This window comes from Lethenteron reissneri, chromosome 28 (assembly GCF_015708825.2).
Source record: "Lethenteron reissneri isolate LAM-NWPU_2019-01 chromosome 28, ASM1570882v1, whole genome shotgun sequence".
Classification (NCBI taxonomy): Eukaryota; Metazoa; Chordata; class Hyperoartia; order Petromyzontiformes; family Petromyzontidae; genus Lethenteron; species Lethenteron reissneri.
The window spans coordinates 7,115,006-7,175,953 of record NC_083806.1 but is presented as its reverse complement, the minus strand read 5'-3'; the positions used below and the strand labels follow the sequence as shown (position 1 = coordinate 7,175,953).

At 50.4% G+C, this 60,948-nt stretch overlaps 2 protein-coding genes across 3 annotated transcripts in view; one reads left to right on the top strand and one right to left on the bottom strand.

Annotated features, from left to right (window-relative positions):
• Positions 1-6,095: 6,095 nt before the first annotated feature.
• Positions 6,096-32,120, top strand: RASL10B (RAS like family 10 member B). Of its 2 annotated transcripts, XM_061562023.1 has the most exons (6): positions 6,096-6,407; positions 20,134-20,282; positions 20,453-21,884; positions 23,860-24,086; positions 24,584-24,708; positions 30,707-32,120. In XM_061562023.1, exons 3-6 carry the CDS (start codon positions 21,845-21,847, stop codon positions 30,975-30,977), a joined length of 663 nt encoding a protein of 220 aa, XP_061418007.1. In that variant the 5' UTR covers positions 6,096-6,407; positions 20,134-20,282; positions 20,453-21,844; the 3' UTR covers positions 30,978-32,120. The 2 variants fall into 2 exon arrangements, with proteins under 2 accessions (XP_061418007.1, XP_061418006.1); XM_061562022.1 differs by lacking the exons at positions 6,096-6,407; positions 20,134-20,282; positions 20,453-21,884 and having other exon boundaries at positions 22,636-24,086.
• Positions 32,121-49,454: 17,334 nt separating this feature from the next.
• Positions 49,455-60,948, bottom strand: part of LOC133348919 (GAS2-like protein 1) — a 21,930-nt gene continuing 10,436 nt past the window's right edge. The window contains 4 exon segments of the mRNA XM_061562034.1: positions 49,455-52,023; positions 52,570-52,759; positions 53,459-53,555; positions 54,219-54,326. Of these exon segments, the coding sequence (XP_061418018.1) occupies positions 50,586-52,023; positions 52,570-52,759; positions 53,459-53,555; positions 54,219-54,326 (1,833 nt within the window). The 3' untranslated portion in view covers positions 49,455-50,585.

Here is a 60,948-nt window from a genome sequence, read left to right as displayed (position 1 = left end):
TTGTCTCGCACGACGAGTCTGTGTGCAAAATGTCAGCTCGATTGGATCACGGGAAGTGGGTTAAAAAACGACCGAAATATTTGCACGGTCGTAAGAAAGCAAGCAAGCAAGCACGCAAGCAAGCAAGCGAACTTAATATAAAGGATTTAAAAAAACGGACGGTGTCATAGTAATTATTTACAGCCGTCTCGGTCAATCCACCGTTCAGATATGGCTCGCCACTCACGTGACCCGCTGTCGGCTTTTTGTTGTGTGCGGTTGTGTCGTCCTTCCCCCGCACCTGCGATCAACACGGTTGGCTACGTGTGGTGCGAAAGAAGTTCGACACGCGTACCGGCGACGGGGATCGGATGCCGCCCGGAATTCGGAGCGCGTTTGCGCCGACGCTCCATCCGTGCAGAAGGGAAGGGGGGGAAAAACAACATCGCAGCATCTTTGCGATGTTCCTAAGCCGAAGCCAAAAACAACGCGCGCCTGACGACTCCGCGCGCGTGCGACGTGAAAGCCGAAGTCGCCGAGTGCGCGATGGGAGGCATCAATTGCGTCTGCGGGCAAAGTTGATCAAGCGGCGCTTTCGTTTGTCGGCGAACTTATACAAATTATTCCGGCACACCGCATCCACCTCGCTATAGCTCTGGCTACTGCTCGTCGCATGGGCGGTTACTCCAGTCTCAGCAGCAAACCGGGAGAACGTTCGAAGCGCTGGGGGCCTTCGCTCTGTGTAAATATGCGACGATGACCCCCCCCCCCGCCCCCCCGAGTCGCGCACCGCAACTCGATGATTGCGGGCGACCGAGCCGAGAGGATCGTAAATTTTGGACCGGGGAGGTGGGAAGGGGGGTAACCGTGGATCGGGCAATGTTGTCGCATTTAGGCGATAAGGGAGCTCATACGTGTGTTGTTGCCGTGTTCTCTAATCTGTTATCGCTACCCCGAGCCTGAATCATGGGTGCTCTCTTCTCTATGTTAATTTAAAATGCTTCGAGATACGGTGCCGTGTAGCCGCCCACCGTTTCTAGGCATCGTTCCTCGTGGCTTTTTTTTCTCTCTCTCTTCTTCATCGTCTTAACGACGCTTGAACGCTCTAATGGATCGGCTCTTCGCGCGCGCGCGCGTGCGTGCGTGCGTGTCCGTCCGTCCGTCTGTAGCAAGAGGAAAGCGCACAATAACTGTGATTGAACGTGATCCAGCATCCGCGCCACGGAATTGCCCCATTTGAAAAATGGCCAAAGTGTGGGGGACAACACACAACAGCACAAAAAAACTAAATCAACAATAACAACAACAACCCCGATTTAAAGCTTTCGTGACTGCAGGGATTCATCTTCTTGGTTCTTTCGGTAAAGTCACGTAGAAGGGAAATAATAAAATAATACAAATAAAACATAATAAAAGAATAATATTTTATTTAAAAATAAAACATAATAAAATATTATGACTTTACCGAAAGAACCAATAAGAAGAACAACAACCCCGTCTCGACATCCCGGCTGGCTGAGCTACTATCCGTGGGCCCTGGGGGGGGGGGGGGGGGGGAGGGTCCCCCGCTCATCAAATGCATCCGATGGCGCGCGCGCGCGAATCGGAAGGCATGTGGTGTTTCTTTTACCTTTGTCGCTTTATTTAGAAGGAATACGAGCAGACTGCACGCAGGCTGCTGTGTGCAAGCGAACGGACCGCTTCCGTCATCAACACAGCATTTAATAGAACGTACGTTATCGTACTCTTTTTTCGGTAAAGTCACGCAGGTAAAACATTTAAATAAATTAAATCACGACGTTTCGGGCGCAACACAAGCGTCCTTCTTCAGGTGGGGACAACTTAGCGAAAGCACACCGCTTAAGTGTGTTGCGCCCGACACGTCGTGATTTAATTAATTAATTAATTTTGCCTACGTCACTTTACCGAAAAAAACCCAAAGAGTATGAATCCTTGCAGTCACGAAAACTTCAAATCTACAAGTACATTATCGTCATCATTATCATCATCAGCAGCAGTAGTCATGACCAATCCACTGCTGAATTAAAGCTTCCCCCTAGCCGCCACCGCATTCGCCATCCCGCACGCGAGCCGAAGGGCATCGTTCCATCTCCGCAGCGCGACGTCCTCCCTGCGGCACTTCCTCTTTCTCCCTCTAAGCCTGCGTACTTTACTACGCGTCTCTTCGTACTCATTGACATGTAAAAATGTTTTCTATAACCCCTTCTTCTCTCTGCCTCCGCCCCCCTCTGTCTTTTTAAGGCCACCCCACAGAGACGATCACCCCTCTCTGTACCTGTGTTGCTCTCTCTATGTATCTTGGTGATATCTGTCTGCTTATATGTCTGTCTATAGTTTTCTGGTTAGATTTTATGTCGCTATGTCATTATACCTGATGATTATTGCTTGTGTTGCAATCGAAACGTCGTATGCTATTATTTAATTTATTATTTTATCTGTATACGTGACTTTACCGAAAGAACCAAAGAATGAATACTCCCTCATTCGCCTGCGACTCTCAACCCGGGTCCTGGCCGTCGGCCGTGTCCTTCCCAAGGTCGCTGAACTTTTCTCGGCGGGAGGCACAGAAAGAAAATTTTAAAAAAACATCCCTCGCCACTTTCATCATCGGCATTGCTTTGAAGAGACAAGATGCAGGAGTCTTGACATTTCTGGCAATTGGGCCCCCTCTTTAGAGCGGAGAAAGGGCAGTTGTATTGATTGATCGATTGATTTTATTTCGCCGGCCGGGAACGCACTGAGACGAAAGTCTATTTGGGAAGGGGGTGACCTGGGGTCTGGGGGGGGGGGTGACTGCATCGTTGTGCGGTTGAGACGCAGAGCTCGGAGATCTACTCTGGACGAAAGAAGTTCGGCGGCTCATTGGCAACAGATGGGTAAGAAAGGTAAAGGTGCAGCCTTTGCCCATGCTAAACGCTGGTGGAAAGGCATTCCCTCTAGGGGTATATCGGCCCACTCTTCCACGTTGGGCTGACGTCCTGTGGACCATCGTACACACTGCTTGCCACAGCCCCCCCCCCCCCCCCGACCCCTTGACCCCCCCCCCAACACCCTATATAAACACGTTGTCTCGTAATAACCCTCCTCAGACGCCTCAGTAATTTTGCTGGAGCAGTCAACACCTGATGACGGTTGCTTGTGTTGCTTCCGAAACGTCGTGATTTAATTTAATTTGTTTTCATTTTAATTAATTTTTTTACCTACGTGACTTTACCGAAAAAACCCAAAGAGTATAGAAAAATAATATAAATAAATAAAGTGCATACAAATATCATGACGTTTCGATCGCAACACAAGCGATAGGCGACGTTTTGGGCAATGGCTTTCTTCATAGCACACATTATATTTGTATTCACTTAATTTAGTTTCTATCTACGTGACTTTACCGAAAGCACCAAAGAATATAATTTAACTTTGTTTTCCTTTTGAAAATATTACTGGGGGCCTCACAGTACCTGTAGCCAAGGGGCCTATAAAATCTTCATCCGGCCCTGGTTAGAGGGAGCACAGAGAACCAAGCCGTGCCAAACACAAGTCACGCCTAACAGAGGCGTAGATCACACTCTGCCAGCAAGTGTTTGCGTAATTCTTTCAAACAGCAAGGTGCAAAAGTTAGATTAAATTCCACAAATATTGATTGGTGTCTAGAAAGCCTGGCTGTCACTATGACGAGCCAGAGAAACTCTCTGCATGCTCACCCAAAACATGAAACCACTATTTAGTGGGCAGTTACAAGGCAGTGTTAGTGACAGAAGGTAGATGCGTTTGTATTTCTCTAATTTCAACAAACATTAGGCAACAATTGCCTAACTTGCGTGTGTTCTCTCATTTACGCGTGCCTCTGTGTGTATCTCATTGATTTCATCGTGGTGACTGCTAAGAAAAGTTGAGTGGCTCGTGGTCGAGACCAATTACTTAGTGGCAGCTAAAGGGGCGAATGCACTCAAGAGGACATCCACCCGCGCCAGAGATGGCGCAATCGCAGTCAGCTTGTGTGCAGGTGTTGGATGGATTGTTTACATCGTAAGTCCGTGAGAGACGGTGATGGCTTGGGGAGGCCTTCATCCAGCAGCACGAGTGGCAGTTGTCAACAATCTGAACCTAGCCTGTGCCTCCGCTAGGTAGACTCCGGCGAAAACAATGACCTTGGACAGTGGATTTGTGGACACCGGCATTGCACAAAGACGACTAACAAAATAACAAAAAAACCTCAACACATTCGACAATAATAACACGACCTCAAAAGGAAATGTATATGATAGGCGACGTTTCGGGCAATGTCTCTTCTTCATAGCACACAGGCGTCTTGACTGACATTGGTATAATCACCGAATAGTGGATACGCTGAAGCTGCTTGGGTGCGCGTGCCGCTGTCCAGAGTGCTGACCTACGCCTCGCTGAATAGACGCTCGCTAACAAACGCTTCATCATAATTATAATGAAATAATCCATAGTAGTTTATTTTAATCCACTGCTGGATGAAGGCCTCCCATCATGCCGTGGGGTTGTGTGGCCATACTTCATCACACTGGGCACTGTCAACCAGACGCGAGCCGTTCCCCGAGCCCTACTTGCCGAAGCAAATCCGAGCCCTGCCCAACATCCCAACCAGATGTCAAACACTCGTCCTTCCCCTGGCCGTAATTAAACCGGACCCTAACGCCAGCCCCACCCCTGACCATAACCCTGACCTCACCTCTAGCACCGAGTGCACGCAACCCACCTTAAACTGTTTAGTTCACTCACGGAATTATTAACTGCGCACTGTAACCACGCGCCCACGAACACTCCTCACCACAAAGATAAAGATCCCCCGTATAGCCTTAACAGACTGTAGGGGCAAGTGCTGATAGCGAGCACCTATGGAGGTCCAGAACGGTACACGAGGAGATGGGTGGCCAGCGTCACGCCCGACCGCCTTTGTCTCCCTAGCGGCGATGTTTACACACCACACCAGGTACTCATTTGAGGCTGAGTTGACCTAGGGGAGGCCCAGGACCGGTTCAGATAATCGTCACTGGTGTTTGCCGTGAGCGGGAATCGAACCCGGGTCGCCAAGTTCATAGTGCAGCGCACTAACCATTACACTACCGCTCCCCATCACCACACACACCCGTACACCCACACACCTCACCGCACATATACCCCACACCCACAACCTGGCCGCATATACACCCACACCCACGCACATACCCCACCACATCGCACAAATACCCAGACACGGCACCACACCCACCCTTAAAACGGCACCACACGAACAAAGACCCCCCCCCACCCCCCGTTTCGCCTTAAGATACTTTCGGGGCAAGTGCTGTTAGCGAGCACCTATGAAGGCCCGCAGGGTACACGAGGGGGTAGGTGGCATATACCACGCCCGGCCGCCTTTGTCTCCCAAGTGGCGATGTTTACACGTCGCACCAGGTACTTAATTGAGGCTGAGTCGATCTAGGGGAGGCCCAGGACTGGCTCGGAGTTCGCTAACACGCACACACATTTCTTGGGTATACGTTAAGGGAGGCGGGAGAACGGGGTAACGGGGGGTAGGGGGTGCAGTAGAAGTAGAGTACAACATCACTCAGAAGGGAGCGGAGGGCAGACACTTGTAATGAATGAATATGCCGCGTGTTTAGCCCGACCCGGTGGGCTGCCGCGACAAGAGAAGCATCAAGGGGCGGGAGGATGACTCGAGATTGGAGGGAGTGGGAGGCGGGGTGGAATGATACGATGGGGATTGGGAATGGGGGGGGAGTGGAGAAGGGGAGGGGTGCATTAATACGAGCAACCCCTCCCCCCCCCGGTTCCCATAGTCCACCACCACCATCATCACCAGCATCACCAGCACCACCAGCACCACCACCAGCAGCACCAGCACACCACCATCATCATCACCAGCACCACCACCATCACCAACCCCCGCGCCGCGCAATACCGCACGCCATACGGCTGCACTCCCCGGGCCGACGGCAATAGACAGAGGAGGAGCTGCTCATTTGAAATGTAATTTGCGCGATGGTTTATTTATTTATTAGCAACGTCAAACCAGCGAGGAACTGAGATCCCCCCCCCGACCACCACCATCACCAAGCCACCACCAGCAGCAGCAATAGTAACACATCATCATCATCAGCATCCAGCCAGCCACCACCATCATCATCAGCAGCAGCAGCCGCAATACGAAGCAGAGCAACTGCAGCGGCCGTGCGTGCGACAGATGCTGGCTGGCGCGTTATTGTTACCGGGCGGGGTGGCGTGGCTATATATATAGCGTTAGGGGTTGTGTGTGTGTGTGAGTGAGTGAGAGGGTGCGTGTGTGAGTACGTGCGCGCGTGCGTAGTATTTATACGTTCCTGTTCGCGTGCGGAGGACGGCTTCGATCAGTGGTGGAGAGAGACAGGGCAGAGATGCAGGTGAGGAATTCACGCTCTCCTGTACGCGGCAACGGGTACATTGCATGCAGGTGTACACACACACACGCGTGTACGCACATGCGTGCAGATGCATACACAAACATGCGTGCACATACACACGGACATGCGTGCACTCGTATATGCGCACGTGTATGCATGCACACATGCATGCACGCGCACAGATATACATACATATGTTTACGTGCGCGCGTATACACACATGCATGCGCATACATATGTATGTATGTTGAACTTCGTTCGCACCGTACGTAGCCAGCCATGCTAATCGGGGGTGCACGTGTATGCGCATGTATACACACGCGAATGTAATACATACACATGTACACACATGCATAAGTATACATGCACCTTTACACACACATGTATAAACATACACATGTACACACATCCGTACGTGTACGCACATGCATGTACATATGTACACGTGGATACTGCTGCTGCCTTTAAAAGGAAAACATAACAGGCGACGTTTCAGGCAATAGCCCTTCTGCCTAGCACGTTGTGATGACACTGCTGCTGCAGCCCATTGTATGTGATGTAAAGAAGGGCCAATGCCTGAAACGTCGCAAATTGTATACTGTCCACAGTGTTATTGAGGAATGTGTTGAGTTTTGAGCCGACTGTTTGTGTATATCACTTACCGTGCCGACGCACATGCCAAACGATGCGTACTACTACTTAGTACTCGGGCTAATGTGATGTTTGTGTATCTATACGTGGTACGATGTGGACATGCGTTATATAGAATTCCACACACTTTATATACACACGTGCTGCTTACGCATACATCATCATTATTATCAGTCATGGACACATAACCTGAGGCCACCGATATACAACGCTGCTGCTGCTGATCGTGATTGTGCTGGTGGTTATGATGCTGGTGATGCTGCTGCTGATCGTGATTGTGCTGGTGGTTATGATGCTGGTCGAAGATCATGCTGATTGTTATGATTCTTGTGATGCTGCTGGCCCTGCTGATGGTGATATCAGTGAGGCTTCTATTGGTGTTGATACTGCTGATGATGATTATTATGATGGTGCTACTGATGATAGTCCTGCTGATGATGATAGTGATGGTGCGTACGTTGTTGCTTGTGATAATGATGCTGCTGATTCTGCTGCTGATGATGCTGGTGATTACAGTTACACTGATTAGTATGGTGGTGTTGATGATGATGGTGACAGTGGCGAAAGCGTTGCTGCTGATACTGCTGCTGGTGGCGATGATACTGCTGATTCCACTGCTGCTACTGATGATACTAACTGTGATGGTTATACTCGTGATTCTGCAACTGCTGCTGATAATTAATTGTAGCGGATGTTTTTTTTCTGTTGACGCTGCTACTGCAGTTATTGCTGCTGCAACGAATGATGATTGTATTCATGTCATTGCGACTAATAATGATGCTGCAGTAGCTGCTGCTGATGAATACGGCGAGGGTGCTACTCATATCTTGCCGCTGATGCTGTTGTTGCTGCTGATGATGAACGAACCACTGCTGATCCTACTGCTGCTGATGATGATGATGATGCTGATGCAGGTTGCTACCTTTGATACTGCTCCTGCTTCTAATAATGCTGCAACTGTTGATGACGGTGCTTCTGCTGATACCACTGCTGCTGCTGATGATGTTGTTGCTAATGACGGCAGCTATGCTACTGCTGCTGCTGCTGCTCATGGACGATGTTGCCGTTGCTGATGAACGTGCTACTGCTCACCACGATGATGATGATGATGCTGGTCCAGCAACAGTTTCCAATACCCCCTGTGTATGTTACGTGCACCGCCAGGACGCGCAGAGGTGCACACATGTCATGCACTGCTGCCTCTCGCCCCCCTCGGTGCGGCTTTACCGAAGATGAATACGGCACGCGCGCGTGCGCACAGCTCAATGGCTTGCCATGAGAATGTTGATTTTGAGCAATTCATTACGGTTGCGATAATCAATAGAGATGAACCATTACGTTAGGAATCTGATCGAACGCTATCCCTGCATTGTGCACATCGGCGCGTGTCGGCGCGTGCTGTGATTGGGGATGCGTGACTCATTATAATCTTTAAAAGCGTCATCAGCAGCAGCAGCAGCATCAGCAGCAGCATCAGCATCATAACCACCAGAATCGTCATCAGCCGCAGCATCCCCATCCCAACCACGAGCATCAATGGCAGCAGCATTATAAGCAGCTCTTATCACTAACATCATTAGCATCACCAATAAGAACCATCATCATTAAGAGCAGTATCATCATCAGACAGCAATATCATCATCAGCAGCAACTCTACCACCGATATAATCAGCAACACCATCATCACCATAAAATCATCAGGAGTAGCAGCAGCATCAATTGCATGAATGTCCCTTCCACGAACGTGATTATCACCAGCACCTCCACCGTTGTGGTCTTCGTCGTTATCATCACCGGTAGTAACATCGCCAGCATCACAACCACCATCGTATTCAACATAATCATCAGCACTAGCCGCATCATCATCATAACCAGCAGCATACTCATCATCAATCACCCACGCTGCAGATCACAACACTTATCTCTCTGCTTCTGCCCTCGCGCTACTCCACTTTTGAATTCCCTGCTCCCATCACCGTCGTCTCTTTTCCCCAAAGCTCTTACAATAATAGCCTGGCTCAATTCAATACATGTGTTACACAATCGTGTCTATTGCAAGGTTTGATAAGAGTGACGTTTGTCGCTGGCCCTTTGACGTTTTGGGTTTTGGGCCCGTGTTCAGCAATTGTGTTAAAAAAATATATAATCAGCAGTAGCAGCAGCACAAACATCTCTACCGCCAATATCATCATCATCACTGCCATCATCATGAGCAACAGCAGCAGCAAACCGTATCACTATTGCAAAGCATCACCATCATCATGACTGCTATAGCCATCATCACCATCAGCAGCAACATCACAACCGATAAAATAATTTTCGCCATCAGCAGCAGCATTGCCAGAATCATAACCACCACCATCACAAGCAGAATCATAACCACCACCATCACAAGCAGAATCATAACCACCACCATCACAAGCAGCTGCAGCATCATCAATCATCAGCATCTTTATCAACAATCGTCATCAGCAGTAGCATCATTACACTCACCAACATCGGCAGCAGAAACAGTATTATTATAATCGCAACCAGAATTTCCATCTGCAATCACCATGAGTTACAGCACCACAACTACGAGCATCACCACCACCACAATCGTTGTCACAGCCATCTTCATCAGCATCGTTAGCATCACAGCTATCAAAATCATCATTATAATTACGAGCAGGAAAATCACAACCATCATCATCACCATCGTTGTCAAAGCCATCTTCATCAGCATTTCACCACCAACCAGAATCGGCAGCAGCATCGTCAGCATCAAAACTATCAAAATCATCATAATCATCATAATTATCAGCAGTAAAATCACAACCATCATCGTTATCACCATGATCACCATTATTAGCATCACAACCACGATCATCATCACCACCACCACCATCCTCATCACCGCAACATCCAACGTCATTCTTGTCACTGACACCACAAACCACCGCCATCAATCACCATCACCACTAACACTTCCACCACCCATCATCATTGCCATGACAGCAATTATCATCGTTATCAACATCATCATTGACACGACAACCACCATCACCACCCATCGTCGTCATCATCACCATCATCACAACACTCATCATCATTATTTCGCAGATTGTGATGCTCTGCCGCCCCTACTGCTACTGCGATTTCTGCCATCATCATCATCATTACTGCTGCTGTTGCTGCTGTTTTTGCTGTATCCTAGCTGCTGCTGTTACTTGTATTGTCCGTGCTGCTGCTATTACTGCTGTTGTAGCTGATTTAGCTGCTGTTGTTGTAAGTGCTGTTGTTGATGCTATTGATGTTGTTGTAGCTGCTGCTATTGTTGTGGCTGATGTAGCATGTTGTTGTTTTTGTTGCTATTGTTGTGGCTGCTGCTGTTTGTTGTGGCTGCGGTTGTTGTTTTGGCTGTTGCTATTTGTTGTGGCTGCTGTTGTTTGCTGTTGATGTGGCTGCTGCTGTTTGTTGTGGCTGTTGTTGCAGCTGCTGTTGTGGCTGGTGTTGTAGTTGCTGTTGTTGTTGTGGCTGCTGTTGTCGCTGCTGCTGTTGTTGTTGTGGCTGGTGTTGTAGTTGCTGTTGTTGTTGTGGCTGCTGTTGTTGTTGTGACTGCTGTTGTAGTTGCTGTTGTTGTGGCTGCTGCCGTTTGTTGTGGCTGCTGTTGTTGTTGTGACTGCTGCTGTTTGTTGTGGCTGCTGTTGCAGCTGCTTTTGTGGCTGGTGTTGTAGTTGCTGTTGTGGCTGCTTTTGTCGCTGCTGCTGTTGTTGTTGTGGCTGCTGTTGTTGTGCTGCTGTTGTCGCTGCTGTTGTTGTTGTGACTGCTGCTGTTGTTGTTGTGGCTGCTGTTGTCGCTGCTGTTGTTGTGGCTGCTGCCGTTTGTTGTGGCTGCTGTTGTTGTTGTGGCTGCTGCCGTTTGTTGTGGCTGCTGTTGTTGTTGTGACTGCTGCTGTTTGTTGTGGCTGCTGTTGCAGCTGCTTTTGTGGCTGGTGTTGTAGTTGCTGTTGTGGCTGCTTTTGTCGCTGCTGCTGTTGTTGTTGTGGCTGCTGTTGTTGTTGTGACTGCTGCTGTTGTTGTTGTGGCTGCTGTTGTCGCTGCTGTTGTTGTTGTGACTGCTGCTGTTGTTGTTGTGGCTGCTGTTGTCGCTGCTGTTGTTGTGGCTGCTGCTGCTGTTGTTGCTGCTCACGGTGTTGGCAGTGCAGTGGGGCGATCTGCTCCGCTCGACGTCTTAGGAGCCGTGTCGCCGCGCGCCCTATAAATAGCGCGCACGTGTGCGACATACTAACGCCGCTGTCAGCAACTCCAACAACAACAGCAACAGCGCAATTTCACCAACAACAACAGCTGCTTCATAATTCGTGAATGTATGGGTTAGATCTCGTACACAGCTGCCGAAATCAGCTTCAGCCTCCCGTAAATCACGTGACTTCTGGGTGTGCCACACCCACTCTAAGCCCCTCCCCTCTCCCCGCCGCCCGCCCGCTGTGAAAACAGACGCCGCCTGGAGATACGCCTCTTCCTGCACCCCAGGCTCATGGGGCGCCGCGGTGGCGAGGAGATGTTAACTCCCTCGCCCGGTACGCAGGAGGTCGTGGGTTCGATCCCGACCCCGATGCCTGCTGTAAATTTGGAGTTTGCGTGTCTCTCTCTCTCTCTGTCTCCCCCCGTGGATTTTTCTCCGGGTCCTCCGGATTTTCCCTCCACATTTAGAAACAACATCACGCGTTTAGAGTGTTTGGCTGCCGTACATTTCCACGTGATAAGCCACTTCGTTGAGGAAACATTTGTGGACAGGATCGCTTCTGAAAACAGAGCTACATAGCTCAGTGGGCCTCACCTGGTAAAGATTGAATGAAGCCTCTCCTGAACCTCCCCTTTGCTCCCCTTTTCTCCGTTCCATGTCCTGGCTTTCTCTCTATTTCCCATCATTTCTCTTCTCTCCCCCGTCCCCGTCGCTTGCCCCGTGCATTGCCTCCTTGACTCTACTCCCATTCCCGTGGTGTGCACAGTGCCACGGGGTACAGCGTTGCTCGCAATGTCTATTAGAGAGAGGGCTATGCACCCTCCGCCAGAGACTGTGGCAGGCACACAGGCAGGCAGGCACACATACAGAGAGATGGAGAGAGTAACGGCGAGGCAGACAGTAAAATAGACAGACGAGCAGACAACCATACAGGCAGGCAGACAGACAAGCAGAGAGGCAGAAGGACACAGATGGATGGACGCATGGACAGCCAGGCAGACAGAGAGACAAGCAGATCGACAGGCGAACACGCATGCAGACAGATAGATTGACAAATGGGTGTACAGACCACCACGACATGCATATAGGCAGACATTCAGACGGATATGTATACAGACAGACAAGGCCAGTCAGACAGAGAAGCAGACAGCTGGCAGACCTCTGGTAAGAGGCTGCTATTACTCGGCTCGCCATTGTCTCATTCGAGCCTGTGACCCCGGGATGACCCGAGTCCGTCATAACAACAACAGCAGCAGCAATTACTCTTTGGTTCTTTCGGCAAAGTCACGTAGAAAATAAATAAGTAATAGTGTAAGACGTTTCGATTGCAACACAAGCAACCGTCATCAGGTAGAACTAAATTTGAGAGAGAGACAAAACACAGACACGGAGACACAAACACATTCCTGCGGAGGGAGCTGGTAGGAACGTTGGGTTGCTCGGTCAATGGCCAGGGTCAACGGCGGCGTGGTGTATTCCGCAAATATGCCCGACTGTGAGGGCGGGCACAAGCCGGCTTGAGTAGGTGAAACGTTGAGTTGTATAAGGGCACCACGGGGTGACCAGCCCCTCCCCACACAGCCCCACCCCTCCGACCCCCCACCCAGCCCCACCCTCCCCACCCAGCCCCTCCCCACCCTCCAGGAGGCTTCTACCAGTAATAGACACAGGCAGAGAGAGACAACACAGAGACACAAAGAGAGCAAGACACAACATAGACACACAGAGACCCAATGTCTCTGTCGAGGCCTTAAATAGGGAGGGGGGGGGGCAGAGAGAGAGGTGGGTCTGCTGGGGCTGCTGCTTTGTTTTATGTTTTGACAAATGGGCGTTGCCACCGAAACGTCGTACTATATTTGTTTTCTTTCTACGTGACTTTACCGAAAGAACCAAAGAGTAATTAATGCCTGCAGTCACGAAAGCCTCAAATCAAGCAGCAGCAGCGATTTTCGATTTAAAGCTTTCGTGACTACAGGGATTCATCTTCTTGGTTCTTTCGGTAAAGTCACGTAGAATGGAAGTAATAAAATAATAAAAATATTATTGTTTTATTATGTTTAATTTTTATTATTTTATTATTTCCATTCTACGTGACTTTACCGAAAGAACCAAGAAGAAGCAGCAGCAGCGATGTGTATTTAAAACAAAATAAAAAGCTCGAAACCGATTGGCGCACGCGCGAACGTGCAACCCGCACGCCGGCCAAGTCACCGCGTGGCAAATGTCCCTTCGTCGTCGTGTTTTATCGATGGACACATCACTTACACTTGCGCTCGTGGAGGAAACCGCGAGTCGACGGGGTCGCCACCTTTTCCCCCACGGAAGACCCCCCCCCCAAACCTTCCCCCCCCCCACCCCCGGATATTACTTCTCAGAGTCCACACGAGGTGCGTTATCGCAACTGTGGTGCCCCTTTTTAAATCCTTTATATTAAGTTCACTTGCTTGCTTGCTTGCGCGCTTACGACCGTGCAAATCTTTCGGTCGTTTTTTAACCCACTTCCCGTGATCCAATCGAGCTGACATTTTGCACACAGACTCGTTGTGCGTGACAATTAATGTTCGTGAAATTTTTTTTCCAAAATTTTACACTGTTTAGGGAAAACAAATTAAATATTTAATTACCAATTGCTTAATACTAGCAGACAATCATCTGACCCATAGGTGGCAGCCATCTCAAGCCAGAGGACGAGAGGACTCTAGCCGCCACGCATATAAAGGATTTATAGTGAAAAACTTTGTTTTTACGGGTTATACTTATTAAATCCTTTATATTAAGTTCACTTGCTTGCTTGCTTGCGCGCTTACGACCGTGCAAATTTTTCGGTCGTTTTTTAACCCACTTCCCGTGATCCAATCGAGCTGACATTTTGCACACAGACTCGTTGTGCGTGACAATTTATTTTCGTGAAAAACATTTTTCCAAAATTTTCCACTTTTTAGGAAAAAAAAAATTCATTTTTATTTAAAATACCAATGTGATAAAAATGAAACTCTTACTCAAGAAAAACAGAAATGAATAATAAAATAAAACCGATGCCGCGCACATAAAGGATTTATAGCGAAAAACTTTGTTTTTACGGGTTAATTTTTTTCGCAATGCGATGCAGCCGAGCGCAGTGACGCCGCCACCAGATGCGGCTACAGTTCAGCTCCTGTGGCCAAACCGTTCGAACACAGCTGATGCCGATTCACAGACTCGAGCAGGGGTCAAGCACGGAGCACGTCGCAACCCCCCCGCTGGTTCCAGATGTTTCATCCCTACCGCTGTTAAGTGCTAGACTGGCGATTTGCTGTTGCTGCTGCTGTTGTTAAACACCATCCCTACAATTGTGCTGGTCAAGAAGGATTGGGGAGAACCAAGCGAGCCACGAGGTCAAGAGACCTGCCATGCGGACCCCAATAATCCGGGGCTTATGTCTTTCGAGCCCCCCCCCCCCCCGTCTCTACGAGGTATGAGTCCCATGTAATGGGATGAATGTATGCACAGCGTGGATAAATCTCGTGAATAATTGAACCGAGGCCCCGTGTTTATTTTCTCCAGCGCGGCGGCTATTTTATCACAGCGAAAATGTTGGATGCCCAGTCCAGAGAGCGCGCGCGCGTGCGTGCGTGTGTGTGTGGGGAGCGGTAGTGTAGCTGCTGATGATCTGAACCGGTCATGGGCCTCCCCTAGGTCGACTCAGCCTCAAATGAGTAACTGGCGCGGTGTGTGTCAACGTCACCTCCATCCAGGAATTGGCTTGAGCCAGCAATTGCAGCGCTGCACCTGCACAGAATCTGCCCCGTGTGTTCCTGTGCCATGGGAGAGGCTATAAATAGCCCGCGGGGCTGTGTCTGGCGTTCTGAGTCCAGGGCTGATTGATTCGTGGCCAGCGGAACAGATTGGCCCTGACGCGGGGGGGGGGGGGGGGTGCATTGCGACTGACTCGCGTGCGCCTGCCTGTTCTGTCTGCCTGTGTGTGAGAGAGAGAGTCTGTGTGTGTCTGTGTTTGTTTGTGTGTGGGGAGTGGTAGTGGAGCGCTTAGCGCGCTGCGCTATGAACCTGGCGACCCGGGGTCGATTCCCGCTCACGGCCAACACCAGTGACGATTATCTGATCCAGTCCTGGGCCTCCCCTAGGTCGACTCAGCGTGAAATGAGTACCTGGTGCGGTGTTGTAAATATCGCCACTAGGGAGACAAATGCGGTCGGGCGTGGTGCTGGCCACCCACCCCCTTGTGTACCGTTCCAGCCTTCATAGGTGCTCGCTAACAGCACTTGCCCCCACAGTCTGTTAAGGCTATACGGGGGATCTTTGGCTTTGTGTGTGTCTTTGTGTGTGTGATAGGGGGCGGTAGTGTAGTGGTTAGCGCGCCACGCCACGAACCCGGTGGCCTGAGTTCGATTCCTGCTCACGGCCAACACCGGTGATGATTGTCTGAACCGGTCCTGGGCCTCCCCTAGGTCGACTCAGCCTCAAATGAGTAACCTGGTGCGATGTGTAAACATCGCCACGAGGGAGACAACGTCGGCCGGGCGTGCTGTTGGCCACCCAACCCCTCGTGTGCCGTACCGGTCGGCATAAGTGCTCGCTAACAGCACTTGCCCCAACAGTCTGTTAAGGCTATACGGCGGACCTTAGCCTTTTGTTTGTGTGTGACTGGGGAGTGGTGGTGTAGCGGTTCGCGCGCCGCGCTACGAACCAGGGAGACCCGAGTTCGATTCCCGCTCACGTTCGCCAACACCCGCGACGATGATCTGAACCCCCGAGGTCGACTGTAACGCTTGTCTGGTGGGATGTGTAAAACATCGCCACTGGGGAGACAAAGGCGGCCGGGCGTGATGCTGGCCACCCATCCACCCCCTTGACAGCACTTGCTCCGACAGTTTAAAGCTACCCGGGAGACATTTGTCTTTGTTCGAGCGACAGCCCTCCCTGGGGGCTCATCGGGCGAGCGATCGGGAGGTTGCGAGTCGATATCCTGGTTGGGGGTTGACTCGGCCCATCATCCTTTCAGGGTTGGTAAAAATGAGCACCACTTTGTGTGGTGGAAGGAGACAGTGGTTGCTCCCATCGTAGGGATGTGGAATTTCCACTGCTGCCTTGGGGCTGTAAGCATGAGATGGGCAAAGCCACAATGCTCAATTGAGTGGGTAATCACAGAGTGTGTGTGTCTGTCTGTATGTGTGTGTTCCTCTGTATGTGTAGCGGTTAGCGCGCTGCGTAACGAACCCGGCGACCCGAGTTCGATTCCCACTCACGGCCAACACCAGTGACGATTATCTGAACTGGTCCTGCGCCTCCCCTAGGTCGACTCAGCCTCAAATTTGTACCTGGTGCTGTGTGTGAACATCGCCACTGGGGAGACAAAGGCGGTCGGGCGTGGTGCTGGCCACCCACCCCCTCGTGTGCTGTGCCGGCCTTCATAGGTGCTCGCTCACAGCACTTGCCCCTACAGTCTGTTACAGGCTACACGGGGGATCTTTGTCTTTGCAGTGGTTTGCGCGCTGTGCTACAGACCCGGCGACCCGAGTTCGATTCCCGCTCACGGCCAGTGACGATCATCTGAACTGGTCCTGGGCCTCCCCCAAGGTCGACACTTAATGAGTACCTGGCGTAGTGTGTAAACGTCACCACTGGGGAGACAAAGGCGGCTGGACGTGTTGTTGTGTACCGTACCGTGCCGGCCTTCATAGGTACTCGCTAACACCGCTTGCCCCAACAGTCCGTTAAGGCTATACGGGGGATCTTTGTATTCGTTGTCCTGTCTGTGTCAGGCTTTGTGTGTCATCTTCCTTAATCGGTGCTCGCTAACAGAGCTTTGCTTCCATCGTCATGTGCATGGATACCGGGACAAATTGTTATCGCTGTGGGTCCCTAAAGCGCTTTTCCATCCTGCAGTGAAATTACGGAATTGTACAACGTCCCCTAGGTTACATCATACAAATACACATTGCGCTGTCCTGATGTTTCGGTTTTATTATCACACAAATTGTGCGGGAGTGGCACTCACTCGGTGCTCAAATCCGTTCAGGTTGGGATAATTTGGCTGCATTTGGGATACTTCACCGGCGGTGTTGAAGCTGTGGTCGTCACCAGCAGCAGCAGCAGGAGAGAGGCTTCCAGGTTAAGATTCTCGGGCTGATGGAAAAGTTCCTAGCAACGTAGAAAGGAACGTGAGTGATTTCCATCGATGTCCGTGACACAGTCCTCTTGCATCATCATTACCGTCATTATCATCATCGATGTGACCACGCTCCACGGAGTAACTCTCTCTCTCTCCCAGCCCTTCCTCTGTCTCGCTGCTCAAAACCACTCGCAGATGCACGCCTCTCACGTAGCTCCACACCGCCGGCCCCAAGCCACGAGCTCCGTCCGCGTTGCATTCGCAATCGCAGGGCCGCTCGCCGCTCACAAACCACGCCATGGGCAAGCGCCGTGCGCCGGGCGTGAATTCCAATGCGGCTGCAAGAAAAAAAATATAAAAACATTTGAAACGCAAAGAGCCTGGGGTTGAAATAGAGGTGGCAGCGATGGTGGTGGACGTGGGTGGGGAGGTGGGGGGGGGGCGATAGATCGAGCGAGTTAATATCTAAATATAGCGATGAAAGCGACCGGGTCGGGGTGGGGGTGTCGGCGGCTATGATGGCAATGCGAAGCGTATTGCTTGGAGGGGCTCGGAGTCGTGGGGGTTGAGCTACAGGGCTGGAATGCGAGGCTACGGTGATGATGATGTTTGTATTGAGCGGTCCTCTGCCGAAAAAAATGCGCCCTTGCACATTCATACGTGCGGGGGGAGGGGGGGTGCACGTACAGCTATGGGCAGACTCTTATGGCAAAGCGCGATCAGCACCTATGAAGGCCGGCACGGCACACAAGTGACCAACACCACGTCCGGCTGCCTTTGTCTCCCCAGTGCTGATGTGAACACACACCGAGCCAGAGACTAAATTTAGGGCTGAGTCGACATAAGGGGAGGCCCAGGGACGGTTCATAAAATCGCCGGGTTTGTAGCACAGAGCGCTTCTCTCCCCACACACACACACAGCAAATGCACAATCACACACTACAAACAACAAAGATCCCCCATATAGCCTTAACAGACTGTAGGGGCAAGTGCTGTTAGCGAGCAGCTATAAAGGCCGGCACAGCACACGAGGGGGTGGCTGGCCAACACCACGCCCGGGCGCCTTTGTCTCCCTAGCGGCGATGTTTACACATCGCTCCAGGTACTCATTTGAGGCTGAGTCGACCTAGGGGAGGGCCCAGGACCGGTTCAGATAATCGTCACTGGTGTTTTGGCCGTGAGCGGGAATCGTACCCGGGTCGCCAGGTTCATAGCGCAGCGCGCTAACCGCTAGACTACCGCTCCCCACAAACGCACAGTCACTCACACACACGCACTACAGACGGTGGCTTAGAGGCAGACGATTGAGCGAGAATAAACGTCCACAGGCAGCGACGCTTCCGAGAAAAATCTAAATGAAAGAGTTTCGCTGTGCCCCTCTGTGCGGAGTGAACGACGCGAGGACGTCACACTGCGAGCGAGGTCACGTGGCGTGCTCACGGGTAGGGGTTCGTCACAACCACGAGTTCACGGTGCCTGATTTTCATCATCATCATCATCAACACCATCATCGCAATACAATCATTGCGATCATCGTAATTATTGTCATGGTTACGACTGTATCAACATTATCATCATCATCAGGCTATCTCCACCATCATCATCATTACACAACTTCCTCGTTAATATCATCACTACTTTTCGATTTAAAGCTTTCGTGACTGCAGGGATTCATCGTTTTGGTTCTTTCGGTAAAGTCACGTAGAAGGGAAGTAATAAAATAATAAAAATAAAACATAATAAAATAATTCTCACGACGGCTGCTTGCGTTGTGTCCGAAACGTCGTGAGAATTATTTTATTATGTTTTATTTTTATTATTTTATTACTTCCCTTCTACGTGACTTTACCGAAAGAACCAAGAAGATCATCACTACTCTCACTGTCATTAACATGATCATCACCACCACCATCCGATGTTCGATCCTCACATGTCAATCGCACTCTCCTCCACCAGCCGATTTCAGGATTACGGAGCGCAGGGCTCGTATCTCTCCGTCTTTCGCGGGCCTTTAAATTGACGCAGCGGAGTCTCTCGCACGAGTTTATGAACGTCAGCGAGTGTAAGTTGCAACCCGGCGATTTCCTGCGGCTGGGGCACTCAGCCCCCAGTTCCGGGAGAAAAAAAATCGCTGGAATTGCAGAAGCCCTTGGCTGTTTAAATTACGGTGCGCCTGATACTCGGATACGAACTCAGGCTCTCAACGGCGGCGGTGCCAGCGTGTCTGGACCTCCGTGTTGCCCGTCTGAGTCGCGTCGTGGTGCAGGTTGAGGAGTTCAAGGACCGCGGCACGCCACCTTTGCTTTGATTTGTGTGTTGTAGATTTGAAGCTTTCGTGACTGCAAGGAATCATACTCATAGTTATTTCGGTAAAGTTACGTCGGTAAAAAATGAAATAAAAATTTATAAAAATAAAACAATAAATTAATAAAAAATCACGACAATAAAAATCACGACGTCGTGATTTTTATTGTTTTATTTTTATTACTTTTTATTTCATTTTTTACCTACGTGACTTTACCGAAAGAACCAAGAGTATGATTGTGTGTTACTCTGCCTTTTCCATTTCAGATTTCAGGGCGTTTGGAAAGAGAGGGTGGGGGGGGGGTCACGTGCCCGGTGAAGGAAGCTGCACGTGGTGCAATCTTCACTCGGTGTTCGCTCGAGAGAATTGTCCGTTTCATCTCTATTTGTTGTTGTTGTTGCATCGCCTTAATTGCATTCCAATTGTGCCCGCAGCGTCGTGTCATGAGATGAATACATTCATGTTCGGAATTCGGGCAGCGGAAACATCGCCGCACGCTTCGACGGAACGCTCCCGGAATTCGACGCCGCGATGCCCACGTCTACTCGAGTCGCGCTCCACTAGAACTCTCGTCCAACACGAGGTGGCGCACCGCCCTTGACATCTCCCCCCTCCAGAGGGAGTGTTCGTTCCGCGCGGCGATCAACCCCAACTATTTTTTTTATACTCGGAGCTGGCTATTTTAGCCGCATTAAGGGTAGCAGACGAACCCAATACGATCTCTCCTTTTTCTGTTGTTGGTTCTGTGTGCAGGCAATTTGGTGACCAGGGCCGACAGCGTCCACTTCGAGGACCCAAGTTGAATCGGGGGCGACTGAACCCCGCATTTTATCCCAGGAGACCTTCTCACACAAGTGCTGGCCAGCTTCGTCCGTCTGCCACAGAACCGGTCATCCGAGCCACCCAACCACCTTTGTCTGCGAGTGTCAATAAGTCGACACATTTCAGGTTCACGCAGTACACGAGTGCCCGGACTTTCCACCTGAGGTCACCCTTAGGCCACCCGTACTCTCACACCAAGACCTTCTGTCGGCGTGCCTTAGACGGAGAATTGTGACGGTGTTTCCCTTTTGCTTCCAGGAGAAAAGAAAAAAATCCATCCGACCGCGACGAGGCTTTACGCGCGCGTCGAGATACCGCACGTGCCGTGTCATGTGCTTTTTGTACTTTTTGTTCACCCTGATGCTCGTTGTTGTCGTCGGCTGACGTCCAATTTGCAAGAACGACGACAACAACAGCGGTAGCAGCAGAAACAGCAATAATAATCAGCAACGCTATGAGTATTTTTAGGTTTTTTCGGTAATGTCACGTAGGGAAAAAAATAAAAATTAATAAATAAAGTGATTTATTAAATTAATTAATTGAATTAATAAAAGCTATGAGTCCAAAAGCAGCGATGGCGACAACGTCAACGTGAGCGACGCGAACATCGGCAGCCGCGGGGTCGTGAAGAGGCTGTGCGAGATGCGCTGCTCGTGACGCAACCGCGTCGCTCTCCTTGATTCGGCAAGCGGTGTCAAGGTGAAAAAAGTCTCTCTCGATAGATCTTTTTTAAAACGCACAACTTCAAGAAACGAAGCATTGCAAACTGCAGTCTTCCTCCACCGACGGCCCTCTCGACGCGTCATCACCACGGAGCATATCGGGAGGAGCGTGCGGAGTTTTGTGGCTTTTTCGCCGAGCGACCAAAGACTTCGTGGCGGTTGGGTCAGTCCTTGGTTGTGGAGGGGGAGGGGAGTGCAACAGCAAATATTGTACTGTACTCTGCTCAACAATTCGAGCAGGAAAGACGCATCGCAGAATCGTCACGAGGTGGCCATCTTCGTCAGCGAAATCCTCCGGGCACAGGAGGCAACTTCTTGGCCACGCGTGGAGCCCCGCGAGTGAAGCGCTACGGGCTGTAGTGGTGGTGGTGGTGGTGTTGTTCATATCGTCGTTTTCATCATCGACAGAAGCGGCTTGCGAGGGCACGGCGAGGCGGAACATGGCACCGCAGAGTCCGAATTCGTTAGCAACCGCTGGAGGCAACGCGCGGTGTTGAAGCGACGAAAGCGAGAGAGACGGAGAGAGAGAGAGAGGGAGGGAGGGAGCGGAGAAACTGCCACGGCGCCACGAAGGCAAGCGACGGGCCCACGATGCCACACGATGGTGCCGGCAAGACGCACGCGTAGCTGGAGTCACAACCGTGAGTGCGGCTTGCGGAGCGCGACGACTCCATTGGTTGTGTCTTGGTATCCGGCTCTCTGATGTGTTATTTCCTAATAATGTTTTTTTTTATCCTTTTATCTGGCACAAGACGGACACCTTTTTACAAGGGATCATGTTTGCATTAACCACAATACTTGTGGTCAAAATGCAAACAAAAAGCAGCACTCTGATAATGTATGCATTGTCCTTGAAATTGATTGGTCCACACCAGAAACAGCTATTTTTAGAGCCCAGTCTCATATTTCCTGTTGTTGTTGTACCGAGTGTTCTTCTGCATGACGAACACGCGGTCGTTTAGGCGATCGTTTCGCCCCACGGCCTGGGAGCTTCATCGGGTTCCGACGGAAGCTCCAGACGTTTAGAACTGCGGGCGCAATGCGTTTTAAGTCGTCACAATGAGCTACACGTGACGGATTCCGTCCAATCGCAAGGCAGTTATAATCAGCACGCTACCACAAAGCCGGCGTGCGATCACAGCACGCGGCGTCAGCGTTGTCCGTCAAAGGTAATCGATTCCCTCTTGTCTTACAGCTTTCGTGACTGCAGGAATTAATATCCTGTGGGTCTTTCGGTGAAGTCCCGTAGATGGGTTCAACGAAAATAACAACCTATCTACGTGACTTCACCGAAAGACCCAAAGAATATAGAATAAATTACGTTTTGGAAAACGGTAAAAAGTTAGGTTTAGATTCAAATCACTTAATTCTAATTCCGGGCGGAATCTGAAACGTGTCTGATAAGATTGACGGTGTGGTCTGCTGGCTAGAGATGACAGGTTAGAGGTGGCAGCAACGTTTTAGTGGTGCAATGTTGTTGCATGGCTAATAACGGCGAATTATTTTGAGATAACAGTTTAGACAGTTTCACGTAATCACATCCAAACACATTTCACGGTTATCGACATCCGGACAGGGTGGGTGCAGTGGCAACATTTGTGCCTTCCAGCAAGAAGGCCCTGTGTTCAATTCACGACTCTGGGTGCCTTTCTGCGTGGAGTTTGTACGCTCTCCCCCTTGTTCCCGCATTGAGTTCCTCCGGGTTCTCAAATTTCCTCCCGTAGATGAAAAAACAACAACAACAACAACAACCGTGCATACACCATCCCAGTGCTGAAACAATGATCTGCAACTTGCTTGGGATGACATTTAGCAGCGACATTTATCCCTTAACTCCAAACAGAATCTTAGCAGGACCCTCTTGAAAAAGAGTCTTGAAACTCGGTGATACTTTCCTGCATTAACAAGCGTAGACATGATAATTTTTAAAATACAGGGTGTGGCTAATTTTATCATTCATTATCAACTAATTAGAATTAGACAGCTGTTGGAGCTGAAGTGATAAAACCACACACACACTCCGTCAACAGCACAGCCAAATAAAGCACAACCGTGCCAAATTGTATTATTGTGTCAGCATCGCCGGTGTGGTTGGGTCCGGACGTATCTCACAACCGTTTTTAGCCACTAGATACGCGACGTTTCGCTTGAAACTGCGCCAGGCATATTCAGGACATGACAAGTGGTCAGCATGTCGGGTGGAGGAGAGTTTCACGCCACGCGTTTTGTTCGGGATTATCACCTGACCCTGGACTCAGCCAACACAATCGATTATGTATCATAACGGTGGCCTCGATTTATCAACTCGATCGAGTAACGACTCGACTCTCGTCTGATACAGAAAACACAACAAGTTCGTCAATAACAGTGTGTGGCCTTAAATTATAAAATATATGATAATCGACGTTTCGGGCATATGGCCCTTCTTCAAAGCACATCGATTTACTCTCGTACCTATCGCTAACTAACTGCTTCCGATGAACAAACGCGTTCGGGATATAAAACAAAGAATCCCACGCGCCATCGCGCGTGATCACTCTCCTTCCTCCCTTCCTGGTTTGTTTGTTTGTTTCATTGCTGCTCGTCGTCGTCGTCGTCGTCTTGTGAATTCGTTAGCGGGCCGAGCCATGGTGGAGACGTTCAAGGTGGCGGTGCTGGGCGCTCCGGGAGTGGGCAAGACGTCCATCATCCGGCAGTTCGTCTCCAACGAGTTCGGCGAGACGTACGCGCCGACGCGCACGCGCGCCGTCTACGCGCCCGCGCTCGTCGTGAACGAGCGCGTGCTGGAGTTGCGCATCCTCGACGTGCCGCCGATCGCCTCCTTCCCCCTCAACTCCTTCCAGGTGCGCGGCTCACTCGGCCACCGCGTTGTCCCTCTTCTCTCTCTCTGTTTTGTTTTGTTACGATGCAGTGGAAACAAGAAGATGCTCGGTGTATTCGGCACTTTGCTTCGTTCATCATTTCGTAATTTTTATTATTTCTTTACATTTTTAGACTTTGCTTTATGTAAACCCCCACCTCTCGCTCACTCTCTCGCTCACTCTCTCTGCCTCCTCTGTTCACTTTCTCTGTCTCTCTGTTCTGTCTCTCTGTTCTGCTTGTCGCCAGCCTGTTCATCGGCATGTGTCTTGATCGTTTTTTGAGCCGGGTCGTTTGTGGCCAGGTCGCTTCTGAAAAATACGCTAATATAGCTCGGTGGGCTTCACCTGAGCAGTCCTACCAAAGCAGTGGGTGGGAGCCCAAGAGCGGAACCAACGTGTGGCAGGGAGTGGGGGGGGGGGTGTCAGCTCGCCGCTTGTCACGGTTGAGCGCATGTGGCCTTCCTCCCGTCGCGTGCCAGGAGTGGTCGGACACGCGGTGCCGGGGCCTGCGCAGCGCCCACGCATACGTCCTCGTCTATGACATCTGCTGCTTCGAGAGCTTCGAGTACATCAAGGTGCTGAGGCAGCAGATCCTGGATTGCAGGTGCGTGACTCCCACGTGCATGTACAGGGTACTTGAAAAAAAAACAACATGTTCACACTTCTGAGAATTTGCAACGATACCACGAGAAACGTGGCCCCGGGGCTCTGGAGACCACCTGGAGAAGATTCCAGGCGTGTGTTGACAACGATGGCGAACAAGTGGAGACTCTTTGACTTTTTGAAGCTATTAATGTACATTTGTTAGCATGTTACAGTGTACAATTTTGACTCACAACTTTCGTGACTGCAGGAACAACGGGTGATGTAGGCTGCTGCGGGGCATGCGTTGTCTGGATGAGGGTAAGGGCGCAGCCCTGCAATCATCTGCTCACGCTCCTGCTGGCTGAATGGCGTCCACTAGAAGGAGCTCGAGACAGCCCCACTAGCGGGCGGGGGTGTTTTTGGCCTACTCTTCCACGCTGGTCGGACGTCTCTGAAGAGGCGTGAGCAACCACGCTTTACCCCACCACACACAACCTGGCGATCGGCTAACTCTGGTGTAACCCATTTCTACTGCTGGCTTAGAATGAGGCGGCGGTGCGGTTTTGGGGGGTGGGGGGTGGGGGGGGGAGTAACTGCCGCGCCGCGAGATCGAACCGAAACGGCGAGCGTCTGCACGGCGTGTCAAGCGTGCTTTAAACCATTCCACCGTAGCCAGAGCCGGCCCAGCAACTAAGCGACCCTTGCAATTGCAAAGGGCCCCGTGGCCAGCAGAGGGCCCCCTAGAGTCACTGCGAGCTAGTGGGTGAAAAAAATCATACATCAAAGGGGCCTCCAACCAAATTTTGCTTAGGGCCCCCAAAGGTCTAGGGCCGGTTCTGACCGTAGCAAGTGCTGGGTGCTGGATGTGAATTCCAATGCGGCTGGAAATACACAACAACAACAACAACCAATCCGGGCTGTCTTAACCAGGAATTGCAAAGAACAGTGGCAGCGATGGAGGAGGCGGTAGATTGAGGGGTGGGCAGGGAATTACGAAACTTGGGTCTGTGTAATAATACGAAACTATTTTGTTTTTAAATTATCAGGTAAGGCCCACTGAGCTGTGTAGCTCTATTTCAGAAGCGACCTGGCTATCACAAATGATGGCCCAACGAAGGGGCTTAACATCACGTGGAAATGTGAAGGGAAAAACCGGAGGACCCGGAGAAAAATCCACGCGACCACGGAGAAAGAAAGAGACACACACAAACTCCAAATATACAACAGGCGTCAGGGTCGGGATCGAACCCACGACCTCCTGTACACCAGGCGAGGTAGTTAACACCTCGCCGCCGGGACGCCACAATAATCCCGTATCATTCAAGAGCACCTCGGCTGGAATTAAAACCTCGCCTCATGCCGACCACGGGGTGTGTGGATTGGTAGGGGTTAACGCTCGCCGCCGTTTTTCAATTAAGCACAGGCAAGCCGGCACGCAGCTTCCATGACCTCTGCAAGCTGCATCAAAAAAATATAGAGGTGGGACGATGTAATTATACATTTCCAGCCTTCGCTTTTGTCGGCACTTGTGGAGCGAGTCGCTCGGATGGCCGGGAGTGGCACGAGCGTCACTGAATATTTCAGTCGGGGCCGTTATATACATAAAAAATTAATATATTGTATCTCGTGCGGGTGCTTCCAGCTCTTTACTAGATTTCTGGGCAACATCGTGGAAGATTAGGCCAAAAATACCCATCTGGAGGGAGTCTCTCTCGCTCTCGTGGAGGCCCTGACAACAGCCTAATCACCCGGAATTGCACCCACGTGCGTCAGAGCTCGCAATCTAAGCGGGTTTGAGCCTGGATAGTAACGCTTGGATGGGTGACCGCCCTTTGTTAGACAGGTTGCTCTCGGCGACTGTGGGGTTACGTCGTGGGCAGCATGGTCAAGTATAGTCCAATGACCTCTCCTCACGGCCGGCGTGATGTATGGAGGCCCCATCGAGCAGTGGATTAACACAAAAGCTGCACTTGTGTACACGATGACGTTGACGGTGATGGGGGTGGGGCTGTGTCTACACAGACTGGGAAGTTAACTTATGGCCTTTCGATTGCGAGTCAAGTGCCCGACCACTCAATGATTATTAACCAGGCTAAAGACTTTTTTCAGTGGTACAACTGCCGGGATATTGCGATTTAATGGGCTCCGTTCCAGTCAACCACCAGCTCCTTATTTTATTTTGGAGTTTTTAGCGGATGCCACCGCGGCCGGTTTAATTAGTGAGAGAGATTCACGGCCCTCCTGGAACACGAACTAATTAAATTGGCCGCCGTTACTAGCTCTCAGCTCACTCCTGGCTAGGATAAAGGATCGGCCCAAATGGATTTTTGATGATAATTATTTATCCTGCCTTTTTTACGTTGCCTGCTTAGGAAGCGATCCGTCGTTAAACGCTCATCGCTCCCCGTTCTCACGAAGACTTACCGTTGCCCTACGGGCGAGGAATCGGCACATTGTATACCAGTGATTGAAGAGGACGATTTCAGGTCCAGGAAAAGCGACGGGCTGCTGGGGTCCTGGGCTGTTGCGTAATCTGTGCGGTGCACGGAGGCTGTTTTTTTTCTTATGCTGCTGCGATTTTCTTTTGAATGAACTGGCCGCTTTATTTTCACAGTTCCGCAACTTTTCCCATCGCTCGTCCGCGTTGGTTTTCGTCACAACAGCACTGCACATCTCGCGTTACTCAGAGCCGCAGTCACCATCATCTTCTGCCAGCAATGGCCGATTAGCGTTACCATTAGTGGCTCGGCATAGAGGAAATTCGTCAAAGTGCGGCTGAACGTAAAATCATGACACAATATTCTCCGGATTATGAGATGCTCTGGAAAGTAAGATGCACAACCAAAACTTGTGCCCGGTGTCAATATAGGATTATGGGAAAAGTGCGTCTATATAAATCGGACAATGTGACATTTTTTGAACCGTTTCTGCCACTGTGATCCAATTGTGCTATCAGATATTTTGTCATGGGCCAAATAATTTATTAGGAAATCTTGCAGAGCAGCGAGCCCGACGTGAACAACTAGGGGAGGACATCTCGCGAAATATCATTCAAGTTCGTTCGTGTCTCAGTCCGCTTGTCCTGGTGAGGGTCGCGGCGGCAGCATATTGAGCAGTGGTGGTCGAGACCTCCCTTTCCCTGGCGACTGACTCTGGCTCTTCCTGGGGAATTCCCAGGCGTTCCCAGGCCAGCCGAGCGACATAGTCCCGCCAGCATATCCTGGGCCAGCCTCGGGGTCTTTGCCTAAGTGTATTTTTGATATCCAAACATTAGCGGCCGATGCAGTGTCCTACACACTATGAAAGAGATATATATATTTACCGTCGGGCAGTCAAACAATATACATATTTTTGTAATTCTCAGAGCTGGACTTTAGTGAGAGTGCAAACTAAATTAAATTTGACAAATTTCTCTTGTATGGGGTTTTTACGACCAGTTTGAGACCGTGAAAACGTCACTGTCGAGATCCCTGCTTAGTCACGGACGGCAGCTGAAACCCAGATTCAAACCCAGGATCTCAGCGCACCGGCTCAGAAACTTTTGACCTATGAGACATCGGGCCAGCTATAATATGCTTGGCTACAAGCCAGCGAGATTGGGCTTTGCTCGGGAATTCAGAGAGCGTGGCAAAGAATAGTTCATCATCTTGCATTATTATGACAAAATTGTCTGGAATTTAGGTTATATATTTATTTTATGTTGTCTCCTTTGTCCGGGTTGTGAAAGGAACGCTAATTTCGATTCGGCGTCTGTGCCGATGCGTTTCTTGGCCCCATTATTTATTTTCCGGTCCCTCGTCTCGCCGCTGTGCAAGGAAGGTCACAGGATGCATGTGGAAAAGTGGAACGCTAAACCCGTCAACGAAAAACACCCGCATAATTATTTGATTTTGGCCACGTGTTGTTCGCATTCATTTTACCCATTACAGCCAACAGCCCCGCTGGGGCTCTGGTGATGTGAGAAAGTAAGTGCAGGGCTGGACTTTTGTGTTTTACCTCTTAGCCATACCTTGTCGCAGGTCCCTGGTTTGTGCGTGGTAGTCAGTTCTAACGAGCCACCAAATCTATTTGCTTTCTTTCTGCCCTGAAGGCCACTGCCTGATAATATATTTTTCGTGTCAATGTAAATGTGTGGACGTGTACAGCCCTTTGTTATCGTGAGCGAGCAGTTGCAGGGCTGCACCTTTACCTTTGGATTTTGGGTCTTGGCTGGTACATACTTGCGTATGGTCGGATGAATAGAAACTCACGAGTCTATGTCCAGACTATTCTGGCCATAAAATGGCTTGAGTTGATGTGGGTGGTGAATTGCTTTAAGTCTCCGTTGATTTTCATTCAAAGTGATTCATTAGTACGTGAGGCCTCTATGAGTCTCTACGTGAGCCCACACAGAGACTCATACACTCACAAAGAGACTAATAGACTCGTGTAGAGACTCAAAAGACTCGCAAAGAAACTCGGAGACTCACACAGAGCTCACGGTAGGTGTCCGCTTGTGTGGTCGACGGGCTGGTTGCTGATTCTCCAATCGCTTGTCAGGCTATACGGTACAATGCAACAGCACATGCCACGAGCGATAATGTGCAATGCAATTGCAATGTAATTTGGATTCAGATGGCATCTTAATGCCACTGCGTCTCAAGATGCTGTACAATGGCAGTAGGGTGGGGGTGGGCAATATGGGGGGGGGGGGGTGTCAGCGTATCGCCTTTTGCACCAGGTGAAGCTGTGTTTAAGCGATGCCAGGACACGGTATATATATTTTTTTACAGGCTGTCAGAAATCCAATAACACTGTTCGGTGCGAGCCACTTGGCATTATGGGGCTTTTGGGACGCAGGGGGGGAGGCTCTGGGGGGCTTCTGGTGAAACGGGGTCCCCTGGCACCCCAGGGGACCCCTCGGCCACGGTTGCATGGCCCCTGTGTTGGTGTCCGTGTTGTCTACCGTGACACCTGAGGCCGGTGCCTTTTATTTTAGCTCAAGCGGCGCTGCCTCCCACCTCCGGCGCTCTCCACACCTCGACCTTTGGCCCCAGACCTTGTTATCAGCCCTCTTGCATCGCTGTCTCTCTCAATCGTCTCTCCGAGTCGCCGTGTATGTTTAAACACTCCCACCGCTCGCCCAAAATTGCCTGCGTTGCGAATTCGTTCGTGTTCCTCGCCCCACGCCGTCTCATTTCGTCTCTCTCTCCTCTCTCTCTCTCTGTCTCTCCCCGCTTGGTGTGCTTCCCGGTTTGTGCATTATCCCTTCATCTCACGATTTCTGTCCGTCTCCTCCCTGCGTGTCAACTGAATGGCCTCAGAGGTTCAGTGCGCTGAGGTGGCACCACTCAGATCCTGGGTTTGAATCCAGGTGCTTGCTGACCGTGTTGAAACCAGGTTTTTAGGCAGCGGCGCCGTTCGTTCACCTGTCCATTCACCCACCTGTCCATCCGTCCCTCTGTCCGTTTGGCCATCCTTACATCCGTTTATGTATCCTTCTACCTGTCTGACATCCGTCTGTCTTCATGCCCATCCATCTACTTGCCCGTCTAACTGGCCGTCTATCCATAGGCCCGTCTATCCGTCCGTCCGTCCGTCGTCGTCTGTCGGTTTGTCCGTTCCTCCCGTTGATGTGTCCATCAACCTTCAGTGTGTGTCCGTCTCTCTGTCTGTCCGGCCACTTGTCTGTTTGTCCATCCACCCATCCATTCGCAGGTCCCTCTTTTACCCTTGAAAGGACCCACGGCGCGCGTCCGTTGACACATCCATCGGTTCGCCGACCCTTCCGTGTATCTGCTGTCTTTTCTTAGATTTTCTGTTTACGCTTAGTCACATATCCACTTTAAGATGTTTTCTTGTTCATGTTTTTGTCTGTTGCGGTTGCACCCGATTCAAGAGCCGAATGGCTCACAGGGCTCTATACCTAACAAATGAAACTGAACTTGAATCTGCCCGTCCATCTACTATTCCGCTGCAACTCATCCGTCTCATCAACCGTAACCCCGTGTCTTACCCCCCCCCCACCCCCATCTCAGGGCTACCGATGTCCCCATCCTCATCGTGGGCAACAAGCGTGACCTGCAGCGACGACGCGTCATGCCGCGACGCACCGTGGCGCAGCTCGTCAAGAAGTCGTGGAAATGCGGCTACGTCGAATGCTCGGCCAAGCACAACTGGCGCGTACTGCTGCTCTTCCGCGAGCTGCTGCGAGGCGTCGGCTGCGGCGGCGGCGGCGGCTGCAAGTACGCGCACCCGTCCATCCGCCTGCACGGGGCACTTCGACGCAACCGCTGCAGCGTTATGTGAACGGGCGTGATGGCTGGTCACGGCCACCCACCCCAAAATCCGGGTCTTGACCTCGCTGGGTTTTAGTTTTTACCACCCCCACCACACTTCTCCCCCCCGCCGATTTTGACAACCAGGGAGGGAGGGGGAGAGTGCCGAGATCCACCACGCCGGGTTTTTGTAATCGCCCGGTGGCACCGGCGGGCGGCGGGGTCGTTTGGTTGATGAGGAGAGCACAGCGGGAGAGAGAGAGCGAGCGAGCGAGGCGGCGTCGCGTTTGCCACCGCCGCCGCGCACACAACACGACCCGCTGTGAGCCGCTGTTGGGCTTGCAGCACGGGGGAAAACATGGAGCGACAACCCGCCTGAAGATGCGACCTGGAGTCGTCGTCGTCGCTGCTGCTGACAGCGGTCGGACGATGTGATGATGAGTTTGGATGAGATGGAGACCGACGATGATGATGGTGGTGATAAGATCGGCGTGTGTGCAGCTGGTGCATCAGCTGCGCTTGACACGAATGCCGCTGCGGCTGACCTTGCAGATGCCGCTGATGCTTCTGCCGATGTCACGTGTCAATCACCTGTCAGCCACGTGTCAGTCACGTATCAGTCACTTGTCAGTCACGTGTCAATCACCTGTCAGCCACGTGTCAGTCACGTGTCAATCACCTGTCAGTCACGTGTCAGTCATCCGTGGCGGCGATGGACTGGAGAATGGACGATCACTACCGCTGTTAATGTCATTGCAGTTGTGCCATTGTTACGAATTGTTATTTATATTTTTTAAAGTCCACGGCAGTCAGTGGTGATGTTAAGCACCCGCCTCACTTTCTTGCAACGAAATAGAATCTAGCGCCGAAGTGGAACGGTGCAGTTTTGTTGCAAAGGACGTTGCCAGCGACAGCGTTGTGGTTGTTGTTGTTTACCGGCGACGCTCTATTGATCGCAGGGGAAAACAACCGAGTAAGACATCGCAGGGTCGTGAGAGATGGCGACAGCATGGGGGGAGGGCTTTATCCAGCAGTGGAATCACCATGGCTGTCGATGATGATGAGGCTGATGATGAAACACTGGGAATTAAAGTTGCATGCGGGTCTGCAACTCGGAGGAAGTTTGCTCTAGACCAGTGGTTCTTCTTCTTGGTTCTTTCGGTAAAGTCACGTAGAAGGAAAATAATAAAAATAAAACATAATAAAATAATTCTCACGACGTTTCGGCCACAACGCAAGCAGCCGTCCTCAGGTGGAGAACAGGTCTGTGGCCGAAACGTCGTAAGAATTATTTTATTATGTTTTATTTTTATTATTTTCCTTCTACGTGACTTTACCGAAAGAACCAAGAAGATGAACCCCTGCAGTTACGAAAGCTTTAAACCAGTGGTTCTTATTCTTCACCTGGGGTGCACGCACGCCATGCCTGGGCTGCGAGATGCCCTTTCTGGGCTGCAACAAGACATGTAACAAGACATGGGCAGATTTGTTTTCATTTCTAAGCTAAATCATCAAAAATCTAATTAAGCACGGGAACGTTAAGTTACAACTTACTTTGTTTCATCAAACCCCATGTATGTATTTAGGTGATTTAATCCAAAATTATTGACGATTGAGAACCATCGAGGTTTAAGAGCCACTGGCATCTACTAAACGCCTGTTCCACGTTGTTCTTGCACTGGCAACGCGCACTCCGAGTTGGGTGGGTAAGGGTCATCACGGAATCCTTCTGCTACCACAACATCGCGTGATGTGGCTATCATGTTTACAGTGGCACACTTGTCAACCCCACACACACACACTTGTCAACCCCACACACACACACTTGTCAACCCCACACACACACTTGTCAACCCCACACACACTCACTTGTCAACCCCACACACACACGGTTTACCTGTATTCTTGTACAGGGGGCATTGAGCAGAACTATGTTTTTGTGTCTTATTTGGTTGTGTTTCTCCCGCTTTTGACGGGACTTTGTGGGATGAACGTTGAGATTTATAAGGGACAGGAGGTGACCAGCAAGGTGTGAATTGGTCTGTGATAAGACAGGGCACTGATAAGGGAGTTGACAGGTATGCAATGGCGAGGTGACGTTTGCTAATTCTCTGCACGATTCTTGTCTGTATCAAGCTAAATAACACAATTCTCTTTAGATTTGTTAAAAAAATATAACTTTAATGATTTTTTTTGCCTCTTGAAATATTTTTTGTTTTTTTTTATTCATAGGCCGAGCAAGGCACATTGATGTTGCCTAGATTCTCTGCCGGCCCCCTGTGGGCAGGGCCGCCCAGGAAAGAGGGGAGGGCGGGGCTCGGGCCCTCTGCCAGTCGATCACAAAGAGACACGTGGCCGTGGTTGAGTCGAATGGCTCAGTGCGTGTGCAACTTTGTTGCCGAATTAGGGGCCGTCCATAAATGACGTCACGCACCTGGGGGGGGCGGGGTCAGACGTTTGTGACGATGTGTGACGAGGGAGGGGGAGGTTTGAGAAATGTCACGTCACATGAAAATGCACAACTTTCAATAAATATAGACAACACGTTCTACTTAATTAAATAGGCTGTTTAATAAATGTTTTCTCCTACAACATCAGAGTTCAGCGCCACATTAAATACGCACTACAATGACAATAGTTTAAAGCGATTTGAAGCATGTTTTATTTTTTTTGGGGGGGGGGGGGGCAGAGCTTTGTGACGTCATATTCGAGGGGGTGGGTCTGACTTTGTGTGACGCCGTGTGACGAAGAGGGGGGGGGGGTCAAAAATCGTCCAAAATCGCGTGACGTCATTTATGGACGGCCCCTTAAAACAACTAATAGCAATGCCGTCGCAACGTTGAGGATGACACATCGTGCAACGTTCGAAAGACGCAACAAAGTTACGGGTGGGAAAATTGCACCTTTTTTTTACTTTGTCTAATTAACGAGGCCACAGAATAGACAGCGACAGAGAAGATTGGAGTTGTGTCTAAGCACGGTTTGGGTTTGTCTCTGTTAATGAGTGTCTGTGTCAATATGCATGAGTGTATGCGTGTCTTTGAGGCAGCTTGTGGTTATCTGTATGAATGTCAATGTAGTTTCAAAATGGGTTCGTCCTGCACAGTCGCCGTATTCTCTTGTCCGTCCGCTACAGCACAGGTGTAGGGAATATCAACATGACCATATGTCTCTGCTTTATTGACCCGGTCAAGGCTTATGATACCATCAGTAAGGCCTGGGATGTGGGTTATTATTCGTGCTTTTGGGGACCTGATGCTCTGCTCACAATCATTGTGATGGGCATGCCGAGGTTAAGCTGCGTGGCCAGGAGTTGGAGCCATATACCCTGTCGACCTTCGGGTGCAACAGGGATGTGTCTTGTGGCTCCTACGTTATTAAAAAAAAATGACCGTGTATTTATAGACTCTTTCCATGGCTGTTCCAGTGAAATTTCCATTTGGTACAGAGGAAATGGGAGGCTGACTGATACCTTTTTGATCAATCATGTTAATAATGCTGATGACTGCGGCTGTACCTGGAACGTGCCACGTATAGGTGGCGCCAACCCAACAGAAGCAGCACATGCCTGGGTATTTTGTGTCATCAAACACTCCACCGATCGCAGCACCCCGTGAGTGATGGGACAGTTGTGGAGAGAGTGGAGAAGTTCCCATACCAGTTCCGGTTTGGCAGCAGCAGTCTTCAAATCAGTGGAGTGGCATCTTTTCATCAGTTTAGTAACACTGGAAGCTACATTGACTGTCACTCCATATGAAGCTGTAGGTCTTCTCGGACAGTTATGCCCTCCTCAATGCTTGCTAAAAGTAGGAGCCCCCCTTTTAAGGAACGTCTATGCCGGTTTGAAACAATAAGGCTGGCCTGCCTATGATTCATCCTGGGTTTAACTAGACTGGATTGTGTGAGCTCACAGATTCTTGAAAGATCTGGATATAGTCCGATCGGTAAGCTCGTTGGGCAGGCGTTGGCTGGGTCATGTAGCCCACATGACCCAGCCATCGCATGTCCAAGCAGATTTTATTTGGCCGGATAGAATGGGCTAAACGGGTCACGGCACAGGCTAGAGAGGAGATAGGCTGATGTGATACAAGAAGATATGGAGCTGTGTGGACTTGCCGATGACTGGTACCAGCGGTATCAAGGTCGGATTCTGTGGAGGAGTTTCATAAAGGATGATATTCGGAAGTTGGAGGCTGTTGCCCTCTAAGAACAATGCAGGGCTGAGGGACAATGCTCACAATGAGCAGAGTGCCGGGCAGATAAAGCGCAGCACGATGGCACAGTGGGGAGCACTGGCGGTGCCTCTGCCAGTCATCTCAGTCAACCCACGGTACCTGAGTCTGTCCCGTGATCTGTCAGCGAGCCCTCGACACTTCGCGTCACCCCAAAATGCACCTAGCCTGGCACAAGTGCTGTTGTGACGTCACCGCGACTTAGTGGCGAATGGCGGCTGTTCTTGTTGAGTGCGTGCATGAGTAAAGCTGTTTATGTGAGTGTGTGCATATCCGAATTGTGCACCTATTTTGTTTACCTTTTTACGCGTGTAAAACAGTGGTGCAGCTGATCACGTAGTGTGCCATGATCCAGCCGACCCGACTTCGATTTCCGGCCACGGCTAACATCAGTGGCTCGTCATATCCAAACTGGTCCCTGGGCCTCCCATGCGGCGACTCAGCCTTAAAAGAGCGTGTAAACATAACGAAGTCGGCCAGGCGTGGTGCTGGCCACACCACGTCCTGTTGCGCCGTGCAGGCCTTAATAGAATTGCTGTCTAAGAGCACTTGCCCCAACAGTCTAAGAGGCTATATGGGAGATATTTGTCTTTTGTATGAGTCGGTGTGAGCATGTGAATGAGAAATGAAATGTGCTGTAAGGGGGCACTCGTGGGTAAAAGATATGTGTGTGAGACACAGAGCACATAAATGTTTAAATCAGTCTTACCAGACCGTCGTCGGCAATGACATACAAATTGTTATAATATATTTAACGTGTTTTTTTTGTGATTCATTATTTTTACTAGCCCCACACCCGACGCATTGACGATGGACTTCACTTATTATATAATGTGAGTGCGCGATTACAAACGTTTATACTGACTTTACTAAATGTGTTGAAGCATTCTCATTTTATGTATTCACCACATTCTGGTCATGTCCATTACAGTGGCCGCCGAGGTTTCGCCAGCCGCCAGCACTTTGAATGCCTAGCTTCTGCTGCACCGAACATTTCTGCCGGAGTCGTCGTATGATCCACCACTACACTGATGAATAGATGTCATTCCTCTGAATAGATGACGTCCTTTGGGAGGAGAGGACTGCACAAATCTGGGAGAACTGGGTGGGCTCCACGTCACCGCCAAATGTCCATTTGTGCCATTAAATTTCACTCTTTATTTTAGCGGCGTATCACTGTGATGGTGAGTCCCCTACACAACAGCTTTCCTGCCCCCCCCCCGCCCCTACCCTCGCCGTTCGCGGGGAAGACCTTGAGCCAGGCCTGATGCAGGCGTGTTTCACCATGGCATAAAATGCCAGCCAATCACACGAGATGCACGAGAGGGCGATGCTGCGATCACAATGAGCTGCCGACACACAACCCTTCCCCTCCCCTCCTTTGTAAGAGCTTTCAAGTTAATCTTCCAATAATTACAAAGTGAAAGTAATTATAGGGAGTAATTATCCGAAGCGTGCTATGCAACCTCTTAATTATTTTTAACTGAAATGTGGAGTTTCGCAGTCTCCGCACCCGTGGATGTTTCACTCCCCAGGCAGGGGGCCACCACTTGGCGTCTCTCGTCCCCACGGTTCGTGAATTTGTTCAACATCGCACGCGGTAAGACGTCGCGTATCCGACTCGCTGGCGACGAGGGGTTATAGAGCGGATGTTGCGAGAAGGTCGGATATGCGAACGTGTGTTACGAAATTACAAAGGTTGCTTGGCAAATATACGGCTGCAAACTGCTTTAAACACGGAGAAATGCTTTACTCGGCTTTAGAAGTAAACACAATGGATGCAAGGTTAAGAGGAACACGTGGCTGTGTGTGAGAATATCTGAGTGGTGAAAAAAATCTACAGAATGTGACCAGTGACACCACGCACAAAATACTGCACTGAGTGTGGGATGATTAAATGGTCAGGGTGGATATGTGATGGTCAGTTATGTAACGTTGTGTTAAACTGGACATCGTCAACACTGCCCGAATATAGTTTAATTTGTTTGACACATTTTCTTGATTACAAGTCCATGGACGTTTGGAACTACAGAAACAAACTGTGTTAAATAGAGCGATGCAGTCCACTCTCGATTATCCAGAATGATGGTAAGGGTTCAAGACAAAGCTAAATCACGTAAAATGTTAAACAAACGTGAATTCGGCTCGACGAACATTCGTTATTGCCCGATATAGAATGGAAGAGAAGACGTGGAATGTGTTGTCTTTTTCAATTGCTCCCGAAAGTAATCGGTTTAACTTGCTGACATTTTCGCGGTCACGTGGCCCCTGTTTCACTGACCCTCGACGACTGAGGAGCAGTCGGTAATTAAAACAGCGTGCGTAAAACATTTTCGAAGCTTTAAAAAATATTTTTTTTTATTCGTTAGCACGGCTAGTCCACAACCCGGATGATCCACACAAGGACAATCGAGAGTTAAAGGTAATACTAATTATATTATTTCGGTTTTGTGAAAAAAATGATTGGTTTGTTGGAAGTCAAGGATAATCCCTGGGGTTTGTGAGGTTCACATAATTTTGCCGGATGGCACAGTGGTTAAAGTGCTCGACTCGCTAATTAAAATGTTTACGAGTTCAAATCCCGGTCCGGGTTTGGGAATAAACCCATGTGAGACTAGGCTCTAAGGAAAGCTGTCTCGGGTGTGGACCAATCAACTTCAAGGACAGTGCACATTATCAGAGTTATGTTTTTTGTTTGCATTATGACTGCAGGTATTGTAGTCTTTGCAAACATGACTCCTTGTAAAAAAAGTGTCAGTTTTGTTGCCAGATAGAAGGGTAAAAAAACAATTATCAATAAACTTTATGTTAAGTCAAAGTGGTCGTTCTATAAAGAAAGTGGAATCTGCCGTAGGAATGTGTGATTTTGTACCACTGGTTCAGCCCCAATAAATGCTTCCTTGGGAAGCTAAAGGTTCAAGTACAGCCGTGCAATCGCTTGCTCGCAAGGGCTTCTCCCTGCTGGAGGGAATTCTATTCCAGAGAGTCTCTTCGGAGGATACTTGGCCTACTCTTCCACGCTGGCCAGATGTCTTCAAAGAGGTGGGAGTACCCACACTTTACCCCACCGCTCGCGACATGCCGCGACCGACTGCGGTGTTACATGTTTATACGACCGGGGGAGGATTTAAGGCGCTTGCCCAATCGTTTCACCTTCCGCACCGGAAAGGGGAGGGGAGGTAACACAAATACTCGTTATTTTGTAATGTAATTTATTTACATTAATTACTACGATGGGGGGGGGGGGGGAGCTGCCTCAAGGTTGTCACGTTATAAAACGATGTTGCTGGTGTTCCCACATTTGTTATAGCCCATTAAAATGCAAAAAGAAATAAAAAAACAAGGTTAGCACTGTGTGACGTTTCACGTTCCAATAAATTTTCTAAGTTTGATACCTGCTTGCTTTATTATTTATTTGCTGCCTGGGACATGTGTGTGCCGGTCACCGAGACATGCCTTGGAGTGGCCACCACGAGGACGGTGACCAACGGTGAAGAGAAGATTTCAGGGTCATGCACATGATGGGAGGAGACTGTGAGGGCAGATCTATGGGCCTCTGTGCGAGTCTAAGGGTCTCTGTGTGAATTTAAGGGTCTCTGTGTGAGTCTATGGGTCTCTGTGCGAGTCTATGGGTCTCTGTGCGAGTGTATGGGCCTCTGTGCGAGTATGGGTCTCTGTGCGAGTGTATGGGCCTCTGTGCGAGTGTATGGGCCTCTGTGTGAGTCTATGGGTCTCTGTGTGAGTCTATGGGTCTCTGTGTGAGTCTATGGGTCTCTGTGTTAATATGGGTCTCTGTGCGAGTGTATGGGCCTCTGTGTGAGTATATGGGTCTCTGTGCGAGTCTATGGGTCTCTGTGCGAGTCTATGGGCCTCTGTGCGAGTGTATAGGCCTCTGTGCGAGTCTATGGGTCTCTGTGTGAGTCTATGGGTCTCTGTGTGAGTCTATGGGTCTCTGTGTGAGTCTATGTGTCTCTGTGCGAGTGTATGGGCCTCTGTGTGAGTCTATGGGTCTCTGTGTGAGTCTATGGGTCTCTGTGTGAGTCTATGGGTCTCTGTGCGAGTCTATGGGTCTCTGTGTGAGTCTATGGGTCTCTGTGTGAGTCTATGGGTCTCTGTGCGAGTCTATGGGTCTCTGTGTGAGTCTATGGGTCTCTGTGTGAGTCTATGGGCCTCTGTGCGAGTCTATGGGTCTCTGTGTGAGTCTATGGGTCTCTGTGTGAGTCTATGGGTCTCTGTGCGAGTGTATGGGCCTCTGTGTGAGTTTAAGGGTCGCTGTGCGAGTCTATGGGTCTCTGTGTGAGTCTATGGGTCTCTGTGTGAGTCTATGGGTCTCTGTGTGAGTCTATGGGTCTCTGTGCGAGTGTATGGGCCTCTGTGTGAGTTTAAGGGTCTCTGTGTGAGTCTATGGGTCTCTGCGAAAGCGAATGGTGGGAGACTGTCACTGCAGATCAATGGGTATCTATGCGTCTCTCTACCATAATAATAAAACACTCGTACTCTGTACATGGTAATAATATTTGACATCCCTTTGTCGATCTACTGCTGGATGAAAACCTACGCACGCCGTGTCGGTCATGGGGTTTGTTTGACGTTGGCAGTGGGGGAATGTCTCCCAAGACCGGTTCAGATATCACTTACCACTGATGTGAGCCGTGGCGAGAAATCAAACTGGGCCCAGAACGCACCGCTTGACCAATCGTGCGCGTATTTCGCTTTAATGGAATACATTTTCCATTTCATAAAAAAAAAATTCCATTTGAAAGACGAGATAAAAATAACTTCGTGACAGTAACTAGACGGTTGCCGAATTAAGCCAAGGCCGAATGAATGAGCAGAGCCAATTGTACATGTACCGAGGACAAATCGTGCGTAGTTCGCAATTGCTCTGAGGTTGCTTCACGTCCACGCGGTGTCGTGTGGAGCGGTGGCGCAGTGGTTGGCGACAAACTACGCTGCTCGCCATCAAACATGCGATCTGGTGAGTGGTGACGCGGCTGTTGCTGCTGCTGCAGCCGAAGCAATGGTGCACACGCACAACTAAAAACGACACTGTGGGCTTAAAATAAAATAAAACAATACATGCGACGTTTCGGGGAATAATAATAATTACATTATATATAGCGTCATTCATGCAATTGCATCCCACAACGCTGCACATCAATTATCCAATGGTCCTTCTTCGTAGCACGTGTACTCACAATCACCATACACTGCATGATGCATCACCAACCTACCGTGTCCTCCATTAATTCATGTAATCAAGTTATATTAATTGATGCAATGGCATTTAGGGTTTAGGATGGGGTTAGAACAGGGCTTAGTTTCTCACTCAATATTTCCCGTGTGGCTGGTAACACTGGATGAGATGGCACGTGATTACTCACTGTTTCATACTCACCGTGTTGGGGTTATCTGGGTTGCTCTGTTTCTGATTGCCAAGGCGAGACTCGTGTGGCGTTGTGGATAACGTCGTATCGCCACCAAGGTGCCCCACGGTGGCTAGGAGATGTTAACTACCTCGCCTGGTATACAGGAGGGCGTGGGTGCGATCCCGACCTGACGCCTGCTGCTGTATTTTGGAGTATGTCTCTCTCTCTCTCATCATCCTCACGGTGGCGAGGAGATGTTAACTACCTCGCCTGGTGTGCAGGAGGGCGTGGGTGCGATCCCGACCCTGACGCCTGCTGCTGTATATTTGGAGTCTGTGTGTGTGTCTCTCTCTCTCTCATCATCATCACGGTGGCGAGGAGATGTTAACTACCTCGCCTGGTGTGCAGGAGGGCGTGGGTGCGATCCCGACCCTGACGCCTGCTGCTGTATATTTGGAGTATGTCTCTCTCTCTCTCATCATCCTCACGGTGGCGAGGAGATGTTAACTACCTCGCCTGGTGTGCAGGAGGGCGTGGGTGCGACCCCGACCCTGACGCCTGCTGCTGTATATTTGGAGTCTGTGTGTCTCTCTCTCTCTCTCATCATCATCGCGGTGGCGAGGAGATGTTAACTACCTCGCCTGGTGTGCAGGAGGGCGTGGGTACGATCCCGACCCTGACGCCTGCTGCTGTATATTTGGAGTCTGTGTGTCTCTCTCTCTCTCTCTCATCATCATCACGGTGGCTAGGAGATGTTAACTACCTCGCCTGGTGTGCAGGAGGGCGTGGGTACGATCCCGACCCTGACGCCTGCTGCTGTATATTTGGAGTCTGTGTGTCTCTCTCTCTCTCTCTCATCATCATCACGGTGGCTAGGAGATGTTAACTACCTCGCCTGGTATGCAGGAGGGCGTGGGTGCGACCCCGACCCTGACGCCTGCTGCTGTGTATTTGGAGATTGCTGTGTCTCTCTTCCCGTGGTTGGCGTGGATTTTTCTCCGTGTCCTCCGGTTCACCCCTCGATATTTAAAGGCATGCATTCAGAGCAGTGGTTCTTCTTAACCTGGGGTGGCACTCATCCACTGGGGGGTGCGAGATGCCCCTTCTGGGAGTGCGAGACACGGCCAGATTTATTGACAAGGTAAATAATCGAAACACAAGTTAATCACGGGCACGTAAGTACCACTACTTTATGGGAACCTCATTTGCCAGTAAAAATATGATAATTGGTTTTTTACCCTTCTATCTGGCAACAAAACTGACACCTTTTTACAAGGAGTCATGTTTGCATAGACCACAATACCTGCAGTCATAATGCAAACAAAAAACATAACTCTGATAATGTATGCACTGTCCTTGAAGTTGATTGGTCCACACCCGAGACAGCTTTCCTTAGAGCCTAGTCTCACATGGGTTGGACCAGATGACGCCAAAAGGCGCACATCTTGTAAAAAGGTGTCAGTTTTGTTGCCAGATAGAAGGGTAAAAAACCAATTACAACTAGTTTGTTTCGTCAAACCCTCTGTATGTATTAACATTATACATTGTTTTTTTTTAAGATTGAGAATCAAAGTGCTCCAAGGCTGCGCAGTAAAGGTGAAAAACCACTGAGTATTTGGCTGCAATTGATGTCCACGTGTTAAGCCGCGTTGAACTGTCATTTGTTGACCAGACCGCTTCACGAAAAGAGCTCGACAGCTCAGTGGGGGCCTTACATGGTCAAATAAAAAATTCTTTAAAAAACAAGTTTCTCTTCGTGGAGGCGAAAGGGGATGATAAAGTAGTCGAGGTTTTGATATCTCCCGTCGATTCGGTGACCCGTGGGTCTTCAACAGAGGGCGCTCGACACCCGCTGTGGCGGAACACGACCCAGCAGTCGCCCAAGGCTTGACTGAGATGAGAGGGGGAGTACCAAAGATCTCCCGTATATCTTCTTGGTTCTTTCGGTAAAAGTCACAGTAGAAGGGAAATGATAGAATAATAAAAATTAAACATAATAAAATACAATTCTCACGACGTTTCGGCCGCAACGCAAGCAGCCGTCTTCAGGTGAAGAACAGGGCTGTCGGAAAGACAGCGTCTAAATGAGTTCATTCAGACGCTGTCTTTCCGACAGTTCATTCAGACGCTGTCTTTCCGACAGTTCATTCAGACGCTGTCTTTCCGACAGCCCTGTTCTACACCTGAGGACGGCTGCTTGCGTTGCGGCCGAAACGTCGTGAGAATTGTATTTTATTATGTTTTATTTTTTATTATTTCCCTTCTACGTGACTTTACCGAAAGAACCAAGAAGATGAATCCCTGCAGTCACGAAAGCTTTCAATCGAAATCTCCCGTATAGCCTTTACAGACTTTTGGGGCAAGTGTTATTAGCGAGCACCTATGAAAGCCGGTACGGTACAACGGGGGCGGTTGTGGCCAGGACCACGCCCGGCCGCCTTTGTCTCCCCAGTGACGATGTTTACACGCCACACCAGGTACTCATTTGAGGCTGAGTCAACCATAAAAAGGGGAGGCCCAGGACCGGTTCAGATAATCGTCACCGGTGTTGACCGTGAACGGGAATCGAACTGGTTCGTAGCGCAGCGTAGCGCTAACCGCTGCGCCACCGCTCCCCACCGCTCTCCATCGGCAGCACCACGCACAGTGACACCGACTGGAGCCAGCCACTTGCAAAAGAACAGGCAGCAACAATGGGGGGACACACGCATCGTCAGTGTTATTATTTATTATGATTATAACAATAATTATTATCATCATATAAGTTACAATACGAAACAGCTGCAAAGTGCACTTACGATAGCTCCACCACGCGTTGCCTCACTCCCTCTCACATGCATGCTTGCCTCTCGCTGTCTCACGCGTTCGCGATTATAGGGTACGGCAGGGTGAGGCAAGAGGCCAACGCGGGATAAAACGGCTTCTTATTTATTTTCCCCGGTGCCAACAGAAGTGATGTCGTCAGCCATAATCAGGTCGAGGTGCAGATTTGCTGGCCTCTCTAAGAAAGAGGGGCAGCTTTTCGTGTTTAGTTTGTTGTGCTTCCCCCGCACCTCCGATTAGCACGGGTTGGCTACGTACGGTGCGAAGGAAGTTCAACATACGTACAGAAATTCACCTGCCGCGAGTATTTGGCCGCTCAATAGACAAACCACGTCATTCCGGGGGGCATCACAGCCCCAAAATAACGCCGCGTACCATTCCCACCCCACCCACCCACCAATTCTCTCAGCCACCACACTCACATCTCAGCGTCAATGTCACGCACCCACATCGCTGGCCACACTCACGGAGCAACAGGCCACAGGCTGATAAGTAAAGACATTAATTGCACTCAATGCAACTTCGTTGTTGCAAGTTCTACTCTGCGCCGTACGCGCCCTCTGCAAAAAAACACGGTGTTGTGCATCGCGAAGCAAATATCATCCTGCAAAATGTCACGCGCGAACGCAAAGAAATATGCTCGCCGCACCCATGGTGATTCACACTGCCCTGTTACGGACAAAAAAAATAAAGGTGCGTATCGATCACTCGATCGAGCCGTCCCTTCGAAAGGACTTTGCAACAAAGCTTCAAAGTTTATTATCGGCTCTGGGCAACAGCAGGCGATCATCACTGACAGCGGTCTCTCTGGAGGAGCCACGTATTGAGGACCGGCTTCAAGTCTGCAACACTTAAGGCAGCCAATACGGTATATGTGACCTCTTTCTGCTCTGAAGGTTGCTACCCAAAACAACACGCTCCAATGTGTTTGTGTTATTATCATCATCATTATCATCATAAACCACCATAATCAATCCACTGCTGGATGCACGAAGGCCTCCTGAAGCTACTGGCATCGCCCACGGTTCTGCGATGCAGCCAAAGATCCCCGGTAAAGCCTTAACAGACTACGGGGGCAAGTGCTGTCAGCGAGCACCGATACGACGCTCGAGGGGGTAGGTGACCAGCACCATGCCCAGCCGCCTTTGTCTCCAGAGTGGCAATATTTACACATCGCACAAGCTACTCAGAGGACCGATTCAGACAATCGTCACTGGTGTTGGCCATGAGTAGGGAATCGAACTTGGTTAGTCGGGTTCATAGCACAACGCGCTAACCACGACACTGCCGCTCCTTCTTGCGATGCACCAATCCATCTAGCACCTGCGTTCGGGCCAATTTCATCGTTCCATCTTGGCAGTGTCCCACGTCCTCTCTGGCGCGTTCCCTCCTTTGGCTGGCAGTCTGACGTTAGGACTCGGATCGGCAGCCATCACCCACTTCTAGCGATGCGTTATGGCAGTGTAAGACGACCGACGTGGCGAGTTGAACATGTTTTATATCATTCGCTTGTTTTAATCATAAAGCACTTGAGTGGGCAAATGAACACGCTCCTTGGTGATGGACTCATGCCGCGAGCAGAAAGGCAGTTTGCAGCCACGATCTGACGGAAAGAGTTGCCAAATCTCAAACTTTTTTTCACCCCCCTCTGCAAACCTGGCTGGTTTTTTTTCTTTCACCAAACGTTGGCAAAAAAGCACATATTTCCACCGACACTATTGCTCTTACATCTGTTTGCCAGCGCCGTGTGACTTCTACACAGATGGATTGAATTTAATAAAAACCCCAAATCTAGATATATAAAAACAAAGTGAAATACAATATCGCGTATCCGACTCACTGGTGGCTAAAACGGGGTGGATATTTGAACGTGCATCTAAAACGGCGGTGACTCTATTCGCGCTTAATTTATGCTGGACGTAAACGAAGAAGCACATTTCTTTAAAACGCAGGGAAATGCTTTGACTGTGCTTTAGAAGCGAACTCGCCCGAGATTAGTGATGCGTTACTGCACGTGAAAAAGGTTTGATAAGGGAACCATCTACAGGAGATAAGTTAGACGATGCGAAAAACGTGTGCACTTGAGTGCGGGCAGTTGAATTGGTCAGGGTGGACACGTGACGGTCGGCTATGCGACGTTGTACTGTATGTCTAATTTTTTTTAAAACAAAGTACATTGAAAAATACTATTAAATGTTCCCCGCTTTCCCCCCCCAAACATGCAAGAAAACGCATCGATGTAACCATAATTTTTTCGAGCAGTTAAAAAAGCGGGCGCGAAGATATTCTGTCCAACGGAAACACACCTCCTAAACCCGCCTCCCTATAAACGTCATAAATTAATGTTCGAAGCAAAATTTTCTCACTTAAAATCGAGCGCTTTTGAAGCTCCGGCACTCCCAAAAAATAAGCTCGATCGCGCGGTGACCCGAAGATGGCAGTCTAGCAATGGATTCTTGAATCTATCCGTGCGGAATTTTGAGGGTTATTCCGCAGGCAACTCCAGTTTTCCCCCACCCTGAAAAGCGCTCCCCATTACGTGTTACGAGATAAAATAAAATAAAAATTGCATTATATACATATAAAATGTTGCATTGGAGCACATGTGTCCCCTGGCTAGTAATATCACGGGAAAACAAGATAAGCAATATGGCAGTCTGGGACCAAGCACAGCGTGTAAGGGGCCGTCCATAAATGACGTCACGCAATTTTGGACGATTTTTGACCCCCCCCCCCCTCGTCACACGGCGTCACAAAAAGTCAGAACCCCCTCAAATATGACGTCACAAAGTCTTGCCGCCTCCCCCCCTATATTAATTTAAAGTTGCGCATTTTGATGTGACGTCACATTTCTCAAACCCCCCCCCCCCCTCGTCACACATCGTCACAAATGTCTGACCCCCCCCCCCCCACTAGGTGCGTGACGTCATTTATGGACGGCCCCTAAGTGTTGTTAGCACGACCAAACAGATCTACGGTTCATCTTCTTGGTTCTTTCGGTAAAGTCACGTAGAAGGGAAGTAATAAAATAATAAAAATAAAACATAACAAAATAATTCTCACGACGTTTCGGCCACAACGCAAGCAGCCGTCTTCAGGTGGAAAACAGGTCTGTCGAGAAAGGCAGACTCTGCCTTCTCGACAGACCTGTTTTCCATTTTTAAATTTTTTTTTTATTACTTCCCTTCTACGCGACTAAGAAGATGAATCCCTGCAGTCACGGAAGCTTTAAATCGAAAGATCTACGGTTGCGCTGGGTGGCCCCATGTGCTGCGCAGACGGATGGGGGAGTAGGTTTCCGTTTACCGAAACGGGCATTGGAACGGTCTCCACGAGTGCGACAGACGAGGGCAAGACCTGAGATCAGATGGCGAGAGACCGTCGGGGCAAATCGCGGACGTCGCTGCGTGGCTACTGTGCAGCAGCTGCGGGTTCTGCCGGTGGTGGCATCAACGGCTTTGGCCACGGTGACCTCTTGACCTGCGTCTGACACCCACGGACGAGTGAGCATCTGTCAAGGGGCGTCTGGTGTGCACCTTGCCACGATGCACGTGGCAGGCCGCCTGCAGCCACCTGGAGAAGTGACGATGATGCTCCACCAGGGAATTGAGACTCCGATCGAGTGTGCAGGCAGTGCAACTGCACCAGGGTTCACGGGACCGACGGAGCTATGAACAGGGGGAGGACAGTGGACCCACCCCATGCAAATGATAGCTGAACGAAGTGGCTCATCACGTGGAAATGTATGGCAGCCAAATAACCTAAACGCGTGGTGTTGATTGTAAATGTGGAGGGAAAAACCGGAGGACCAGGAGAAAAATCCACGCGACCACGGTGAGAACATGCAAACTCCAAATATACAGCAGCAGGCGTCAGGGTAGTGGTCGAACCTACGACCTCCTGTATACCAGGCGAGGTAGTTAACATCTCCTAGCCACGGGACTGTTATGCACGCGGAGGCCTTCATTTAGCTACACGATGGCTGATGATGATATATTGATTAATGTGCAACAAAGGGCCATTACCCGAAACGTCGCCTATTTTCTTTTTTTGAGCAGCGTTTCTGACGAATTCGTCGTTTGGTTTAGTTTTTTTGGAAAATTTTATCGGACAACTGAAGCCGCTTGCTCAGCGTGGGCGTTAATCCTGGGCCACACACTGTCTGTTGCCAGGCGACCACTCACCTATGCACATCGACACACGGAGGCTGTCACGTTGTCATGGGCGTTACACAACTGGTTTTCACAAAACACTTAGCCTCGTTTTATCCCCATTACCTGTATTGCTTAAAATGGCAAAGTGGGGGGGGGGGGGGGAAATCCACTTTTAGAGGTTCATGCAACTGCCCAGTGGCCCTAAATTAGCAATGGCGCTCACTTTGAGAAGTCCAGAAGGATCATAAATGGTATTTCCCGAGTATTTCCCATTGAGCTAAGAATCTCTTTTTCCAAGGGTGACAACAAAAGAGGCAGCAGTCGGTTTGATAGAATACCCGAGGTGGAACGGTCCCATCGTTTCCACTACAAGTCAGCGTGATGGGAGGGACGTTTTTGCTTCGAGTTGTTTTACACACGCTGGACACAGGCGTTTAGGGGGCCGTCCATAAATGACGTCACGTGATTTTGGATGATTTTTGACCCCCCCCCCCCACCCTCGTCAGACGGCGTCACGAAAAGTCAGACCCCCCCCCTCAAATATGACGTCACAAAGCTTTGCACCCCCCCCCCCAAAAAACATTTATATTTTGAAAATAAAACATGCTTCAAATTGCTTTAAACTATTGTCATTGTAGTGCGTATTTAATGTGGCGCTGCACTCTGATGTTGTAGGAGGTGGGGGATGGGAGACACTCGCCCCAGCATGTTCGTGTGTGTGCATGTTGAACTTCTTTCGCACCGTACGAAGCAGCAGGACGTGCCGAACCCTGGCACGTCCGCGGACGTGTTGGGACGGAACACGAGGTTTACCTGGAGAATCGGGCATGCTCGAGTGTGTGTGTGATCTTGAGTGTGTTATCTCGAGTGTGTGTGTGTGACCGTGAGGGTGTGTGTAATCGTGAGGGTGTGTGTGTAATCGTGAGTGCGTGTGTGTGTGATCGAGAGTGCATGTGTGGTTGAGTGTGTGTGGGTGTGATCCAGGGTTTAATGTTGGCCACCTACCCTCTTGTGTGCCGTGCCAGCCTTCATAGGTGCTCGCTAACAACACAGTCTAAGGCTGTAGCGGGGATCTTTGTCTTCGTGTGTTTGTTTGAGGATGGTTGCTGGTGTCACTCTCAGTGGCCCCTTTGTCTCACTGTCCCATTGTCCTGGTATCCTGCTGCTTAATTGTCCAAGTGTCCCAATATCCCAGTGTCCCATTGTCCAATTCCCCTGTTAGCTCAGCGTTCCATTGGCCTTTGCTTTATTGTCCCAGTGCCAACGACCCAATGTCCCGTTGTGCCACTGTCTCAGAACCCCAGTGTCTCATTGTCTCAATGTCCAATTGTCCTAGTTTTCCATTGTCTGCTATTCCATTGTCTCAGTGTTTCAAACGCCGCATTGTATCGATGTATCGGTCTCCCAACGTTACCCACTGTCTCATCGCACCAGTGTCCCGCCGTCTCATGGTCTCACGTGCCATTGCCCCACCGCACACGATGCAAGTTGCCAGTCGATATGCGTCGTAGCTTGTTGCCGTCGTTGTTGCAGTAGTAGGGGAGCGAGCGAGCGAGTGAGCTGCCTGGTGAAAAAATTCACCCCAAGCGTGGGTGCAGCCTCGATGCTGTGACTCTGCGCACAGCAAGCACAAATCAGTACATAATAGACCCGCGACAAACGCCCCGGCGTTAATAAATACGTAGTGCAAGAATGAGAGCTTCCGCAAGAAGCAGCTGGTCCCAAGACAACAACGGACAATGCATTTTGGCTATCTCGAATAGCAACCTGCTCTTTCTATATATATTATTTACACATATATAAGGCATTGTAAAGTCACGGTAGATTTTTATACAGTTCATCTCAGGGTGCTCGGTGGGGGGGGGGGGGGGGGGGGGGGGTGTAGTGGTTAACGCGCAGGCGCTTTGGAATTGTCCAGCCGAGTCCCGTACACGGCTAACATCAGTTGCAAGCAATCTCTCTGTACCGGTGCAGGGCCCACACACACATTCACCAACTCGCACCGACGAGCCTGGTGAAGTATGGTAAAAACAATCGTCATGATTGAGCCGGCGTGAGGAGGCCTTCATCCAGTGGTGGATTGATAAAGGGCTGAAAATTATAATAATCATTGTTATAATGTGTCGATGGGTGTTTCAGTGTTGTCGCCCACGTTTTTGTCACCGAACAAGGACATTTTCCACATCTTCTCCATTCAGGACTCTCAAGAAAAAGTGTTGAGATTCAGTGAGGCTTGCCTGGTAATATAAAGGAATATCAATATTGTCAGCATTATTATTCTTGTTGTTGTACTTGGCAGGAATCAGTTGTAGTAGCAGAGCTGTTCTCACACGGGAGGTTACCAGTTTACATCCTGGTATGGGGTTGACACAGCTTTCTAGCATCACCACCACCACCAATCTAGGCTAAATAAAACAAGTACCACATTGTGGTAAGGCAACAGCGGGTGTTTTGGTATCCATCATCACAACCTTAATAAACTCTGATCATCATCACCCTATTCACCGACGTCAACATCATCACTGTCGCCATCATCATCGATTGCATCTGGATAGACTGGTTCCTGACGTGGAACTCAGGAAAACCCATCGCTGATGGCGATGAAAACAACCCATTGGTCATTTCCCATCACCACCACCACTAACATCGCAATCATAATCTTCACCATCCTCACCTAGGGTTGCTACCTGTCCTGGATTGTCCTCTGTTTGACGCAGCTCACTTGGGACACCTGTCACATCTGTCATTCTTTCCCGGCCCACAAAAAGCCCTGGTTATTGTTATTTTTTCAATAAAATCAGAATAAACCACTCAACACGCAGTTCTCCCTGCTTCCGGTATTGTGATACATTATTCTTCTTCTTCGTATACCCAAGATATGCTCTGGCTTCATGAACTTCAGGAGGTGGCAACCTATCCTCACCGGAGGGACTCATCGCTGCCACAGCAATGTAGAATTTCTACCACTGGCTCAGGACCCACCCCCCAGCAGAAGACACCGCAGCCTCCCCGCGCTCGTTGATTCAGAGAGGACACCTTGCAAGTAGCCACCGCGAAATCGCTAAACCCACGACTCGTCGGCAACCTCATCCCTCGTGGCCTCCTGACCCAGGGCTCTTTCTCGTGCCGCGCCCTTCGCTGGCGACGCCGTCTGTGCCGGGGATCTCGGCGGGGTCCGGCGACTCCTGGGAAGGACGCCGTTGGGGGCGGGGATCCGGGACGGGCACGCATCGGGCACGCGGTCTGTCCGAGGACGTATCTTGGGCCGCAGCTTCAGCTTGTAGAAGGACGGCACACGGTCGGGCCGCCGCAGCTGCTGCTGCTGCCCCGCGCGCCGCGGCTGCTGCTCCGGTGACGGCGCCACCGTCACCGTCACCGTCGGCGTCTCCTCCACATTCCGGACTCCGTTGGCGGTCGCACTATGTGCCGCATGTGCAGTGTCCGACCGCGCCTTGCCCGGCTTCTGTGGCGATTTTATTGGACGTCCGTTCAGCACCGGCCGCTGCTGTGGGTTCTTTCCATCGGGCGGACCAGCCCTCGCAGCGCCGTCGCCCGGCGCCGCCACCGCCGCCGCCGCCGTCGGCTGCCAATCGCGCTTGCTCCTGCGGACGCTCTTGGTGCGCACCAGCCGCAGCGTCTGCTCCACCCGGCTGGGGGACGGGCCGCCACTCTGCCGGCGCATCGGGGGCGGCCGCAATGCCGGCGTCCCACCGGCGCCGGCTCGCGGCCTCGCCGCCGATGAAGCGGACCCCAGTGGCGGCGAGCGCGGCCGCACCGGCTGGTTAGACCGCTCGACGGCGCCATGGTTGCCGCCGACGCCTCGGGCCGCGATCAGCGATGACGCCGACGAGTTTTTCGATGCGTACGCCGAGTCGGGGTTCGGCCGCGGCGGCGTGGGCCCCGCCCGCGCCGCCGCCGCCCTCGTCGTTGGGGACGTCGCCGACGCCTGTGACCAGCGGCCGCTGTCGCCCAGCCCGTCCGTGGCGTCGCCGCCGCCATCGTCCTGCGCCGCCCTCCTCCACCCGGGGCTCAGCAGCAGCGGCGGCGTCGCCGACTCGTCCTCGGCACCGTCGCCGCGTTCGTGCCGGGCGCCGGGGAGGTTGCCCGGATGCGAGCGGCCGCGGCGCGGCGCCAGCCGCGGCTCGAGCCGTGTCAGCAGGTGGTGACCGTCCTTCTCGCGGTTCACCATCATCACCACTTCCTTCTGGCGGCGGCCCGCAGATGGCACGCCGGCGATGCCCGACGGCGGCGAGCCGCGCGGCGTCTTATCCCGGTGAGGCCTGGTCCCGGCGGTGGGGGTGGCGGTGGCGGTGGGGGCGGCAGCGATGCGGTTTGTGGTTTTGGGCGAAGAGGTCTTAGGCGTGCCCCCCTTGCTGGCGTTGCTGGCCGGCAGGGGTCCCCGCCCATCCGCGTGGTCCCTGGTTGGGGGTGCGCTGTGGTCACGGGATCTCGGGCTCGAGGGGCCGTTGTGCGACACGCTGAGCCTCTCGGCCTGCGACCTGGAGGCAGCGAGAGGGGACGTGGGAACCGGTGACGTCCCGTGGGGCGCAAGCGTTCGGTTAAGTTGTCTCCTGTATCTAGAGCCGGTCCAATAGCTCATCAGCACTCCACTGCTGGATGAAAGCCTCCCCAAGCTGGCGGCCATTTCTCACGGCTTCGTGATGTTATCCCGTAGTGACCAGTGTGGTGAAGTATGGTCAAACAACCCAGATGGCCAATGCAGCATGAGGAGGCCTTTGTCCAGAAGTTGACTGAAAATTATTCTTATTGTTAAGCAAGACGAAGACAATGTTGATGATGTTGTTGAACGTGATGACGGTAACGATAACGACTGTGATGATTACAACAACGTTGACCACAATGATGATGAATTATAGAACGTTGACAACAATGATTAGTAATGACAAAAACTATAATGATGACGGTGATGATGATGATGATGACAGTGACGGTGATGAACATGAGCGCGACGATGGCAACAACGACGATGACAGTAACCGTCGAACACGCCGATGGCGACTGATGAAAATGACGGCGTTTGTCACCTGAGCGGGGTGGAGCTCCGGGACAGCGATGGGGTCGTCCGGGTGGTTGACCTCCGCGAGGGTGGATCCTGATTGGGTTCCGCCTTACGCTTTGGGGAGGAGTGCGACGGATTCGAGGGCGGGCTGCGTTGGAAGTCCGTCTCCTGTTGCTGCTGCAGCTGCTGCTGCTGCTGCCAGACCCGGCGGTGAGCTGACAGTGACACAAAGCAACGCAAAATAAACACCGCTATCAGCCGAGCCCAGCCGCCCAAGAGAAAGCGCTCGCAGCGCATTAACCCTTGACCCTGCGAGGAGCGGATTTGACGATTCACACCGTGAATTCGCAAATCGATTATGTTTTACTTTGGCCCTCGCGACGAGTGTACTGCAGTAGCAGTGGGAATCCAAAGCAGTGTGAAATGTCAAATAACTTGGTAAAATTAATATTGGTCAAATAACAAAAATTATAAACATATAACAGCTGTGGTCTATTGACTGCTGGATGAAGGCCTTCCCATGCCACCGACGCCATCTCTTACTGTCCCACTTTACACGACCATACAATTGGAATAGAATTCTGAATATAAAGATGTGACGGCTGCTCGTTAACTGCGACTTATTATCGGTAACTCCATGTGTCCGATCGTTCCTAATCAATCATGAACAAGCGAGTGGGCATGTGAGCCAGGGAGTGGGTGAGCAGGTCAGTGGGTGAGCTGGAGAGCGAGCGAGCGAGCGAGCAGGCGGGCGGGCGAGGAGTGGGTGAGTTGGAGAGTACGTGAGTATGGAAGCGCGGGAGAGCGGGTGAGCGGGCTAGGGGTGGGAATGGGAGGTCGAGCGGGCGGGCAGTGGGTGAGTGGGTGAACGGGAGTACGTGTGGGTGAGCAGGCAGGCAGAGAGACTGGTGTACCCGAGGACATGCAGCGGCAAGGGTCGTGCTTGTCCAGGTAGTGCTGCAGGGAGTCCCAACCTCCGCCCACACGCACCATCACGTGGCTGCGCAGGATCTGCGGGGCAGTCAAGTGGCATCATCGTTACCATCATCACTGTCATCATCGTTACCATCATCATCATCATCGCCACTCCCAAAATAATCGTCACCATATTCATCATCAATGTCATCATCACCACTCCCAACATCATCGTCACCATATTCATCATCAATGTCATCATCACCACTCCCAACGTCATCGTCACCATATCCATCATCAATGTCATCATCACCACTCCCAAAATCATCGTCACCATATTCATCATCAATGTCATCATCACCACTCCCAACGTCATCGTCACCATATTCATCATCAATGTCATCATCACCACTCCCAAAATCATCGTCACCATATTCATCATGAATGTCATCATCACCATTCCCAAAATCATCGTCACCATATTCATCATCAATGTCATCATTACCACTCCCAACGTCATCGTCACCATATTCATCATCAATGTCATCATCAGCACTCCCAAAATCATCGTCACCATATTCATCGTCAATGTCATCATCACCACTCCCAACGTCATCGTCACCATATTCATCATCAATGTCATCATCACCACTCCCAAAATCATCGTCATCATCATTGGAAGTGTCATTGTTGTCATCACTGTGACAACATAATAATAAAGGCAGCCCTCGTGGGTAGCCGTGGGGGTTGGTCACTGACCCTCACGTGGATGAGCGTGCTCGAGTCCCCCACGCGGTACTTCCCGTCGGCCACGCGCCGCACGGGGAACTGAGCCGGGCAGGTGCACACGCTCACCGCCTTGCGCACCTGCATGCAGGAACAAGGATAAAGATAAAGATCCCCCACGTAGCCTGGAGCAAACTTTTGGGGCAAATACTGTTCGCGAGCAACAATGAAGAAGGCCGGCACAGCAGCACGAAAGGGTTGGGTGGCCAGCACCACTGCCCAGCTGCTGCCGTTGCCTCCCGAGTGGCGATGCTCACACACCGCACCAGCTATTCATTTGAAGCGAACTATTGGAGATCCAGGACCGGTTGAAATATTCGCCATTATTATCGTTCGTGAGCGGGAATCGAACCCAGGTCGCAGGGTTTAGTAGCAGCGCGCTAAGCGTTGTGCTGCGCTTCCTGCTGCTGCCCGCAGTGCAGACCGCAATCATCCTCGCGCACACACGGGTAATATAAAGCGACATCATCGCCCGCCTCCATCACATTACTCCACTCACGAAGCCTCTTATGGACATTAACAGCAGCAGCACCCACGGTAAAACGGTAAAACTACACCCGGGTCGGGTCGCGTGCATGGGGAGGAGAGCCCTTTTCGAAACACCCCATTAATTATTGACAAGCACTCACGCACCCCAGTCACATTATACCCATGTCCATTATAGCAGAAGCCCATGTCTCTTCATGAGTAAGCCTTTGCATTGGTGTCTGGCGTAAGAGTTTCGCGGATGTGCCGCGTAGCTTTCCGTCGTGTTTTCGGGTTGTTGCCGCAATGATGCCCGACGTTTCAGTCTACGTGCCAAGAGCTTATCATCAGGCACGTCTCTACAATGCAAGGGTTCTGTGGTTATGGAGGTGGCCGTCGGGTGAGTGCCTAAGTCGGCACCGGTGAGATCTTGGATTCGAATCCAGGTTTCAGCCACCGCCTGTGATTATACCGGGTACCTCAAGCGAGTTGATGTTCTCAGCTCGGTCAACTAATGACTGAGCAAATAAACTGTCACAAAATTTGGTTCTGTAATGAAATGTGGCAATTTTTTCCACTTCTGGGAATGAAAATATCAGTTTGACTGCCATGAACATGCGTTCCTCTCATGTGGTGGGAAGGTGCGGCCCTTGACCGCGTGGAACAAAAACCACGTGACGTAAATCTCAGAAACAGTTCTGCGGTGTCCGCTTCCTCCGTCTCGAACATGAAGACATGCGACTGCTCTGTGTGAGATCCAAATGCTACTTTCATCTCATGACAAGGCACGACGCTGATATCAAAATCTGGATAAAATTTGGGAACAATTCTCCCCACCTCCACACCAAATAAGACGAAGGACTCTTTGATCTTTAAGTTGCGTCTTTTAAAACAACGGCTTTGCAATCATTGCCACTCAGCCAGAGCCACTAGACAGCACATGGTTCCTAACAGGAGGAGTGGTTTAATTTCACGGGTCCTCGCCCCTGAGAGCAGGAAACCCGCCCGTTAAAGCACTTTCCTTTCGTCCCATTGATTTTGTTTTTGCCAAAGACTGTGAGTGGTCTGTAATCAAAGTGTGGGTGAGCCTCCAGCAGACGAAGTGCCCTGGGGCAGTGATCGGAAAAGGATGTTTTTTTTCTTATCTCCAGGGAGCAAATACAATCCCAACGGCCACGACAAGGCAGCCAGGTGTTTACAAGCATGGCAGACACTAAAAATAATGCTTGGGGCGGCACAACAGGATGTGACAAGCAAGCTGGCCAGCCCGGCCCCTTAAATGAGCCTCGTTCGATTTGCAAATAGAAGCTGGAAAACTTGGGGGTCATGTGTGTTTTTTTACGGCTGTGCTGTCCATGCAAGGTGGTGCTGCTCTTAATAGGTGCTCACTAACAGCACTTGCTCTGCCAGGTGCAAACAAGACTATAGGATCACTCTTTGGTTCTTTCGGAAAAGTCACGTAGAAAATAAAATCAAATTATAACAGAAAACGATGTTTCGATTGTAACACAAGCAACCATCATCAGGTAAGAATAAATGATAAAACACAGACACGGAAACAACATAGGCAGACACACATGCAGAGAGAGACACACACAAAGACACACCGACCTGTCTGTGTTTCCTTGGTGTGTTTCGCTCAGTGTGTCTTTGTGTGTGTCTCTGCATGTGTGTCTGCCTATGTTGTTTCCGTGTCTGTGTTCTACCATTCATTCTTATCCTGATGATGGTTGCTTGTGTTGCAATCAAAACGTCGTATTCTACTATTATTTTATTTTCTACGTGAACTTTGCCGAAAGAACCAAAGAGTAATTCCTGCAAGTCACGAAAGCTTCGAATCTAGTTTAAGACAAGGATCCTCCACCTTGCAGTCTTTAACAGACTGTTGGTGAAAGCGCTGCTTGCAAGCACCTATGATTGCCGGCACGGTTCACCAGCGAGTAGTGTGGCCAGAACCATGCCTAGTCGCCTTTTGTCTCCCCAGTGGTGATGTTCATACACCACGCCAGCTATTAATTTGAAAGCTGAGTCGAACGAGGGGATTGCCCCTGGCCGATTCAGATATTGGCCATAAGCAGGCGTTGAACCCGGGTCACCGTGTCGGTTGCACAGTGCGCTGACCGTTACGCCACCGCTCCCCACACACACCGAAGATAAAAACACCCACACTGACAAGCCTCGTACATTATAACGTTTGACACAAGTGCCCTTCTGTGTTCTTGGTTCTTTCGGTAAAGTCACGTAGAAGGGAAGTAATAAAATAATAAAAATAAAACATAATAAAACAATTCTCACGACGTTTCGGCCACAACGCAAGCAGCCGTCCTCAGGTGAAAACCAGGTCCGTCGAGGCGACAGAGTCTGAATGAAACAGCACACGAGCTTGGAGCATATATATAAGCTGGGCGCATTGACAAAGGAATTTGTATATCAAAAGGAATTTAGCATATTTATGGGAAATGCAGGAATGTGATTAGTACTGCATATGCATGTGCATTATGCAGGATTAACAGCATCAAAGGGAGCTGCAGTTACTGCTGCTGCAGCAGTTGCTGCTGCTGCTGCAGTTGCTGCTGCTGCTGCAGTTGCTGCTGCTGCTGAACTGCTAAATTCCTTTTGATATACAAATTCCTTTGTCAATGCGCCCAGCTTATATATATGCTCCAAGCTCGTGTGCTGTTTCATTCAGACTCTGTCGCCTCGACGGACCTGGTTTTCACCTGAGGACGGCTGCTTGCGTTGTGGCCGAAACGTCGTGAGAATTGTTTTATTATGTTTTATTTTTATTATTTTATTACTTCCCTTCTACGTGACTTTACCGAAAGAACCAAGAAGATGAATCCCTGCAGTCACGAAAGCTTTAAATCGAAATTTGCCCTTCTGTGATTAATAAAAAAAAGTCAACTTCACCACTCGCTCCAGCGACTTGGAGACAGCTTCGAATGCCCTTTTAAAAAGCGAGACATTTGCACAGCCTCTCGCAATTCAGCATTCGGGAATTAAAAGGACATCGGTCAACAGCAACACCGACACAGAGAACACCACTCCGAGACAAGGAGAAAGCTTTCGTCCCCGTTTCTCTATTATGTCATGGGAGGTAAAAGTCCTGATGGGTTATGCTGGGAGGGGAGCTGGTGAAGGAGGCAGTGTGGCACTATGCGATCTCACTTGGTTCTCACGCACTGGCATGCATGGACCTGCATGTTTTGTATCATCACCATCAGCCACGATCTATCCATTGCGGAACGAACGCCTCCGCAAGCCCTCGCGATCCACCACTACACCCAGAGCCTGCGCATGAGTGAGCGATGTAACAATCCACCCAGCACCTGCGCTCGTCTCCTGCAGTGGACGTGCCCTCTGGCGGGTTCCCTCCTTTGGCTGCTGTTCCGTCGTTAGCCTCGGCCAGTGGCCTTCACGAAGCCTCTGAGCGACGCGTCCTGCTCAACAAGCCCGCTCTACTTCGCAGTGTTTCACCTTTCATGAAGAGAATGAAATTTCGATTTAAAGCTTTCGTGACTGTAGGGATTCGTCTTCTTGGTTCTTTCGGTAAAGTCACGTAGAAGGGAAATAAAAATAATAAAAATAAAACATAATTTAAAAAAAATTCTCACGACGTTTCGGCCACAACGCAAGCAGCCGTGTTGTGGCCGAAACATCGTGAGAATTAAAATTTTATTATGTTAAAATTTTATTATTTTATTATTTCCCTTCTATGTGACTTTACCGAAATAACCAAGAAGAGAACGAAACACAAACTGAAAAATGCAAGCATCTTGAGTTGCGTGCTTGGAAGGAGATTTACGTAAAGGGACACTCATGCATTAGAGAAAAACGATTTCAGTACTGTACCGTACATAGTACACTGTACGAGTTACTCATTAATAAAAGTGGCCTTGGGCTTGGACGGGCCCATGGAGGGAGCATACTTGAGGTCACAACGAACCACGGAGATGGAGCGATGAAATCAGTTCTCGTGCTGGAGCTAGATGGATTGTTGCATCGTGAGCTGATCGTCTGTAACATCAACTCCTGCACGCGCGGTGCGATCCGTGTGTCGAGCGATCGAGGAAATCGACATAGATTCGAGACATCGGACCGCGTAGATGCTGTACGTAATTCCAAGCGCCTTACGTTGATCTGTGATTAGCCCAAGGAATAACACCACAGCATTCCCTGTGCTGGATTTGATCACATTTGCAAGCACCCATCGAGTTCATCAGACAGGCTGTCAGTTGGGTTAAATGTGCTTGACTCACGATCAGAAAGTAGCCAGTTGAAATCCGGGTTGATGGGTTTGACACAACCCGTCATCCCAATTGAAAACTTTCATACCACTTTGTGGGGAAGTTCACGGCGGTTGTCAATCAGATGTACTGGCCCTCGCCATGGAATGTGGAATTCTGACCACTGGCTCAGGGTCACGAACAGGGATGTGCGTCACACCGTGCTCGCTTGAGTGGACTTGCCGATGACTGGTACCAGCGGTGTCAAGATCGGCCTCTGTGGAGGAGGCTCGTGAAGGACGCTACTGGGCAGTTGGAGGCAGTCGCCCTCCAACAACAACAACAACGGAGGGCGGAAGAGCGACGCTCAAAACAACGAGCGTAGCACTGGGTGGCTAAAGCACAGCAAGTTGGCACAGTAGAAGGCACAGGTGGTGCATCAGCCAGTCATCTCGGTCATCTCAGTCAGTCGACCCGTGGCACCTGGGTCTGCCCCGTGACCTCGTGCCAGAGGGCGTTTCGACACTTCACGTGGCCTCAAGGTGCACATGGCCTGGCACAAGCGTCGTGGTGACGTCACCGCCACTTAGTGGCGAATTGTTGCTTGAGCAGGGAGGCTCTTTTGACCTTCGACTTTAATTATGTTATTCAAAAGTGCATATATTAACATTTCGACCACGAAACATATAGTCGGAATGCGCCCATCTCGTCAGGGTTGACAGGGAGGGAAGGTGACAGGAACATGGAAGGCCGAGACTCGAGAGTGAGCTTCGGTAGGGTTACTGAAGACTGTGGAGAGATACGTTGTGTGGTTTGAGTGAGACGGTGGCAGGGATTAAGACAGTGGAAGATTGAGTGGATGGCAATTGAGATGGTGTGGCAGAGAATGGGTCAGTGGGAGACGGTGGAGACTAAGTGGGAGAGAGATTGGTGAGTGGGAGACGGCGTTGCGGGCGAGACCGCTGAAGGGAATACTGGCTTAGTGACAGACGGCGGGAGGGAGAGCGGGTAAGTGGGAGACACTGGGAGAGAGTAAGACTCGAGGAGGGAAGAGACAGTGAGTAAGCGGAGACGAGGAGGGAGTGAGAGGGGTGGTGGCGGGGGGGGAGATGATAGAGGTAGGTCAGTTGTTCTGGCAGCGCATTGATTCTCTGTGGGCCAACATGGAGCCAAACTAAAAAGGGAGCATTCCAGTGCACACGTGGTTTTGGTCGAGAGCAGACGGCGAGACGCAATACCATGCCACATAATTAACATGCATTGCATTCAATTAACTCATTAACATCAACTCTATTCATATAAAAAAACAAAACTCGGGTGATATACACAGTGGGGGTGAAGCATTGTTACAGTGGTTATTAGTTCCATATTTCATTGCGAATGTCCATGTTACTTATTACCCTACCCTGGCACCAAATTGCAGGCATCCTCTGCATGCAATTGCATTCACTGGGCAGGAGCTTTTCTCTCATTGCTACTCCACATTTCAGCTCTCTGGCTGAACGACGGCAATGACAAAACATACTCCTGCATACGATATTTTAAGTCTCTTAAAAGTTCACCTATACAACCCTCCTCTCAACCCTCCGAGGCATATGCGCTGCGGGAGTTAACGACGCATCAAATCATCACAGGGCACCGCTTATAAAGCTCACGGCGCATGCACTGAATCGCGCACGCGGCGAGAACAAACCACTGTATTTGCACGACATTTAAAAGGGCGAATCTTGATTTGAAGCTTTCGTAACTGCATGAATCCATACTCTTTGGTTCTTTCGGTAAAGTCACGTCGGTGTTTTATAAAATTTTATACCTACGTGACTTTACCGAAAGAACCAGAGTATTTTAAAAGGATGCTTCAAAAAAATGTTAACACTTCCGAGAATTTGCAACAAGATCACGAAAAATGTTGCTTCCAGGCTCTGGAGACCACCTGGAGAAGATTCCAGGCGATGTGTTGACAACGATGGCGAACGAGTGGAGACTCTGTGACTTTTTGAAGCTATTAACGT

What these genes read in the sequence shown, in the direction of transcription:
- RASL10B (XM_061562022.1), top strand. Translation starts at nt 23,721, where the DNA reads ATGAACAAACGCGTTCGGGATATAAAACAAAGAATCCCACGCGCCATC. An exon ending in TCCCCCTCAACTCCTTCCAG is followed by an intron (nt 24,087 to 24,583) that starts GTGCGCGGCTCA and finishes GTCGCGTGCCAG; the next exon opens with GAGTGGTCGGACACGCGGTG. An exon ending in CAGCAGATCCTGGATTGCAG is followed by an intron (nt 24,709 to 30,706) that starts GTGCGTGACTCC and finishes CCCCCATCTCAG; the next exon opens with GGCTACCGATGTCCCCATCC.